This window comes from Gorilla gorilla, chromosome 11 (assembly GCF_029281585.2).
Source record: "Gorilla gorilla gorilla isolate KB3781 chromosome 11, NHGRI_mGorGor1-v2.1_pri, whole genome shotgun sequence".
Lineage (NCBI taxonomy): Eukaryota > Metazoa > Chordata > Mammalia > Primates > Hominidae > Gorilla > Gorilla gorilla.
This window is the reverse complement of record NC_073235.2, coordinates 121,902,628-121,960,200: the sequence shown is the minus strand read 5'-3', so window position 1 is coordinate 121,960,200 and position 57,573 is coordinate 121,902,628. Positions and strand designations below refer to the sequence as shown.

Here is a 57,573-nt window from a genome sequence, read left to right as displayed (position 1 = left end):
CGCCATTTCAGGCATCCGCTAGGGGCCCTACAACATATCCTTGTAAGTAAGCGGGGACTGTTGTACAGTTCAGTCCCTCTTCCAGATAGCAGCCAAAACCAGGACTAGGTCTGCCAGATTTAGCAAATAAAAGTATTTTATATAGCAACCCTATCCAGGAAGTAGTTGCTAATGTGAAATTTCAGCCACTGTGTTACATAGTGCAGTTGAAACAGGGGACTTTTTCAGAGACCCTGTCATCCCAGTAAGCTAGGGAATGATCTCAAGTTGGTTAACTCTGGCTTTGGCTACAGACTGAAGGTTAGAACTCTTCTGTCTCCCACCTGGAACAAAGAGGCCCAAAGAGGAGACCCAGCCACCCAACATATCAAAGATAAGAAAGCTCAGCCTTCTACTGGGTTGGCCCATGCAACCATGGACCTCAGGAATTATTGTCCAGATGGAGTGGTATGGGGCCCAGAGGGCCCACTGGGCTCAAAACTCTCTTCTGTAGCACTGAAACTTCTCCCAACTGGCCTTGGGAACTGGACTCTCAGAGTCAACCTAGGTATCACCAACTCCAAAAAGAAAACTATCCTAATGGCAGTCAGCTGTCTTATGTAAAGCAGAATGAAAAGACTGAGTTTTGTGATCTTGGCTCACTGTAACCTCCTCCTCCTGGGTTCAAGCAATTCTCCTGCCTCAGCCTCCCGAGTACCTAGGACTACAGGCATGCACCAACACACCCCGCTAATTTTTGTGTTTTTAGTAGAGACAGGGTTTCACCATGTTCGCCAGGCTGGTTTCAAACTCCTGACCTCAGATAATCCATCTGCCTTGGCCTCCCAAAGTGTTGGGATTATAGGTGTGAGGCACTGTGCCCGGCCAAGACTGAGATTTTTAAAGCATTTTAATGCATCTAGGTTAAAACATAAGAGGCCATGAATACTCTTAATTTCTTCAACAAATATTGAGTGCTTGCTGTATGCCAAGCACCATTTCAGGTGCCAGGGATACAGTGATAAACACAAAAGTTTATGCTTTTTTGGGGGGTGGGGAATGGAGTTTTGCTCTTGTTGCCCAGGCTGGGGTGCAGTGGTGCTATCTCGGCTCACTGCAACCTCCGCCTCCCGGGTTCAAGTAATTCTCCTGTCTCAGCCTCCCAAGTAGCTGGGATTACAGGCTCATGCCACCACGCCTGGCTAATTTTTGTATTTTTAGTAGAGACGGGGTTTCATCATGTTGGTCAGACTGGTCTCGAACTCCTGACCTCAGGTGATCTGCCCACCTTGGCCTCCCAAAGTTCTGGGATTATATGTGTGAGCCACTGTGCCTGGCAAGTTTAAGCTCTTAAGAAGCTTACATTCTAGCCTGGGCAACATAGTGGGACTCTGCCTCCACAAAAAAAAAAAATTTTTTTTTAATTAGCTGGGTGTTGTGGCACATGCCTGTGGCCCCAGCTACTTGGGAGGCTGAGGAGGGAGGCTCACTTGAGCGCAGGAGGTCAAGGTTGCAGTGAGCCGTGATCATGCCACTTGCACTCCAGCCTGGGTGACACAGTAAGACTCTGTCTCAAAAAGAAATAAAATGGAGCTTTCATTTTCATGGGGAAGACAGACAATAAACAAACAAGAACATTCCAGATAGCAGTAAGCATGTGAAGAAAACAAGGCTGGATAATGGAACAGAAAGATATGCAGGGGCTGCTATTTTAGACTGAACAGAAGCCACTCTATAAGAAGGTGATATTTGTTTTGTTTTGTTTTGTTTTTGAGACGGAGTCTCGAGTCTCGCTCTGTCGCCCAGGCTGGATGGAGTGCAGTGGCACGATCTCAGCTCACTGCAAGCTCTGCCTCCTGGGTTCACGCCATTCTCCTGCTTCAGCCTCCCGAGTAGCTGGGACTACAGGCGCCCACCACCACGCCAGGCTAATTTTTTGTATTTTTAGTAGAGATGGGGTTTCACCATGTTAACCAGGATGGTCTCGATCTCCTGACCTCATGATCCGCCCACCTCGGCCTCCCAAAGTGCTGGGATTACAGGCGTGAGCCACCGCACCCGGCCAGAAGGTGACACTTGAACTGAGGGCTGAATGGTGAGGAGTCAGCGAGGCAAGATCTGGAAACCAGTTCTCCAGACAGACAGAATAGCAAGTGCAAACAATCATAGGTAGGAACTAGCCCAGTGTGTCCAAAAACCCAGAGTGAGGAAGGGAGAGAGCTCTACAAGATGAGATCATAGAGGTGGAGGGGCCTTGGAAGGAGAATGGCTTTTATATAAGTGTAACAGGAGGGTTTGAAGCAAGCGTCATTGCCTAGCTTGTGTTTCAGAGAGATGACTGCAGCTGCTGTGTGGAGACTGCATTAGGGTTTCCAGCCTAGAGGCAGGAAGCTGGTTCAGAGGCTGCTGAAGGCATCTAGGAATAACGGGATGGTATTAGGGGGTGGTGAGAAGTAGCTGGGTTGGCAGTAAAGTGAAGGACATACTAGTGTAGGTGGTGGCAGAGCTTCTCAACAGCCTTGCCTGCCCCTGTCCAATTCTTCACTAGCAAGGTCCTGATTTTATTTGAGTATTCACCCTTGCACTTGCTCGAGGAAGACAGCTTTCCCCCAGACCTAGGGGTGTGTACAGGTTAGTCCAAACCATCCATGGCCATTTAACTCCCTCCCTCCAGTGACTGGTTTAGGCAAGAGCTAGTGAGATAGAAGGGGGAAGTCTGCTACGGCGCTTCAAGGAAAGGTTTTTCTCCTGATAAAAACAGATGTGGGAGGAAGCCCCCCATTTCCTGCCTTAAGACAGAGTCATATAAGGACATGATACTTAGAGCTGCTGTATCTTGTGTTCCTGAGGGAAGATGTCACCGGCTCTTTGAGGATGACAGCGCAGAAAGCTAGAAACACTGGAGTTATTGGTGACATGACTGAATCAACCCTGGAAAGACCCTATACTCAGATTTCTTGTGGGATAATAAATGCCCTCATTGTTCAAGCCATTGATAAGTTAGGCTTTCCATTATTTGCAGCCAAAAAATTCTAACTTAAAAGAGGGAGAGGAGAGAGAGAGAGAGGAAAGTGATCCTAAAATAAAGATTTTATTTATTTTATTTATTTATTTTTTTTTTAGATGAAGTCTCGCTCTTGTCCCCCAGGCTGGAGTGCGATGGTGCGATCTTGGCTCACTGCAACCTCTGCCTCCTGGATTCAAATGATTCTTCTGCCTCAGCCTCCCGAGCAGCTGAGATTACAGGTGCCTGCCACCAAGCCCGGCTAATTTTTGTATTTTTAGTAGAGACGGCGTTTCACCATGTTGGTCAGGCTGGTCTCAAACTCCTGACCTCAGGTGATCCGCCACCTTGGCCTCCCAAAGTGCTGGGATTACAGGTGTGAGCCACCGTGCCCGGCCAATCCTAAGATTTTAACTCAAGCACTTGGAAGGAAGATGATCACTCAGACTGGGAAGCCTAGAACAGAAGCAGGTTTGGCAGGGAGTGGGGTGAGGGTAGAAAACAGTTCCATGGTGACTGTGTTATGTTTGAGATGTCTAATGGGCTTTCAAGTGGAGATGTCAAGAAGGCAATTAGTCATATGAATCTGAAGTTCAGAGGAGAGGTCGGAAATGGAGATATAAATTTGAGTCGTCAGCATATATATGACGTTCATTTCTTTTTATCCTATTCCTTCACTATTGTATGGGAATGTATATACTCTAGTTCTATTCCTTTTTAAATAATTCCAAAAATGTTACAATAACTTTTTATGATGAATATTATTAAAAATATACCTAAAAATAGAGATAATATAATAAAACCTCATATATTCATCACCAAGCTTCAACAATTGCTCCTTCAGGGAGAAAAATAAATGAAGGAAATAAGAGAACCTGAGACTGGGCTATGGGGAACATCATTTAAAATTAAGCTATCAGAGGCCACCAAGAAGGAGGGGCCAGGACAAAAGCTAGAAGCCGGTGCTGTCATCAAAACCAACAAAAAAGAATTTCAAGAAGGAAAGAAGAATCGACCATGAGAAATGCTGCTGTGAGCGGCTAAGAAAGATGAAGATGGAGATGTGTGGCCTTTGGATTTGGCAAGAGGCAGGCCACTAGAGACTTTGGCAAAAGCATCTCAGCGGAGCATGTGAGTCAAGTCTGCAGGGAGAGTATTGAGGGGTGAATTCATGGATATGGGATGAATAGGGCTACCCCTTTTGTAAAGGCAGTGCTGTGAGAAGGAGGATGGCTGGGAGATGCTCTAGTCTGGAAAAACTGAAGGATGCACATCACTAAGGCTGTGGCTCTATCTCTCCCAGATGGAGTCAGTGCAAACATTTTAAACTTTGAGTACCTTGCTGCCCTGCTCCAGGATAAAGGTGAGACCCTGGGAAGGGGTCAGAAAAGATGGAGATGATAATGGGAAAGGAGAAGAGGGAGAGAAACCCAGAGGGAGAGTACACATATAGGTAGATGGACTGAAAAGTAATTCAATGGGAGAGTGAATTAGAAAAGTAATTCAACATCTGGTAGCATTTTCTAGATTCTGTACATGTCTGTGAATGTCTAAAAGTTTTTGATCTGGTAAAATGGACCATTACCTGCATACTCACCCAGAGTTTATGGCCCTAATTCTGGGGATCTGTATACATCCTGAGGACATACACACACACACAAACACACACACACACAATCAGAAGCAGAATCTGTATTTCACTAACATGCCTTGGGCGTTTCTTTTTTTTTTTTTTTTTTTTTTTTTTTAGACAGAGTCTTGCTGTTATTGCCCAGGCTGGAGTGCAGTGGCGCAATCTCGGCTCACTACAACCTCTGCCGCCAAGGTTCAAGCGATTCTCCTGCCTCAGCTCCTGAGTAGCTGGGATTACAGGTGCCTGCCACCATGCCCGGCTAATTTATTTATTTATTTATTTATTTTTTATTTTTAGTAGAGACGGGGTTTCACCATGTTGGTCAGGCTGGTCTCAAACTCCTGACCTCACAATCAGCCTGCCTCGGCCTCCCAAAGTGCTAGGATTTACAGGAGGGAGCCACTGCTCCCGGCCATCTTGGGCATTTCTTCCTGCACCCATGTCTTCTCCATTTTGTCAGCTAGAAAGCGTGCTCAAGGATTATAAACTCTTAGCTACAGTGGCCAGGGTATCATAAATGTGTAACGTGGGCTGATCGTATGAAGTTAAATGACAACAGACACTTGTGTTCTGTGTCAGGGAGACACAGAGAGTGATGAGGACTGTGGCGAACTGGAGGGAGCTTGTTGCCCATCTTAAGATGGTAGCTTCCACATACCTCTATTGTTGTCGTATTATTTTCCTACTGTTACTGTAACAAATTGTAATAAAAATCATAGCTTAAAACAACACATATTTGTTTTCTGCCAGGGCTGGAGTTCAGAAGTCCAAAATGAGCCAGGTGGGCTGGGCATGGTGAATCATGCCTGTAATCCCAGCACTCAGGGAGGCTGAGGCAGGCAGATCACTTGAGCTCACGAGTTCAAGACCAGCCTGGGCAACATGGTGAAACCCCACCTCTACTAATAATACAAAAAAAAAAAAAAAAAAAAAACTAGCCAGGCGTGGTGGTGCACACCTGTAGTCCCAACTACTCAGGAGACTGTGGTGGAAGGATGGCTAGAGGCCGGGAGGTGGAGGCTGCAGCAAGCCGAGATTGCATCACTGCACTCCAGCCTGGGTGATAGAGCCAGACCTTGTGTCAAACAAAAACAAAAACAAACACAAAACAAAACAAACAAAATGAGGCCAGGTATGGTGGCACATGCCTGTAATCCTAGCACTTTGAGAGGCCGAGGCAGGTGGATTACCTGAGGTCAGGAGTTCGAGACCAGCCTGTCCTACATGGTGAAATCCTGTCTCTACTAAAACTACAAAAATTAGCCAGGCATGCTGCGCACCTGTAATCCCAGCTACTCGGGACTTTGAGGCAGCAGAATTGCTTGAACCTGGTAGGTGGAAGTTGAATTGCACTGTGAGCTGAGATCACACTACTGCACTCCAGCCTGGGTGACACAGAGAGGCTGTCTCAAAAAAAAAAAAAAAACCCAAAATGGGCCAGGTGCAGTGACTCATGCCTGTAATCTCAGCAGTTTGGGAGGCCAAGGCAGGAGAAGAGCTTATGGCTAGGAGCTCTAGATCAGGTTGGGCAACACAGCAAGACCCCATATCTATAAAATATATATATATAGTGTGTGTATATATATATATATATATATTTTTTTTGAGACAGTTTTGCTCTTGTTGCCCAGGCTGGAGTGCAATGGCACAATCTTGGCTCACCACAACTTCTGCCTCCCTGGTTCAAGCGATTCTCCTGCCTCAGCACTGCAATCCAGCCTGGGCAAGAGAGCAAGATCCTGTCTCTCTTTTTTTTTTTTTTTTTTGAGACAGTGTCTCTCACTATTGCCCAGGCTGGAGTGCAATGGTGCAATCTTGGCTCACTGCAACATCTGCCTCCCAGGTTCACACGATTCTCCTGCCTCAGCCTCCTGAGTAGCTGGGATTACAGGTGCACACCACCATACCCGGCTAATTTTTTGTATTTTTGGTAGAGACGGGGTTTCACTATGTTGGTCAGGCTGGTCTTGAACTTCTGACCTCGTGATCCACCCGCCTCGGCCTCCCAAAGTGCTGGAATTACAGGCTTGAGCCACCACGCCTGGCCAAGATCCTGCCTCAAAAAAAAAAAAAAAAAAAAAAAAAAAAGGCTGGGCGCAGTGGCTCACACCTGTAGTCCCAGCATTTTGGGAGGCTGAGGTGGGTGGATCACGAGGTCAGGAGATCGAGACCATCCTGGCTAACACTGTGAAACCCCATCTCTCCTAAAAATACAAAATTAGCCAGGCGTGGTGGGACATGCCTGTAGTCCCAGCTACTCGGGAGGCTGAGGCAGGAGAATCGCTTGAACCCGGGAGGTGGAGCTTGCAGTGAGCCGAGATTGCACCACTGTACTCCAGCCTGGGCAACAGTGAGACTCCATCTTAAAAAAAAAAAAAAAAGAAAAAAAGCCAAAATGGGTCTTACAGAACTGAAATGAAGGTGTTGGCCAGGTTGCCTTCCTTCTGGAAATTCTATTCCTCGACTTTTCCATCTTCTAGAGGCTGCCCATATTCTTTTACTCATGGCCCATATCCCTCTTCAAAGCCAACATCATTCTGACCTCTACTTACTTTTGACCTCTTCTTTATTTTATAATTTTTATTTTTTGGTAGAGACAGGGTCTCACTATGTTGCCCAAGCTGGTCTCAAACTGCTGACCTCAAGTGATCCTCCCACCTCAGCCTCCTAAAGTGTTGGGATTACTGGCATGAGCCACTGCACCAGGTCTGTCCTCTTCTTCTTTGACTCTGACCCTCCTGCCTCCTTCTTTCACTTATAAGGACCCTTGAAATTACACTGGGCCTACCTGGGATAATCCAGGATCATCTCCCTATCTCAAGATCTTTACCTTAATAACATCTTCAAAGTATTTTGCCATGTAAGGTAACAGTCACAGGTCCTGGAGATGAGGATGTGGACATCTTTATGGGGGAGCATTCTTCTGCCTACCATCTCTGAAGTGAAACAATTCTTCTGACACACACTTAGCAAATGCTTACCAGGTGTGCTAAGCACTATGCTAGGAGCTAGAAACAAAGATGAATAAGACACAGTCCTTACCTCCAATAGTTTGCTATCTATAATATTAAGATGGACATGTACACAAATAACTATAGCATGATGTGCTATATGCACTAAAATAAATGTCACAGCTACTTACACAGTGCCTTGATGTGAATATGTACATCTCTAAATTCATCTGATATTCACAATCTGAAGTTGTTATCCCGGTTTTACAAATGAAGAATCTGCACCTGAAGGTCAAAGAGGTTTAGGGTTTTTCCTAAGATAGCTCAAGTCTCTTACTGTGTTCATTCTGCTAGGATAGGAGAGCACAAGGAAAAAGAGGTTCAGGGAGGGTCTGCAACCTACTGCCATGTGTCCTGTAGTCACCATGGCTCCTTTCTTTGTAGGGACCATGACCTTATTCCCCAAAGAAGCCTCATTATACGCCCCTGTCAGTTTTCTTTTTATGAATGAGTCTTGTTCTCCCAATCAGATGGCAAGTCTACTGGGAAGAAAGACCTTGTCATATTTCACTATATTCCTTTCCATGCCTTGCCTATTTTGTTGATAGAGAGTTGCCATCACTAGTTCTTTCATGGTATTATGTTGTGTTGTCAGGTGATGGGGGAGGGAGGGGTGAATCCTTTCCAAGTGATGTAGAGCCAGGAAGACAGGTTTCTTAAGATCTGCAAACCAGCAGCACCTGGGGCACTGCCAGATGACTTTCCCCAGTGAAGGGAGACAATTAGAAAATGCAAGGCAGGCCGGGGTGGTTGCTCAGGCCTGTAATCCCAGCACTTTGGGAGGTTGAGGCGGGTGGATCGCTTGAGCTCAGGAGTTCGAGACAAATCTGGACAATATGGCGAGACCTTGTCTCTACTAAAAATACAAAAAATAAGGCCGGGTGTGGTGGCTCACACCTGTACTCCCAGCACTTTGGGAGGCTGAAGCAGGCGGATCATCTAAGGTCGGGAGTTGGAGACCAGCCTGACCAACATGGTAAAACCCCGTCTCTACTAAAAATACAAAAATCATCCAGGCGTGGTGGCACATGCCTGTAATCCCAGCTACTCCGGAGGCTGAGGCAGGAGAATCACTAGAACCCGCGAGGCAGGTGTTGAGGTAAGCTGAAATCGTGCCATTGCACTCCAGCCTGGGCAACAAGAGCGAAACTCCATCTCAAAAATAGATAAATAAATAAAATAAGCTGGGCATGGTGGTGGTGCACGCCTGTGGTCTCAGCTACTGAGGAGGCTGAGGTGGAAGGATGAGGTAGAAGGATGGCCTTGAGCCGGGAGATGGAGGTTGCAATGAGCTGAGATTGCACCACTGCACTCTAGCCTGGGTGACACAGCAAGACACTGACTCAAAAGAGAGAGAGAGAGAAAGAGAGAAAGAGAAAGCAGAAGTAGCTTGAAAAGATGGGGTGGAGAGAACGGAATGAAATGTAGAAAGAAGGGCTTATGCGGAGACCAGGGGCTGAGTGCTGAGACCATTAAGGTTCGGGTTGCAGATCCTGCTCTTGGGTTAGAGACAGAAGAGACCAAGAGTCAGAATCATCCAAGATATGAGAATCTCGATTTTCTTCTTTTCTCTTCAGAGTCAACAGACATTTTGATAGCTTACAACAATGTTTCCACTATGACATCACTGTCTCCTTTTCACCCACGAAAATGTCAAGGACTCAGTGAGGTTAAGTCACTTGCTCAAGGTCACACAGGGTAGCCTGGAGGAGAATCCAGGTCCTGAGGTCCCCCGGTCAGCGCTCCCGCAGTTCTGGCAGCAGGAGAGTGGGCAGGTGCCCGCAGCGAGGGCATCATAGTGACTGCGCTGATGACAGGGCCACTGACCCGCGGGCGGCCGGCGAGCCGCGGCAGATTCCGGGGTCGGCCCCGGCAGACAGGCTGCGGGGCTCGACTCTGCGGGAGCGCCTAAGGCATTGGCGATCTGGGGCTCAGGCTGTGCAGTTCTGGGTCCTCGGCCGCCCACAGGCGTCGGCGAAAGGCTGCCGCCCCGGCCGGGGACCAGGAAGCGTCAGGCAGCTGGCAAGGGCTCCCCGGGGACGCGCCACAGCCTCACAGCCGGCCCGAGTCTCCTGGGAGGCACGGCTGGAAGGGCAGAGGTGAAGGCCAGCTGTGGCCGCTTGGGAAGGACCGCCTCGCCTGCTCCCGACCTAAGTCAGAACACCTGGATGACCGGTGCCTCCAGGACGCAGGTGCAGGTGAGACTCGCCCTGCCACAGCACCCTGCATCTCCGCGGAGGCCCTCGGGAGCCCAGCGTGTCGGCTCAAAACGAGGAAAGAATGGTTAAAGCCCGAATCGCGACTCTTAATCCCAGCAGGACAGGTGAGGGACCCCCGCGCAGCTTGGGGAGGGTACCCGGCCAGGCTCCGCCCCTCGGGGGGGCCGCTTACCCTCCCGGGAGGCGTGGCCTGCGGGCCGCCCAGCCTCTAGTGGGCGAGCGGGGAACGCGGGCCCCGCCCCCCCCGCCTATAAGGGCGGTGCGGCACTGCAGCTAGCGCAGTTCTCACTGAGACCCGTCACCCCGACTCAACGTGAGACGCACCGCCCGGACTCACCATGGTGAGTGCGGCCCGGCCGGGGTCGCGCCCGTCCCCTAATTGCCCCTCTCCTTTGGGGGACACTTCTTCCAGGCATGCTCGGGGACCTCCACCGGGCGTTCCGGGTCTCCAGGAGGTGCGAGGGGTTTGCATCCTCCCTCCCCAACCCCCTCCTGGTGACTTTGGCCGAGCCGTATAGTTCACCTTCGGTGGCTGGGGTTGGGGCTTGGGGTGGAGTGAGACTCTTCAGTAACAGAGAGGAACCCTTCCTGGCACTCTGCTCCTGCCTTACGAGCATTTGTGTCCCGACTCTGTATGAGAGTCACGCGGGCCCGCGCCCCGTCCTTTCCGCGGGCAAAAGAAGACGCGTTTGGCTGCCCTCTTACATCCCCAGTCCCTGGTCCCCAGCACTGACCGAGCACGTGCTTGGCGCTAGAAGGTGGAAGGGGTCAGGTTACCTGGTGCCGCATCTCCCTTTCTTCTGTGTATGCATTCCAACTATCCACAGAACCACCCCCCCCGTGACTCAGCACCCCGCTTCTGAGCTGAGAGGGGTGGTGGGAACGGGGTTCGGCCTCCTGAAGCGAGCCGGCCCTCTCCAGCCGGAGCACGGGTGCGCGGATGGGCAGAGACAGCTGGCGCTGAGCACTGCGCGGGCCGAGGCCAGGTTGGGGGGAGGGGAGAGAGGTGCATGTAGGGGGTGGTATTTATAGCCTAGGAGCGGGGGCCGAAACCCAATCCCCGCTTTGGGCTGGGAAATAACTGTAAAGACTCCAGAGAGAGAGCGGATGTAGGGCTGGGCTGCAGGATGGCGCCCATCCTGCCCGGGACAAGGCGGGTTACCTCTGGGGCCTCACCGCAGGTTCCACTTCCTTTCTGGGTATTTGGAAACCGTCACCCCGCCATTTCGGTGTGGGAAGAGCGCGCGGGCCCTGCCGGACTTTAGTGCTTTAGGGGTTAATTTCGGGCTGACAGGGACGGAGCCTAAGGCAGTGAGCGCCCCAGTACCCTCAAACCTTATTGCTGGCCCCTGCTGTCTGAGCTTACAAGCATTACCGCCGCTATTTCCGTGCGGGCTGACACGGGAGATGAAAGTGGTGAAGACACCCAGGGTGCGGGGGTGGAGGTGGGGAGAGGAGCCAGATGGGATTGATCCCCAGAGCCAGATGGGATTTAAAGGTGAGGGAGGAGGGCATCCTGATGGCATGTGGTCAGTTGATGCCAGATTGGATGGCTGAGACACCTCTGCAGCTTACAGGAAAGAAAGAGGGAAAGGGTTCTATGAATTCTAGCTGTTCATACTCAAAGCAAATAATTAATCAAGTGGGGGGGCCTCTAGCTGTAAACCCATACCTCTAGGAAACCTTTTGTCATGTGGAGCCACAGTGCTCACTTGACAGATTCCCCACTGAGAAGTGGGCTAAGAGGTTGGCTTGCACTGCTGGGTGCCTCCAGGTGGGGAGTCCTGTACCTGGGAGCCCGGGCAGACTGCTACTCTCTTCTCACCTCTGCCCAGCCCCAAGCCTCCACTCTTGCCAACTGAGTCATCCTAGCTAGTAGATGATAGGGTGGAAGAGAGACTCGCAAGGTGAGGACTTGTGGATGTGGGGCTCATGCTGTGTCCCCTCTCTCTATCCCTCAGCGTGAATGCATCTCAGTCCACGTGGGGCAGGCAGGTGTCCAGATGGGCAATGCCTGCTGGGAGCTCTATTGCTTGGAACATGGGATTCAGCCTGATGGGCAGATGCCCAGTGACAAGACCATTGGTGGAGGGGACGACTCCTTCACCACCTTCTTCTGTGAAACTGGTGCTGGAAAACACGTACCCCGGGCAGTTTTTGTGGATCTGGAGCCTACGGTCATTGGTGAGAGGAAGTGGGGACAAAATTGAAGGGGGTGGAGCATGACTCAAAGCTTCTCCCTGGAGAGAGAGGGTATTTAGACCAGGCATTCCTAGCCCTGAAAATTCCTAGCCGTACTTGAAGCTGCAGAAGGCAAGCTGATCTGAGACTGGCCTGGGCAGCTGGTCTGGGTTTCTCTCACACTCTGGTATCTCAGGCTGGCAGGAGGATGAGTCCTTCCATGCATCTGGCCACAGCTACCACCCTGGGGGAGGAAGGTCCCTGCTGATCATAGCTCTGTGGTTTTTGCCCTTCCAGATGAGATCCGAAATGGCCCATACCGACAGCTCTTCCACCCAGAGCAGCTCATCACTGGGAAAGAGGATGCTGCCAACAACTATGCCCGTGGTCACTATACCATTGGCAAGGAGATCATTGACCCAGTGCTGGATCGGATCCGCAAGCTGGTGAGAATGTGTCTTGGGAGGGAGGGAACTTTTGAGACTGTGCTAATGGTCAGGAGTATTTTTTTTCAGATCCTTTCAAGGGGGTCATCTCTAACTGTACATGGTCTTGAGTGTGGTGCTGCTATGGCATCCTCAGTATCTGCCCTGACTGCTGATGTATCTTACGCTTTATGGAGCCAGGTGATAGAGTCCCTCAGGCCCCTCCCCTACCTAAACTGTTCTTTCTCGTTCTTGCCTTTCAGTCTGACCAGTGCACAGGACTTCAGGGCTTCCTGGTGTTCCACAGCTTTGGTGGGGGCACTGGCTCTGGCTTCACCTCACTCCTGATGGAGCGGCTCTCTGTTGACTATGGCAAGAAATCCAAGCTGGAATTCTCCATCTACCCAGCCCCCCAGGTGTCTACAGCCGTGGTCGAGCCCTACAACTCTATCCTGACCACCCACACCACCCTGGAGCACTCAGACTGTGCCTTCATGGTGGACAACGAAGCAATCTATGACATCTGCCGCCGCAACCTAGACATCGAGCGCCCAACCTACACCAACCTCAATCGCCTCATTAGCCAAATTGTCTCCTCCATCACAGCTTCTCTGCGCTTTGACGGGGCCCTCAATGTGGACCTGACAGAGTTCCAGACCAACCTGGTGCCCTACCCTCGCATCCACTTCCCCCTGGCCACCTATGCACCAGTCATCTCTGCAGAAAAGGCATACCACGAGCAGCTGTCGGTGGCAGAGATCACCAATGCCTGCTTTGAGCCTGCCAACCAGATGGTGAAGTGTGATCCCCGGCACGGCAAGTACATGGCCTGCTGCCTACTGTACCGTGGAGATGTGGTGCCCAAGGATGTCAACGCTGCCATTGCTGCCATCAAGACCAAGCGCAGCATTCAGTTTGTGGATTGGTGCCCCACAGGCTTCAAGGTTGGTATCAACTACCAGCCTCCCACTGTGGTGCCTGGGGGTGACCTGGCCAAGGTGCAGCGTGCTGTGTGCATGCTGAGCAACACGACCGCCATCGCCGAGGCCTGGGCCCGCCTGGACCACAAGTTCGACCTGATGTATGCCAAGAGGGCGTTTGTGCACTGGTATGTGGGTGAGGGCATGGAGGAGGGTGAGTTCTCCGAGGCCCGTGAGGATATGGCTGCCCTGGAGAAGGATTATGAGGAGGTGGGCATCGACTCCTATGAGGACGAGGATGAGGGAGAAGAATAAAGCAGCTGCCTGGAGCCTATTCAGTATGTTTATTGCAAAATCCTTTCGAAATAAACAGTTTCCTTGCACGGTTTCTTGTTCCCTCTGAGTGCTTGAGCTTCTGCTGCCTTCCCCTTCATGCTGCTGCTGCTCTGTTTGCTGTTCATGACCCTTATCCCTTCCATCGCTGAAGGTGGGACCTGCAAAGGGGTTCTTGCCAGGCCCAGGAAGCATAACCCCAGGGACTTTAAATCGAAGTCCTAGGGTTACTCAGTATAGGGAGGAAATGAGGACCAAAATCCAGGCACAAACTGTTGAAGGATGAGTCTTCAGCTCCTTTCCAAGTAGGAGTTTAATCCAGTGGTTTCTGTCTTTGAAAGTTAGACTGCTACCCTGTTCTTCCTGCTGCCTCTACATTTACCAACTCTGGAAGCAAGGCTTGGCCCAGGCTCCTCTGTGCATTATGAGGGTTTGGGAGTGGGGCTGGGCTGGCCCAGAGTTCCTGGGCATGGAGCCACGTCATAAGCTTGGGGGATGGGAGGGAACACAGGCGATCTCCTAGAGTTGTTTGTGCCACTGCACCTCTGAGCAGCTTTGCATAGCTTCCTGTCTTGCTGCTTTGCTGGAGCTGGGGCTGTGCCATTAAAAGTCAGGTCATCTCCCCTCTGTTTGTGATTTCTTTCTGGCCTCAGCCTCTGTGCTAGCTAGTGGGAGACTCCTGCTAGGGCCCTGGGGAAAGCTTCAACTTTGTTAACAGGAGCCCCAGGCCCCATGCTGATGTCATACTGTGGGGTGGACATGGTTCGGGGGAGGAGGCTTGGATCACAAAAGAGCAGGAGATGCCAACCCTGCCCTTGCCTTTCCTCCCTGGTGATTCAGGGAACAGAGCCCTTCCCTAGGGAACAGGTTTGAAGCCCAGCTAAGACAGGGCCCCTGTTTACTCAGCAGAGTAGGCAGGAAGTGGCAGCTGGATACTGCCACACCACACTGCCTCATTAATCATTAACCATGTATGAGCTTGAATGATCAGGGAGACATAGGCCAAAACAGCTGCCGCTGCCACCTCCACTCCCCTCGCCCCTAGGCTGAGGTTGGGAGACCTGTAATCTACCTGTCTCAAAGCTTCCTCAGGTGTCTCCACCCAGAGGCCCTTGCCTAGCAAACCGGCTAGGCAGCTTTGACTAAGCTACTCACCCCAGGAGTGAAGGAAGGAAAGAACTAGTTGAGTGTTTTTAGGGGGCCCTAGTTCTTGACACAGGCAGATGCCAGCTTGAGCCCAAGCAGCTTTAAGTTTTGATCTAAGACAAGCTAGAACTGTCCACTGCTAACCAACCTCCTGTAGAATGAAGTCACACCATTGCCGACTCTGCACCATTCCTCCTTCCCAGGCGGTTCGCCTGAAATGGCAACCAGACTTTGGGCCCCTTGCACCTCTTCTCACTCCAGGAACACTGAGACTAAGATCCACACCAACCTGCTTCCACTTTATTCTTGTTTACACATTCTCCTGCTCCCAGATTTGGAGTCAGAACGCTATGTGAGCTCAACAGTCCTGCTCAGAGCCATGTTCCATATCCCACCAGTTTCCCTTTTCCCAACCCCCACCCACCCCTACTCAGTAAGTCCCCTTGCCCAGGTTTTGCTCTTGGAGGGAAGAAAGCAGAAGAGAAGATGCAGGACTGAGATGATTGTCCTGACCCCGCTACTCCCAAGTGTAAGAGAAGTCCTGGTTGGAATGGGTGGAGATTCCAATGAGGGATGGGAACCTCTTTCCAAGGCACAAGGGGCCATCTTCTCAACATGCTGCTTTTTCAGATTTGGGTAGTATGTTGGCCAGGAGCTGGGGGCTGCAGCGCCTCCAGCTGACTGAGGAGGAGAGGAATGTGAGGACGCTGATGCGGGTCCACGGTCATCATCGAGTTCAGGAGCTGCCGCAATGCTGAAGAATGCCTGTGGAGGGAGGAGCCCAGGGTGACCGGATGACACCTATCTGTCAACTCAGCTAATACCAGGGGGGAGTCTGAAACACTTGATGCCCTATTCGTTGCTCACTCACCTGGGGCTTTGTGGGATGCTGAGTTGGTTCTGCACAGCAAGGGCCACACTGTCACCCTTTTGGAACACCATGTCATAAGGGCCTTCCCCAAACATCATGGCATATAGCACGCAGCCTAGGGACTGAGCATAACTTGGTTAGTCCCTAGAAGGGGACCAGTGGAGGTGACATCTCTCCCTTTACTTCTGTGGTAAAAGGAGACTACATAAGCTAAAAAGAATACGCTGACCTCAGCCACATGGCACCACCAGGGTCCAGAGAAACTGCCAGTCAGCTGGAGGCCTCCGCAGCCCCTGTTTAGCTTAGCCCCTGCTTAGCCAGTGCCTTCACTACTGACACTGAGCTGTACTCACCTTGTTCAGGGGCACGGATTATACCACATCCGGTACAACTGGGTACAGTATCAGTGACATTTCCCAGGAAGGAAGTTGAAGTGGATGGGGACATATTGTGGTTCCTGGGGCCCCATGCAATAGAAACCAACGACCTACTCTACTCCACGGTGGGTACAGAGCCACAGCCCTCCCTACCCAGATACCCACCCACATGCTCCTCACCCAGACATCAGTCCGCTCATCGATGACACAGTGACTCTGCACAGAGAAGAGCTCTGGGGCTCGGTAGGAGATGGTGCACCGCTGGGCTGCCCAGTCCTGGAACAGTGATCCCAGAGCTCAAAAGTGGGGCACAGGTCATGGTCATGTGACCAAAATGGGACATGCACCAGAAGGGGGTGGGAATGGGGAACAGGTGAGAAAAGGAGCCTGGAGACTCTTTTACCTGCAGGGTCAGAGCCTGGCGGGAGCCCTCCACATGGATGCATGCTTGATTCATGGAACCCAAGTCCATTAAAACTGGCTGCCCCTCATCTCCGAGCAATATATTGGTGGGCTTCAAGTCCCTGTAGAGAAGTAGAAGTGACCTATGAGCATCTCTGGACAGGAAGGCTGGAATCCTAGCAAGCAAAAGAATCATACAGGCTGTTTCTTCGGAGAACAGAGACCTCCCATTTCTCCTGGTGAGGCTCTTCCTCTGGGCCCCAGCAAGCACACAGGGTCCTCCCACTGACCTGTGGGCATAACCCTTGGCATGAATGGCCTCAAGGCCTCTGCAGATCCCCAGCAGCAGCCAAAGGATTTGATCCTCGGTCAGGAAGTTGCCTTTGTCCTTCAGCCTTTCTATCTCATTCCACAGCGTACCTCTCTGCAACACAAGTTTCCCTACAGTTGGAGATGTTTTTGGAGCCTCTGCTCCTTAGGCCTGATCCCTTCCCTATGTCAAAGCCTATCAGCCCTTTCATGATACACACCTCAAACTCAAAATCTAAAGTGGCCAAACCCAGGACATGGTCCCTGCTTCGTAACATGCTGGACTGCTCACACAGCCCTTGAGTAGGTGGCTCTGTTGCAACCCCCTCCATAACCAGGAGTCTTTCTGACCTTGAAGAATGGTAGCAGCAGCCAGGCCTCATGCTTAGCACCCCGTTCCCTCAGACAGTAAGCCACGAGGCGAAGGATGTTGGGGTGATTGAAGAGGCGATGCATGTCGGCTTCTCGCTGGGCCTCCTCCCGGTCCTGCTGCTCGTGACACAGGATTCGCTTCAGGGCGTAGAAGTGTCCATCATGTAACCCTTCCACTAGGTCCACATAGCTGAACCCGCTGTGGGCCAAAGGGATCAATAAAGGGCCATGGTCATCTCCCACATGGCTTGGACCTAGAGAAATTTCCTGGTGGGGAGTGGGGTGTCCTTCCCATTTAGCAGAAACCTTCCCAAGATGCGGCTCTAAGAGAAATCTGAAGAATATTACACCGTGAGCTCCTCAGGAGCAAAGATATAGAAATCTTTGAGGTCCTATGGTCATAATAGAGACCTCTGCACTTGACAGATGCTAAATAAATAATAGCCAACACTTATCAAGTACTTGTCAACCAGGCATTGGGTGAGACATTTTATACACATTATCTCATTTAATCCTCACGACTCCATCAGTGAGGGATAATAATCATCTCCACTAAGCTGATGAAAAAAACATGGTTTATCAAGGTCACACGAGGTGGATTTAGCAGGCCTGGCTCCAGAATCCACCTTCTTGATACTGTGTAGCTAGGCTCTGTCAGGTGAGAGAGGACAGGGATAGGGATAAAACCCTTGCGCCCCAAGCATGTGCACACCGCTGTCCTTCAATGACCATAAACTTGAGGACTAGTTAACTGACTTCCAAACACTCACCCCTCCCCCAGTTTCTGGATGAAGAGGTAGCGCTTATTGTCAATGATGACAGTTCCCCGAGAGCAGACACACAGCGCGTGGCCCATAATGTCTCAGTCATCCTCTTCAAGGACGGTCTGAGGCTACCGAAGAGCTCGTCCAGGGTGAGTGGGCTCTTCCAGGAGATGCGCTGGGGGCCCAGCGGATCATGCTGGAAAGAAAACAACGGCAGGGTCACAGGTCCGGCACAATCCAGACGACCCATGAAGTACCAATGCGGAGAGCTCAGGCCCAGGTCTCTGGAACCTACACTATAGTGTAGAGAAAACAGGCCCTGCTCCGTCGCCAGATTCAAGGGTGGGGTCAGGCGCCTTACGGCCTCAGGACACACAGCGGCTACCGGGCCACTTCCTCCAACCCCAGCCCATCTTTGGGCAGCCCCCGCTCCCAAGCCCATCGCGCCGCGAAGGCAGAGCATAGCGTAGTTTCAGAGGACGTGCGAGGCTCAGGCCCACTCCTGGCAGGGCCCACCCCTGGTCTAGGAGCCCAGAGCCCAGGATGGGCCATCTGCACTCCCGGACTGACCTGGCTCGGGCCAGAGAGAAGCTCCAGCGACCGGAAGCAGTGCTGACATCATCAGTCCGCGCCGGCGTAACGGCCCGCTGTATCTTAGCAACCGCTGGGCATCCGGAGGATGTGGGGGCGCGGAGCTGAGAGGCTCCGGGCTAGCTAGGTGTAGGGGTGGACGGATCCCAGGACCCTGGTGAGGGTTCTCTACTTGGCCTTCCGTGGGGGTCAAGACGCAAGCACCTACGCCAAAGGGGAGCAAAGCCGGGCTCGGCCCGAGGCCCCCAGGACCTCCATCTCCCAATGTTGGAGGTAGGAGGCTTCATACCTCTGGCGCTCTGGGGCAGAAAGCGGCCAACTACACTGCAGCCTGGAGGGGGATCCAGTGAGGGGCGGGTCTGGTGGCCTGGTCTCCTGATCCCGTACAACCTTCTGGGCTCTGGCCTGTATCCCACTACCCCTAGTCTCAGTGGTTAAGAGCTCAGGCTTGTGAACCAGACTTCCAGTTTCTAAATTGAGTGTTAATAGCATGCTAGCTGTGTAACCTCGGGCAAGTTACTTAACCTCTCGGATCCTTACTTTTGGTAGCTGTAAAATAGGTATAATAGTACCTAAGGTTAAGTAGCTTAACTGTGAGGCCAGAGTGACTAGTTCAAATGCCAGCTCCGTTAACGTAGTTGTGTGACCTTGGACAGGCTACTTAATGTTTCTGTCCTTTCCTCTCCTCCTCTGTAAAATGGAAATAATTATCTACCTCATGGAGTTGAAGATTAAATGAGATGTACAGTGTTTAATACAATATCTGACACATAGCCTTCAGTACGTGTCAATAAACTGTAATTATTATTACCCTGATCTTCACATCCCATTCTTGAGACTGTAAAGGCAAAAGGAACGGAAATTCACAAATTTTCAAGCTTTGGCACAAAGCAGTTGTCCTTAATATCTGTTGCGGAGGCAGGCAGGGGTAAGCTGGAGAGGGGTGCACTTCCAAAGAAGGTGGAATGGCCAGGAGGGAATGGCTGTTTTGCTGAAACAGGACTCTCCAGGAAAGAGGTCCTTCTTGTGACCTGGTTCCTCCCTTCCACACCCCGGATCACCCTGAAGATTTTCCAATGGTTTCCCCTGGTTCTGAACCTGTTTTAGCCTTTTGGTTATGACATTGATTCATCCAGATTTAACCTACTATATACCCGGCCCTGTGCTAGAGGCTGAGGATTTGAGATGAACAGGGCACTCCCTGTCCTCAGGGAGCCCAGTCAAGTAAAGCCATGCTTCTCAATTTTGAAGGTGCCTAGGATCACCTGGGAATCTTGTTAAAATACAAATTCTGATTCTATAGGTCTGAGGTAGGATCTGAGATTTTACATTTCTTTTGTTTGTTTGTTTGTGTTTTTTGAGACAGAGTCTCGCTCTGTTGCCCAGGCCGGAGTGCAGTGGCAGGATCTCGGTTCACTGCAACCTCTGCCTTCCGGGTTCAAGCAATTCTCCTGCCTCAGCCCCTACCCCCACCCCCACCCCCACCCCCGCCCTCGGAGTAGCTTGGAATACAGGCGCGTGCCACCAGGCCCGGCTAATTTTTGTATTTTTAGTAGAGACAGGGTTTTGCCCTGTTGGCCAAACTGGTCTTGAACTCCTGACCTCAAGTGATCCACCCGCCTCTGCCTCCCAAAGTGTTGGGATTACAGGCGTGAGCCATCGTGCCCAGCCAGATTCTCCATTTCTAACAAGTTCCCAGGTGACGTTGATGAAGCTGGTTCGTGAACTGCACTTTAACATGATGTAGAAATTTTACAAACTAGTAGAGTAAGGGGGTGGCTGCAGGCTGGAGAGGAAGTCCAGGCTAAATGCCTGGCAACTTGAGGTGGTTTCCGCCCCCTTGCTCGCTGAGGTTCCCTCCCAGGAATCCGACACGTGACGGTCTGTCCGCCGTCTCAGACTAGAGGAGCGCTGTAAGCGCCATGGCTCCCAAGAAGCTGTCCTGCCTTCGTTCCCTGCTGCTGCCGCTCAGCCTGACGCTACTGCTGCCCCAGGTAAGATGAGACGGTGAACCAGCCTGCCGGGTGCGGTGAGCGGGATCAGATCCAGCGGATGAGAGAAAGTCCAAAGTAACAACCAAACAACCCGCAGGGCTAGTTCCATCTCCTCCGCTCTTGGCAGGCGCTGACCCTCGACGCTCGCTCCAGGCGTCTGCTGAGCAGCGTCTCTTTCTCTTTATAGGCAGACACTCGGTCGTTCGTAGTGGATAGGGATCATGACCGGTTTCTCCTAGACGGGGCCCCGTTCCGCTATGTGTCTGGCAGCCTGCACTACTTTCGGGTACCGCGGGTGCTTTGGGCCGACCGGCTTTTGAAGATGCGATGGAGCGGCCTCAACGCCATACAGTTGTAAGAAGTGCTCGCTAGAGCCGCGGAGGGATGGGATCTACTCTTTCTACCGCCCCCTTATAAAGAAGGTCGGGACAGGAAGACTGCCAGGACTCCTAGGCCAAGGGTGGGAAAGGGCAGGCCAGGATCTCCTTCCAACCGCTTCCTGGAGATTCCCTGCAAGGCCTGAGCCGTTAGGCCTCCCTGGCGTCTCTCCACCTTGGGCCCTATTAACCTCTTCCTTTCTCAGTTATGTGCCCTGGAATTACCACGAGCCACAGCCTGGGGTCTATAACTTTAATGGCAGCCGGGACCTCATTGCCTTTCTGAATGAGGCAGCTCTAGCGAACCTGTTGGTCATCCTGAGACCAGGACCTTACATCTGTGCAGAGTGGGAGATGGTGAGTTAGCTGGAGAAGGGATAGAACCAGTTATCCTTGTGCAGTTCCTAGACTACTCCCATCTGCCCACACTCTAGGGCCATCTCCAGCACTATATTCAATTCCTTCCCTTCCTAGCTTCCCCACCACATCCCAAAACAAAACCTACATGCTTCTTTGTTCTCTTTATGTTTGTCTCAGGGGGGTCTCCCATCCTGGTTGCTTCGAAAACCTGAAATTCATCTAAGAACCTCAGATCCAGGTGAGTTGAGACAAAGGATTTAACACAGAAGCAAGTAAGTAAAATGGGCTATTTGGGTGCCAAAAGCAGAAGAGACCATTCCCAAATTGGAGGTCATCATTCATTTACCAAGTGTTTCCTTCATGCCCAGCAGGATGCTAGAAACTGGGGGACCAGACAGACCCCCATCGTTGTGCCGTAAAGCTTATAATATAGTGGAAGAAACTGATTAAAAAGAAAACAAAAAACAGCTGGGCACGGTGGCTCATGCCTGTGATCCCAGCACTTTCAGAGGCCCAGGCGGGTGCATGACCTGAGGTCAGGAGTTTGAGACCCACCTGGCCAACATGGCAAAATCCCATCTCTACTAAAAATACAAAAAATTGGCTGGGCGAGGTGGTGGGCACCTGTAATCCCAGCTACTTGGGAGGCTGATGCAGGAGAATCACTTGGGCCCGGGGGTCAGAGGTTGCAGTGAGCTGAGATCGAACAACTACACTCCAGCCTGGGTGACAGATTGAAGAGACTTTGTCTCAAAAAAGAGAAAATCCTATCAGCTGTATCTTGACAAACATTAAATTTAAGTGCTTTTTATCACCCCCATTGCCCCCACCCTGGTCCAAACCATCTCTCTCAGCTGGCTTATTTTATAGCTTCCTAACTGGTTTCCCTTATTTGGCCTCTCTCCCATACAATCTGTTCTCAGTAGAGCAGCCAGTGTGATCCTGTTCAAATATAAGTTTAAAGATACATCTCAGATCTTGTCATTTCTCTGCTTAAACCTCTCTAGTAGGTTCTCATCTCATTCAGAATATGAACCATAAATTCCTTAAAGTGGTAGGTCCTACACAATTGGCCCCAGTCACCTCCTCGACATTATTGCTCTTCTCCCCCATGTTCACTCTGCTCCAGCCACAGTGGCCTCATTGCTGTTCTTCAGACCCACCAGGCCTTTGGCTTTGAGGCCTTTGCATGTGGTGCTCCTTCATCACAAGCTTCCTGCAGAAGTCACCTTGGTGAGGCCTTCCTGGTCTCTCTCTCGCTCTCTCTATACATACATATATATGTACATATATATATATATATATACACACACACACACATATATATTATTTTTATTTTATTTTATTTTTGAGATGGAGTCTCGCTCTGTCACCCAGGCTGGAGTGCAGTGGCGCAATCTCGGCTCACTGCAAGCTCCACCTCCCAGGTTCACGCCATTCTCCTGCCTCAGCCTCCTGAGTAGCTGGGACTTCAGGTGCCCACCAACACACCCGGCTATTTTTTGTATTTTTAGTAGAGATGGGGTTTCACTGTGTTAGCCAGGATGGTCTCGATCTCCTGACCTCGTGATCTGCCAGCCTTGGCCTCCCAAAGTACTGGGATTACAGGTGTGAGCCGCCGCGCCCGGCACAATTGTTATTTTTTTGAGACGGAGTCTTGCTCTGTTGCCCAGGCTGGAGTGCAGTCATGTGACCTTGGCTCACTGCAACCTCCGACCGCTGGGTTCAAGTGATTCTCCTGCCTCAGCCTCCCGAGTAGTTGGGATTGCAGGCACCTACCACCTTGCCCGGCTAATTTTTTGTATTTTTAGTAGAGACAGGTTTTTGCCATGTTGGCCATGAGGGTCTCAAACTCCTGACCTCAGGTCATCCACCCCTGCCTTGGCCTCAGAAAGTGCTGGGATTACAGGCGTGAGCCACCACACCTGGCCATCCCCTCTATATTTTAGTCTCCCCATATACCACCATTTTTGTTTGTTTGTTTTGAGATGGAGTTTTGCTCTTGTTGCCCAGGCTGGAGTGCAGTGGTGCAGTCTCGGCTCACTGCAACCTCTGCCTCCCAGGTTCAAGCGATTCTCCTGTCTCAGCCCCCTGAGTAGCTGGGATTACAGGCACCCGCCACCATGCCCAGCTAATTTTTTTGTATTTTTAGTAGAGACAGTGTTTCACCATGTTGGCCAGGATGGTCGCAATCTCTTGACCTCTTGATCTGCCTGCCTCCGCCTCCCAAAGTGCTGGGATTACAGGCGTGAGCCACCGCGCCCGGCCCATTTGTTTTTAAGAAACACTACTTTAAGGTTTCCTATGTTCAAATTTCATTGACATGCAAATATACAAGGTGCTTAGGGTTGGGAATTTCTTGACAAGAGTCATTGCTTCCCATATTTAGTGGTGAGCAAGTGTGATGGTAGCACCTAACACAGAAGCTCTGCTCCTTCCTTTAGACTTCCTTGCCGCAGTGGACTCCTGGTTCAAGGTCTTGCTGCCCAAGATATATCCATGGCTTTACCACAATGGGGGCAACATCATTAGCATTCAGGTACAAGGGGGAAGTGACTGGAGCAGGGGAAGAAGGTACAAGGGGTCCTTGACCTCCATCCCATAGCTGGGTTCCACTTTCCCTCCCCTCTGGCAGGTGGAAAATGAATATGGTAGCTACAGAGCCTGTGACTTCAGCTACATGAGGCACTTGGCTGGGCTCTTCCGTGCACTGCTAGGAGAAAAGATCTTGCTCTTCACCACAGATGGGCCTGAAGGACTCAAGTGTGGCTCCCTCCAGGGACTCTATACCACTGTAGATTTTGGCCCAGGTCTCAAGCAAGGGCTGGGAGTGGAGTCTGGGGAAAGGACACCTCTTCCACGACATTTATCTTTTTCTTTTGCCTCCTTTCCGCAGCTGACAACATGACCAAAATCTTTACCCTGCTTCGGAAGTATGAACCCCATGGGCCATTGGTGAGGGGCCAGAGAGGAGTCAGGGAATCAGGGATAGGAATGGGTCCAGCTCAGTTCCATCTCACTCACAGCTCCTTTCATTTCACACTCTAGGTAAACTCTGAGTACTACACAGGCTGGCTGGATTACTGGGGCCAGAATCACTCCACACGGTCTGTGTCAGCTGTAACCAAAGGACTAGAGAACATGCTCAAGTTGGGAGCCAGTGTGAACATGTAAGTAAAGACACTGGGGGCAGTATGAATCTGTAGCTGGGAGCTGGGGATGAAAGTTAAGATTCAGTGAGTCAGCTTTTACCTGTTCCCCCACCCTCTCTCACTTCAGGTACATGTTCCATGGAGGTACCAACTTTGGATATTGGAATGGTGAGTCCAGATGGTCCCTGGCATAGAAGCAGGGAGGTAACAAGGAATTAGAATCTAAGGGCCAGGTGGATTAGGATGTCTAGAAGCTGAATATGGCCACCTCTGCCCCCTCTGTTGGCAAAATTCTCTGCATGAAGCATGCTTAGTAGTGCCTGTCATCTGAAATATATGTTGAATTAATTAAATTGGCTCAACTTCAGGTGCCGATAATAAGGGACGCTTCCTTCCGATTACTACCAGCTATGACTATGATGCACCTATATCTGAAGCAGGGGACCCCACACCTAAGCTTTTTGCTCTTCGAGATGTCATCAGCAAGGTACCCTACCATTTCATTAAGCTCCAAAGGCTTTTATTAATTTGGAGGAAGGGAGTGCCCACATTGTAAAGGTATCCCATAAATTGGTGGTTATTGTCTGGGCCACAGAGCCTTCTGAGCATCCCACTGAAGCATTTCCCATTCAACCAAATGGGACTATGTGTGAAGACACACAGGTGTGCAAAATTATTGAGCCTCCATGATCCCTGAAGCCCTTCCCTGGGCCCCAGGTTAGGAACTCTGCCCTAGAGTCTTGGAATAGGTATTGTTTTCTGTGGTTTTCCTATGGATCCTGAGAGAATCTGGGCTCAGTTCCAGGAAGTTCCTTTGGGACCTTTACCTCCCCCCAACCCCAAGATGATGCTTGGACCTGTGACTCTGCACCTGGTAAGTTCCTCCACATCTTTTCTCTTATACCACACCTTTTTTTTCTAAATAGCCTATTCTTTCTTGTCCTCTGTCCAGAAACTTCCCTGATATTCTAATTCTTCTCCCTTATTCTAATAGGTTGGGCATTTACTGGCTTTCCTAGACTTGCTTTGCCCCCGTGGGCCCATTCATTCAATCTTGCCAATGACCTTTGAGGCTGTCAAGCAGGTAAGGCATAAACCCACATCTGGTGGAGATGACAACCTCCCTTAACAGCTATACGCAAAAGTTCCTTGGCTATAGTCACAGTGTCCTCTTTTATTTCTGTTTGTCTGAAGTACTCATTCTTCCATACCCAGGACCGTGGCTTCATGTTGTACCGAACCTATATGACCCATACCATTTTTGAGCCAACACCATTCTGGGTGCCAAATAATGGAGTCCATGACCGTGCCTATGTGATGGTGGATGGGGTGAGAACCTAATTCCAGGCTGTAAGCCCCAAACTCCTCCCTTCCCCAGGAAGCGTTAGCCTTAAGTTCCCCATATTTACCCTTTCCCACCTGCCTGTTCACATTTGCAGAGGGTTCCAGGGATAAGCTGGGATGAGGAAGAGTTTGATTAAGGATAGAATTCTAGAATAGATGGGTGATAGATGGCTACATTCTCTCTGCCCTCCAAATAAGTATCCTAATGTGTGGTTTCCTATGCAGTGGCTAAGAGCTAGATGCTGAGCCTTGCTCCTATCCTATCTCCTATCCACAGGTGTTCCAAGGTGTTTTGGAGCGAAATATGAGAGACAAACTATTTTTGATGGGGAAACTGGGGTCCAAACTGGATATCTTGGTGGAGAACATGGGGAGGCTCAGCTTTGGGTCTAACAGCAGTGACTTCAAGGTGAGCTAGCTTTGCCTAGTTATATCCCAGGGCTTGATTAAGGATAACTTAGCTTCAAAGCTTAGTGAATGATGACTTTTTATTTTCCTTCCCTATAGGGCCTGTTGAAGCCACCAATTCTGGGGCAAACAATCCTTACCCAGTGGATGATGTTCCCTCTGAAAATTGATAACCTTGTGAAATGGTGGTTTCCCCTCCAGTTGCCAAAATGGCCATATCCTCAAGCTCCTTCTGGCCCCACATTCTACTCCAAAACATTTCCAATTTTAGGCTCAGTTGGGGACACATTTCTGTATCTACCTGGATGGACCAAGGTATTGCTAATGGTGGTGGTTTGGGTAGCGGGGAGGTAAAAGAGAAAAATAACAGAAGGAGGGGAGCAGAAAGTATCCTCTGATTAGAAACCCAAAAGGGTATGATTCTACCCCTGGAGAGCTGACCCTTTCTTTTCCCCTCTTTCCTGCTCCCTATTCCCCAGGGCCAAGTCTGGATCAATGGGTTTAACTTGGGCCGGTACTGGACAAAGCAGGGGCCACAACAGACCCTCTATGTGCCAAGATTCCTGCTGTTTCCTAGGGGAGCCCTCAACAAAATTACATTGCTGGAACTAGAAGATGTACCTCTCCAGCCCCAAGTCCAATTTTTGGATAAGCCTATCCTCAATAGCACTAGTACTTTGCACAGGACACATATCAATTCCCTTTCAGCTGATACACTGAGTGCCTCTGAACCAATGGAGTTAAGTGGGCACTGAAAGGTAGGCCGGGCGTGGTGGCTCACGCCTGTAATCCCAGCACTTTGGGAGGCTGAGACGGGTGGATCACCTGAGGTCAGGACTTCAAGACCAGCCTGGCCAACATGGTGAAACCCCGTCTCCACTAAAAATACAAAAATTAGCCGGGCGTGATGGTGGGCACCTCTATAATCCCAGCTACTTGGGAGGCTGAGGGCAGGAGAGTTGCTTGAACCCAGGAGGCAGAGGTTGCAGTGAGTGGAGGTCGTACCACTGCACTCCAGCCTGGGTGACAGTGAGACACTCCATCTCAAAAAAAAAAAAAAAAAAGTAACCCTTGGACCTGGGACATGGAGTGGGCAGGATCCCTTGGTGCTGGCCACGGTGACCCTAAGGAACTAAAGGCCACAATGCCTCTGAATGTAAGTACAAGTACACATTCCTTGCCAAACTTTATTGTGATTAAAATTCAAGAGACAGTACCAGCTCCACATACCTCTCTGGCCCTGTCTTTGCCCTAGTTCCCGAGTGTCCTTCACCCCCATCTTCCCAATCATCTCTGGTTTCATGGGGAAGAAAAAACCTAGGGCTGCTGTGAATGTGCCCTCTCAGGTCCCTGAGTTGGCCCCAGGTAGAGCTGTAAGAGATCAGGAAGAGGGCCTCCCTGCCTGACGGCGATGATCCTGGAGGCAACGTGTGGAGCAGAAAGAGAAGTCGAGGTAGTGAAAGGGAGTGAGGCCTTGGAGGGATGCCCCACAACTCCAGCAGCGTCTGAACAAGAGGAAGAAAAATGGCTGGACAGGTACCCCAGAAACTTTCCAATCCACGCTCTCCCCGTCCCTCCTCCTGCCATTTCTGTTTTCACTGCAGCATGTGCCAGAACATCCCAAATCCCCTTAACCACCCTTCTGAATACTGTGCAGGTACTCATTTCTCTTGCCCCCAGTGGTCCCTGCAACATTACAGTCCACCCACTCCCTCATCCGCCGCCCCATACCGAGCATTGGCAATTGCAGAGTCAGGGACTGGAGAGGTAGGGGCTCCCAACTGGGCAGCGAGTCGGCGCTCTGCAGCCAGAGCTCTCTGAGGGAGACAAGTTGTGTTAAGGACAAGGCCCCAGTGGCGAGTAGACCACCCAAGAGGTGACAGCTGCACGCTGGGGAAGGGGTTAGACCTCTAGGAAGCCTTGCCGTGGACAAGAGAACCTCCAGCCTCACCTTCTCTCGGTCACTGAGGGCGGCAAATCGCCGCTGCTCTTCTCGTTCACGCTTCTCCTGCTCCTGCTGCCTCTGCTGCTGTTCCTCCCGTTGCCGCCGGGCTGCCTTCTGCTCCCTTTTCCGTGTAGCCTGCCGTGCCTCCATTTCTGGTGTCAACGGTCCTGGCACCTGGAGGATTTCAAATATAAGACCCTATAAGCTATCTTTGGTAAAACTGCAAGAAGTAAAAAGGATCTAGCCAGGATCTGTGATGCCTTCCCACTCTGCTTGTCCTTCCTATTCCAGATGACCTGAGCCTTGTTGTAATCGTAGGCATCTGGATTCTTCTCCATGAATCTTCGGAACTCATTACGTGTTGATTTGTCAGCCGCAACAGTATAAGGTGGCCGGGCCCGAGAGTCCCTAAGTGCAAAAACTCCAAAAATGGGTTTAACTTGCCTCCTGCCTTTCCCAACATCACCCAACCAGACCAAGGGAATATTGCCAAGTAGCCAATGCCAACTTTAACCTCCAAATTATCCTCTCTATACCCAAAATGACTCAGGATGGGGACCTTTACTCACTGCACAGTGGGGTCAGCACCTGCTTCCAGCAGCAGACGAACCACTGAGCCTCTTCCAGCTGCAGCTGCTGCATGCAGGAGAGTAAAGCCACCGGAGCCCAAGGGGGCACTGAGCAGAGACAGAACTCTAGGGTCTGCAGGGCTGGGAGCTAGCTGCAGCTTTAGCACTTCAACATCTCCAGCTCGGCAAGCAGCAAGCAGTGCACTCCAGAGCTCTGGCTGACCAGGGGCTTTGGCCTCATCCAGCAAAGGGCCCAAGGGGGCAGCAACTGCCTGGGATGACTATGTGGAAGGCTCCTCTTCTTGAGTTTGCTGGAGAAGAGTCCGATGTGCCCCAGCCTCCTGGTCTCGGCTTTTCTCCTTCTTATTCCTTTTTCTCCTCCTCCGCTTGGGCAATACTTCAGACTCACGAAGATCCAGAGTCCCCACGGTCAACTCCACTAGCTCCAACTCTACCTGAAAGCCATCTTCTCCCTCCGACCCTGAACCTAGGGAAAAACCTGACATGTTAAATCCATCTAGGGAGTACTCAGAGGGTAGAAGCAGATGCATAAGAATGAAAGCCTGAAATGAAATTGTTTTTATTTTGTCACCCAGATAAAGTAGCACATCAAGAGCTGAGTCCATTATATCACATGCAGAAATGAGGCTCTCAGCCCAGACAAGAACAAGTCCCTGGACTCTCCCTATGAGTAGCCTTAGGATGCCGCACAATAGAGGAAAGCATGGAAGCAGCCCTCAGCCTCAAACCACAGCATCCAATCAAAGATAAACTATGTGAGATCCATGCAACACATCCACGCATCTGCTCCACACAAAGATTTTCTTAGCTCTGGGGAAACATCCATAACAAAAGAGATAATAGATTTGGAAAGGTCACTAAACATGTCTCAGTAATTGCTAAGATAGACACTGTGGGTGTGTGTTTAAATAAGGAAATGGGTCAGTTATGAGAGTAGGGAATTTGCCAGTGCATTTTTAGGACAGAAACTCAGATCTGACAGTTGCCAGATAGTAATCAAACCCTGTTTGGGAGATTCCTCATTCTGCCCCAGTGCTTCCTTTTCATCACTGCAGATCTTTCTTATTTCTTCCTCAGTAGGCTTCTTTCTCTCCTCTCTTGCTGTTTTCCAGTGTGTCTGAGGTGAGTGCAGTCTGACTGCTTCCCGAGGGTCGTCTTCTGCCATAAAAGAAAAGATCTTTCTCAACCTTAGCTGAGGAGAAGCTAGCGCAGGTTTCTCTCAATGCAGATGTAGCTGGTCTGCAGTCCAAGGCTTAGAAAATCCTCTGGATATACCAATGACAATGGAGGCTTAGGTTGGAGAGAACAGGAATGTCTAGGGAATTGGGATCTGGAGCAAAGGCTCACCATAGACATGCAAAGTGGTCAGCTTATGGAGCACACGCTGTAGCTCTTGGAAGGTGGGTCTGCGGGTGGCGAGGGGGATATCCCAAAGTCGGGGATCCCCCCTTTGCAGGGGTGCTCCCTTGCCTCCAAAGAACAAAGACCGGCCAGAGCGGGGAGCACGCAACAGTATTGTACCAGCCTCCTCCAGCGCCTTAGCCCAGCTTGGCCCTGCCAGCAGGTCACGAACATCCTAGAGAAGAGAGTAACTCAGTCCTGCATACCTTCACTTGCTATTTGTAAATCTCCAGCTAAAAAAAATGGCCCACAGAAGTGCAAGGGGTGGAAAGTAGAGGATAACACGGAGAAAGAATAGAGGACTAAGGCTCCTGGGGAATCCCTCATCTACCTTTGTCTACCTATAATGAAAATTGGAAGGATATGAGTCAAAAACCTCCCTACTTAACAGTGAGTTGAACAGAGATGCAAAAAAAGTATGGATCAGTACCACCAGATCTAAAAGGCTTAACTCACCTTATATAGTGTGGCTTCATTGTAGCGCCTCAGGTTGGCTCCAGCAGAGCGTGATGGCCCACCTCGGGCATCCCGAAGCCCCTGGGCTGTGCCCCGCTTGGCCCGAACCGTATAGCGGTGAAAAGTTTTGTGTGTCACCACTTCTCTTCTGTAGACAGCACAGACTCAGTACTGGAGACCAGCTGGTGCTCCCTGGCTAACAGGATCCACTCCATCCTTACCCCCATGCAGCACCGTCTCACCCTTGAAATATAGCACCAGCAAAGTGCCCAGCTGCAGCCATGAGCACCACGCAGTCTCTGGGACCTCTACTTTGCAGGTTCTGTAGCAGCAGTTCTGCCTCTTCTGGGGGATCCTTGATGACAGAGAAGCATCAGAAACATATCTGTTGCATTCACTGAGAGCAAGAAACTAAGGGCCAATTTTCACAAACATTATCTCATTTAATGTTACCACCCTGAGGCTTGTTTCCATTTGACAAACAAGGAAATTTGAGGCTTGGCGAGGCAGTCAAGATGAAGTGGTAGAATCACAATTCAAACCTAAATTGGTTTGTTTCCAAACTTAATTCCATTACACTTAACCCTTCCACAATTCAGGCCAGTTTCAATTCAAGACTATGTTTTCAAGCGTGATACCCACAACCAACAGGAAGGAAGAGAAGCAGGGAGAAATGCACTAGGCTAAGGGAAATCTAGGCTGGGTGTACAAAAGGCTGGGGTTAGCCATGCAACCTGTACTGTCACTTGCCTGATGAGGGCCTAGGACACAGCGGTAGGCATAAAGAAACTGGCCCTGGGCATTCTGGAAAAGAACTCGATGAGGGTAAAAGCCTGGGGGTCGGCTAAACTTCTCAAATGTAGCCCTCTCCCGATCCAGTGTCTGCAAGTCCTCCTCACTGGCTGAGTCTGAGTCTTCTGATCCCGAGATGCTGGAAAGATCTCCTGAAGACAGACAATATGAGATACACAAGTTTGGTACCCCATTTTTGTTCTTTCCTCAAACTCTAAACTAGTGCTTTCTTATACCTCCATGTCCTACTCCTACATAGGTCCCCCTACCACTCATCACCTGTGAAGCTCTGCTTTTCAAAGTCCAGGGCAGACAGGAGAGGCTTGTCCTTGAGACGTTGCTTTAGGTTAAACCGATGCCAGTCAAGCTTATAATGTTCCCTCTAGTACAAAGACAAAGTGTGAGATAAAGGTGGAAATATGCCCCAGCCTGGCCTTGTACTGGCCAAGACCAGTTATAGAATTCTAGGAAGTACAACCAGGTAACACCAACTGCCTCAGTCAAAGCATGGACCTTTATTAAGACAAATCAAATGTCTACCTCTCCCCACCCACCATTACACTTTTGCTTCTAACATCTAGCTCTGCACCTGACCTATTACCTGTTCTTGGTGGTTCTGGAAGGTCTGGTCACAAGTTGAACAAAATAACTTCTCTGAAATATCCATAGGACCCTGGAGTAGCTTTCTTTCTGGGCTTTCTCTCTCCCCTGAGCCTAAATAAGGGAAGACGAATTGGACATAGAAAGGGAGCCCAAATCCACAGTGACAAGAATTATATTCAGAGTGTGATATACAAAGCAGAGGAGGATACAAAAGAGATGGCATGATACTGCCTTCAAGGAATTTACACTCTAATAGTCATGAAATAAACAGTACAGCAATCACTTAATGCAATAAACATGCTTCTGAAAAGATGTACGTAAAATGAATGTAAATAAAATAAAATTGGCCAGGCGCAGTGGCTCACGCTTGTAATCCCAGCACTTTGGGAGGCCAAGGCAGACGGATCATGAAGTCAGGAGATCAACACCATCCTGGCTAACACGGTGAAACCCCGTCTCTACTAAAAATACAAAAAATTAACCGGGTGTGGTGGCGGATGCCTGTAGTCCCAGCTACTTGGGAGGCTGAGGCAGGAGAACGGCATGAACCCAGGAGGCGGAGCTTGCAGTGAGCCGAGATCACGCCACTGCACTCCAGCCTGGGCAACAGAACGAGACTCCGTCTCAAAAAAAATAAATAAAAATAAAATAAATAAAACGAATGTAAATAAAAACTGGCCCTGGGCATTCTGGAAAAGAATCCGATGAGGGTAAAAGCCTTGGGGTCGGTTAAACTTCTCCAATGTAGCCCTCTCCCGAGATCCAGCGTCTGCAAGTCCTCCCCACCGGCTGAGTTTGAGTCGTCTAATTTAAATTAGCCAAACAGATTGTTTAGGCGAATCCTAAAGAAAATAATTTCTGTTCAGTTTAAAATTATTTTTCACTGCACAAAAACTACTTCCCAAATGCTTTTTAAAGTTTACATTTCCAATTAGTGTACAGTTTGTCTAAGGAGAGGTGCAAGAAAAGATGTAGCCAAACTAAAGTTACACAAAACAGGCCCGACACGGTGGTTCATGCCTGTAATCTCAGCACTTTGGGAGGCTGACCCAGGCGGATCACTTGAGGCCAGGAGTTTGAGACCAGCCTGGCCAACATAGTGAAACCCCGTCTCTACTAAAAATACAATAATTAGCCGGGCATGGTGGTGCGGGCCTGTAGTCCCAGCTACTCGGGAGGCTGAGGCAGGAGAATCACTTGAACCCAGGAGACGGAGATTGCAGTGGGTGGAGATCGTGCCACTGCACTCCAGCCTGGGCGACAGAGCGAGACTCTCAAAAAATAAAGCTATACAAAACAAATAATAAATTGTTTCATATTCAGCAAAAAGGAATAATTTGAGTGGGGCCTGGTTAAATGTGGAATATATCTGAGAATTTTATCTGTACAAAGTTTAAAGTGTTTTTGAAGGGTATGGTGTTAACGTGAGGAGATACATGCAATGGCAAAAAGACTTGTTTGAAAACAAGGGCTGTGCTGGACATTACCCAAAGATTAAGTGAATTTAATCAAGCAGAAAGATAAATCAATTGGCCTCCTAAGCTCGGGAATACCAATAAGAATGTGTTCCCTGAACGGGCAATACGCTCTAAGGAGCCCTGTCACGTTTCACACGAAACCTTCCAGGATACCTGAACAGGAAGTACGCGGAGCCCGGGCCAGAGCCTCCCCAGGCGCGTGGCTCACCAGGCTCAGACCCTGAAGGACCGGAGCATCCGCGCTGAGGTCAAACAGGGAGATCGACGCAGGAGCCGGGGCTGCATCTGAAGCCGGCGACATGGCTGAGCAGAAATTATTTAGCAGCAGCTCCTGGAGTAGAAAGCGTGTAAGAAACAGAGCTCCTGCAAACGAGATCCTACTGCTGCGTCTCCTGCCTGCCTGACTTGGTTTCTCCTGCACCGCAAGACTTCTCGTCTCTCATCCTGCTACCAGCTGTGAGATGAATACCTTGGCCCCAGTCCACTTTCTCGAACCCCCAGTCTCAGCCCACAAAAGAATGAAATGGGCATTCAGCTCCCAAATCGAGTCCAACAGAGTTAAAAATCACTGAGCTTGCCTAGCCGAACTTTCTTCGTTACCCATGCGACCAGCAACGACTGGCCCGCGTAAAATCGCCCACGCCCTTAGAAGACGCACCAAACGTCCCGGGAGCTGAGCGGCACGCAAGTCCTCAGGTCGATTGCCGGATTTCTGCAACACAACAATCCCCGTCACTACGGAGCAGCGAAGAGGACAACCGGCGGCGTCCGCACCTGAGCCCCGCCCCACGTAGAGCACACTATTGGGCCGCTGACTGTCCAAGACCCGCCTCGAGTCTTTAGTCCCGTCCGTGAAGCCGAGAATTGGCCGTTGTGTCTCCGCCCCCCGTGCTTATTGGCCAGCCTGGCTGCGGGTGACAGTGAGTGGCAGACACCCGGCCTAGCGCCGCGGGTCGCGCCGAGCCGAGCCGAGCCGAGCCGAGCCGAGCCGGCGGAGCCTCTGGAATCACCCGGGTCGCTGTTCCTGAGGTAAGACGTGAGACCGGTTATTGGAATCCCAGGCCCCGTGTCTAGCCTTGCCCAGGGGTGCCTGCGGAGCCCTAAGTGAGCTCGCGGCGGGTAACGGAGGAAGGGGCGCCGCCGGCGGGGCGGGGGCGCGCAGCCGGAATGTTTTGATTGCTGGCGCGCGCAGACGGGGGCGCGCGCGGGCGCCGGGGCCGCGCGCGAGGTTGTCCGCTGTTGGGAGCTGCCAGCCCTTGGCCTGGGGCCGGGCGACCCTGGGGCGAGGTGGACTCCGGTCCACGGTCGCCGCGGCTGGGTGTGGGGAGGCAAGCCAGCCCACCCGGGCTATCAGCTGTAAGGCTGACTCGATCCCTGCAACATCCGCAGGAACCCCTGAGCCCAGGCCCAGCCGGCCGGGGCTCCACGGGCCCTGGTCCACACTGACCCTGTGAGTGGTGACTTCCCTGAGGGGCAGGGCTCTCACTAGCCCAGGGAATCCCACCGGGGCCAGGCTGGGCCAAGATCCACGGCCCCCAGGGGCTGCACGGACAGGTGAGTACCACCTCGACCATGCCTGGCTTACAGGACCTAGGGAACCCACCAATTCACCTAGGATCGGGGGTCTACACTGACCCAGTCAAGGTTTCCCATCCAGAAGGTTTGCTCACCGGCTGGATCTTTGGTGCTAGGGAAGTAAGAGAAGGGGTTGACCAGAAAGGTCCTCTTCAGGAAAGACTCTTGAGGTTTTGTGGACCCTGAGAAGTATGTCATTTCTGAGGCTAAGGTGGGGCAATGGAGAAATAGTCCAGAGGCGCCCCTGGCCTCAGGTCTGTACCCACTCATTCTCCATGGGGTCCCTAAGTTACTTCTTGAGACCCTGGAGTTGGAAGAGTGGCCCTGTTTAGCACAGCCAGAGGAAGTGCTCGTAGTCCTGGGCTGGAAGGGTGCTTCTTCCCCACTGCAGCCTTCCTGCCCCATGCTTGGCCTCCTCTTGGTGGGGTGTGGATGGGTGGGAGGGTTGGGTTCCTTTTTATCCCCACTGCCCACTCTCTGGGGCCTGACATCTTCTCCTCCAGCAGCTGCAGAGCATCGAGGGCTGGAGAGGAGCACATACTGTCCATGGAGCTGGTAGGGCCATGTGCTTTTCTCAAACATTTGTTTGCGAAGTGCTTCCAAACTGCTAGTCTCTTGGGAGACCAGGGTTCCCTGGATGGGCGGGGGAGGGACTCTTCTGTCCGTTAAATAGAAGATGAAACAGCCCCCAACAAAGGGACAGATTCTGGCTTTGGGCCAGGAAGGCAGCAGTAGACACCCAGACTGGCCAGAGTTAAGGCTCCCCCAGCCCTGAGCTTACTGCCTTTCTTGTGTCACTACTCCTCTGCCTCTGAGCCAAGGAGGCTGGTAGTGGAGACAAAGCCCAAGGGTACTTTCTCCTTTTGGCAGTAGGCAGGGCAGCCCATGTGCAGCAGCTGGAACTGAATCAGGGTCTCTTCTTCCTCCTTATTGGCAGGTGGTCAAGGTGGACAGGGGGCGGTGGTGATGGCGCAGTTTGACACTGAATACCAGCGCCTAGAGGCCTCCTATAGTGATTCACCCCCAGGGGAGGAGGACCTGTTGGTGCACGTCGCCGAGGGGAGCAAGTGTGAGTTCTTGGATATGACAGCCATAGGGAGAGTTGATGGAAGAACATGGAGAGAGCAAGGGGCTTGTGTTCTCCCAGGGCTCTGACATCTCTGTTCCTATCCCACAGCACCTTGGCACCATATTGAAAACCTTGACCTCTTCTTCTCTCGAATATCCTTTGTGTTTCTGAGTTGGAGCTCTGGGACCTTTAATGTCTCTCTAAGCCGGGTCTCTGGTGGGAGGTGGGGGTAGGTTTGACTCTAATACCTGGAAGCGGGAATGGAGCTCATCCTGAGGCTGAAAGAGGCTGGTGAAATCATCGTTAAGTAATGATAGCCCACATTTACCAAGATCTGTGTGCCTGTGTCCACTTTGTGGTGTTAATTTGTAGAAGCCTTTCTAAGGGTGAGCCTCCTTTTTTTTTGTTTGAGATGGAGTCTGTCTCTGTTGCTGCTAGAGTCCAGGGGCGATCTCAACACACTGCAACCTCCACCTCCTGGGTTCAAGAGATTCTCTTGCCTCAGTCTCCCACATAGCTGGGATTACAGGCACCTGCCACGATGCCCAGCTATTTTTTGTATTTTTCATAGAGACAGGGTTTCACCATGTGGCAAGGCTGGTCTCGAACTCCTGACCTCAAGTGATCCACCCACCTTGCCCTCCCAAAGTGTTAGGATTACAGGCGTGAGCCACCACACCCAGCCGAGCCTCCTTTTTGATGGAATGTAAATAATCGTAATAAGTAACGTCTTTTGACTCATTCTGTGTCAGCTCTGTGTTAAATGCTTTACATGCATTATCTCAGACCTAATACTCCTATGAGACAAGTGTTATTTATTCCTAATGTACCACCATGGACGGACAAAAGTTTAGAGAGGTTAAGTAACTTAGTCACACAGCTAGAAAGTCACAGAGCCAGGACTTAAGCTTGAGTGTGTTGACACCAAAGTCTGTGCTCTTACCTGCTTTCTTTACTGACTACTTTTTCTTAACAATTATACGTTTATAATCTGCACCAGAAGAATGGCTTCACATGTATGCTCATCGGGGAGATCTTTGAGCTCATGTAAGTATAAGAAGGGACAGATGATGTGGTGAAAGAACACATCTTAGTCTTTCCTCTCCTTGCACTCACACTTGGCCCAACCTGCCAGTACAACTCAGTCCTAGGCTAAAACTCTGTAAACCTTTGTAGTTCAGGGACTGGGTGTGGCACCAAAACTTACAGCTTCACCTTTCTTTTTTTTTGAGATGGAGTGAGTCTCACTCTGTCGCCCAGGCAGGAGTGCAGTGGTGCAATCTTGGTTCGGTGCAACCTCTGCCTCCCAGGTTCAAGTGATTCTCCTGCCTCAGCCTCCTTAGTAGCTGGGACTACAGGCATGTGCCACCATGCCCGGCTAATTTTTTTTGTATTTTTAGTAGAGATGGGATTTCACCAAGTTGGCCAGGCTGGTCTCGAACTCCTGACCTCGGGTTATCTGCCCGCCTCAACCTCCCAAAGTGCTGGGATTATAGGCATGAGCCACCACACCCGGCCAAGCTTTCTTACAAGAAAAGCTTTCCAAGCCTTATCTCTTCCATGAAAAGAACCCAAGCCTTGGTTGGGCACGGCAGCTCACACCTGTAATCCCAGCACTTAAGGAGGCTCTAAAAATACAAAAATTAGCTGGGTGTGGTGGCACACGCCTGTAATCCCAGCTACTTGGGAGGCTGAGGCACAAGAATCGCTTCAACCTGGGAGGTGGAGGTTGCAGTGAGCCGAGATTGTGCCACTGCACTCCAGCCTGGCTGACAGAGTGAGACTCTCTCAAAAAAAAAAAGAATGCAGGCCTTGACCTTGATCATCTCAACGCTCCAATGGAACATACATTGTTCAGTCAGGAGGTCTCAGAGATGCCAGCCACAGAGAAAAGCCTCTGTTCTGCCTTGCCTGTTCCATGGCCTGCTCCTAGGCAGAGAGCCTTCTGGGAGAGAGAAGCCATATAGCATTGCCGAAGGGGAAGGGGTTAGGAAGCCCTCCCTCAATCAGAAAACTCCCCCAAGGGCTTTTAACTACAACCTCAAAAGGAAATCAGAGACTGGAGATCAGAGACCCACAGGATGAAACCTTCGAGAGTCCAGTAGTGGTGGCAGAGGTTACCATGAGGTGAGGAAAGTAGGCTGCAGCTGTGGCAGCTGAGGCTAAGAGCAAAGAGTGGGCCTGAGACAGTCCTGTGGGGCTGAGGAGCAGAGAGGGCCCACTGGGAGTTCTCCAGGCCCTTCCAGTTCCCAGTCTTGTTCTGCCACCTCCAGACTCTCCTCTTCCCACTGGGTTTCACTGGAGCCTCTCTGGCTCTCAGACTGCACCCCTTCTTCCCAACTCCCCAGGCAGTTCCTCTTTGTGGTTGCCTTCACTACCTTCCTGGTCAGCTGCGTGGACTATGACATCCTATTTGCCAACAAGATGGTGAACCACAGTCTTCACCCTACTGAACCTGTCAAGGTCACTCTGCCAGATGCCTTTTTGCCTGCTCAAGTCTGTAGTGCCAGGTAAGGGCTGCAAGTCAAGAGGACACCATAGCCTTGAGTTCTGCTAGCAGGTGGGTAATAGAGTGGAGTCTGAGGCAGCAACTCATACTCCAGAACTGACTCAGGCTTGGTCTAGCAAAAATACTTCAGGATAGCAGCATCTCTGCCAAGACTTCTTCCTCCAGGGCCACCTCTCCTCCCCTTCTTTTTCCCCACCAGGATTCAGGAAAATGGCTCCCTTATCACCATCCTGGTCATTGCTGGTGTCTTCTGGATCCACCGGCTTATCAAGTTCATCTATAACATTTGCTGCTACTGGGAGATCCACTCCTTCTACCTGCACGCTCTGCGCATCCCTATGGTAAGACTGGGAAGTTGGGCAGTTAGCCCATAGTCTAAGACGTATTGGGAGGTGTGGGTGTATTCCTGGGCATCAGTTATCCTTATCTGTCATTGATGAGTCAGGAAGTGTCTCTTAAGCTCACAACCCCTGAACCTCACTTCTAATATAGGGCAAAGGGGTCGAGGCAACAACCCCACCTTCCATACCTTGTCTCTTCCCCACCCCACCCCGCAGTCTGCCCTTCCATATTGCACGTGGCAAGAAGTGCAGGCCCGGATTGTGCAGACGCAGAAGGAGCACCAGATCTGCATCCACAAACGTGAGCTGACAGAACTGGACATCTACCACCGCATCCTCCGTTTCCAGAACTACATGGTGGCACTGGTTAACAAATCCCTCCTGCCTCTGCGCTTCCGCCTGCCTGGCCTCGGGGAAGCTGTCTTCTTCACCCGTGGCCTCAAGTACAACTTTGAGCTGATCCTCTTCTGGGGACCTGGCTCTCTGTTTCTCAATGAATGGAGCCTCAAGGCCGAGTACAAACGTGGGGGGCAACGGCTAGAGCTGGCCCAGCGCCTCAGCAACCGCATCCTGTGGATTGGCATCGCTAACTTCCTGCTGTGCCCCCTCATCCTCATATGGCAAATCCTCTATGCCTTCTTCAGCTATGCTGAGGTGCTGAAGCGGGAGCCGGGGGCCCTGGGAGCACGCTGCTGGTCACTCTATGGCCGCTGCTACCTCCGCCACTTCAACGAGCTGGAGCACGAGCTGCAGTCCCGCCTCAACCGTGGCTACAAGCCTGCCTCCAAGTACATGAATTGCTTCTTGTCACCTCTTTTGACACTGCTGGCCAAGAATGGAGCCTTCTTCGCTGGCTCCATCCTGGCTGTGCTTATTGCCCTCACCATTTATGACGAAGATGTGTTGGCTGTGGAACATGTGCTGACCACCGTCACACTCCTGGGGGTCACCGTGACCGTGTGCAGGTGGGCCAGGGCCACAGGCGGGAGCAAGCCGGCTAGCATTCCTGGGAAAGGCATACATCTCACCATGATCCTGATCCCACTAGGTCCTTTATCCCGGACCAGCACATGGTGTTCTGCCCTGAGCAGCTGCTCCGCGTGATCCTCGCTCACATCCACTACATGCCTGACCACTGGCAGGGTAATGCCCACCGCTCGCAGACCCGGGACGAGTTTGCCCAGCTCTTCCAGTACAAGGCAGTGAGTGGAGTTGGAGTTAGGGCCTGCTGGAGACTGGCTGGTAGCTCGGTGGTGAGGGCTGGGCTCCCTCCTGCTTGCTTGTGACCTTGGTCCCGCCCTTTTAGGTGTTCATTTTGGAAGAGTTGCTGAGCCCCATTGTCACACCCCTCATCCTCATCTTCTGCCTGCGCCCACGGGCCCTGGAGATTATAGACTTCTTCCGAAACTTCACCGTGGAGGTCGTTGGTGTGGGAGATACCTGCTCCTTTGCTCAGATGGATGTTCGCCAGCATGGTCATCCCCAGGTACTGGGAGAGGAGGGAGCCAGGTGGCCTGGGATGATGCTGGAACATACAGTGTCTTTGGGAAAACTGCAAAAAGACACCTCTCCTGAGTCACACAAAGGCAGTCCTATACCAGGGGCACACTGCTTGGGAGCCTGGGCTGGATTTCAGCCCTAATTCGCACCCTTGGCCAAGCTCCCTTAAGGCACAACACAGCCAGGCGCGGTGGCTCACGTCTGTAATCCCAGCACTTTGGGAGGCCAAGGCGGGTGGATCACGAGGTCAGGAGATCGAGACCATCCTGGCTAACACGGTGAAACCCCTTCTCTACTAAAAATACAAAAAAATTAGCCAGGCATGGTAGTGGGCGTCTGTAGTCCCAGCTACTCGGGAGGCTGAGGCAGGAGAATGGCGTGAACCTGGGAGGCGGAGCTTGCAGTGAGCCGAGATCACGCCACTGCACTCCAGCCTGGGCGACAGAGCGAGACTCCATCTCAAAAAAAAAAAGAAAAAAAAAAGGCACAACACAAGTAACTGGCTCAGCATGCAGCCCCTCCTGGGTCTGGGGGGGCACCAGTGCCCTGGGAAAGATTGACAGTATACTGTGGTCTCGTTCTCCAAGGGTAAGGCCTCCCTGCTAACAGGAAAGGTGCAGGAAGGCTCCTGGAAGAGAACAGTCCTGCTTACTCTGCTCTTCCTTGTGCAGTGGCTATCTGCTGGGCAGACAGAGGCCTCAGTGTACCAGCAAGCTGAGGATGGAAAGACAGAGTTGTCACTCATGCACTTTGCCATCACCAACCCTGGCTGGCAGCCACCACGTGAGAGCACAGCCTTCCTAGGCTTCCTCAAGGAGCAGGTTCAGCGGGATGGAGCAGCTGCTAGCCTTGCCCAAGGGGGTCTGCTCCCTGAAAATGCCCTCTTTACGTCTATCCAGTCCTTACAATCTGAGTCTGAGGTGTGTTCCTGGGGACTGGGAGATGATGGGCAGAGTGGACTTCAGGAGCTGGGAGTTGAGGACCGGGCATGGGGTGGAAGGCTTCCTGCTGTCTCTTCAGTATGTGCCACTGGGGCCTGAGATACAGAATACTAGAGGACCCCAGAGATCCTTCTCTTGCCTCAAGAATTCTACCTACCCATTTCGTTCATAGCCCCTGAGCCTTATCGCAAATGTGGTAGCTGGCTCATCCTGCCGGGGCCCTCCACTGCCCAGAGACCTGCAGGGCTCCAGGCACAGGGCTGAAGTGGCCTCTGCCCTGCGCTCCTTCTCCCCGCTGCAACCCGGGCAGGCGCCCACAGGCCGGGCTCACAGCACCATGACAGGCTCTGGGTGAGTAAATCGGGGCCAAGATGGGAGGGCATGGCAGCCCTCAGCAGCTTGTGTGGGTCTCAGAGAAGTTCACAGCTGCTGTCTGTCTCTGTTGGGAGAGACAGGGTGGATGCCAGAACAGCCAGCTCCGGGAGCAGCGTGTGGGAAGGACAGCTGCAGAGCCTGGTGCTGTCAGAATATGCGTCCACAGAGATGAGCCTGCATGCCCTCTATATGCACCAGGTGAGTGCACAGCTAAAAAAGAGAGTAGAGGGTTTAGATGCGGAGAAGCAAGACCGGGGTTCCAAACCCTTCTCTGCCATTTACTTGTTCTGCCACCTCCACTCCCATATCTACGTTCTTAATATCCTTTTTAGCTAAGCCTGCTCTCATCCAGGGCCTTCACACACTCACAGCTTCCCCTGCCTAGAATCCACTTCCCTGGGATATCCAGATGGCCTCTTTCTTCTTCTCAGGTCTCTGCAGCTGCTGTTTCCCTGAGACTTTCTCTGATCATTCTCAGTAAAAGGCTCCCTTGCCCACCCTCCTGAATCTTTGTGTCTTAGTTTTCTCCATAGCATTTAGCACCATGTGACATACCATGTTTTTTCCTTATTTATTTGCTTATTCCACGTCTCCTCTACCAGCATATAAGCCTCACAAGGGCTGGCATTTCTGTCTGTTTTGTTCACTGCTATCTCCCCACACCTAAGAGTGCCTGGCACTTAGACCGTCAGTCAGTTTGTTCCTGAATCAAATGAATAGGTAAAATGAGGGCCATTACAACACAGGCTTCTTCGGGGGATCTGCTGTGAATGTAACCTGTAAAGATCAGAGGTATATTACACACTATTAACATAATAGGTGCTCTGAGGCAAGGATTCTCAGGGAAGGGGTAAAGCGGGAACTGACTGATACCAGGTTGGAGGGCAGCTGTTTCAGATGGACATCCGTCTGTCCCCCACTAACGAGCCCCCCATTTCTCCAGCTCCACAAGCAGCAGGCCCAGGCTGAACCTGAGCGGCATGTATGGCACCGCCGGGAGAGTGATGAGAGTGGAGAAAGTGCCCCTGATGAAGGGGGAGAGGGCACCCGGGCCCCCCAGTCTATCCCTCGCTCTGCTAGCTATCCCTGTGCAGCACCCCGGCCTGGAGCTCCTGAGACCACCGCCCTGCATGGGGGCTTCCAGAGGCGCTACGGTGGCATCACAGGTATCCAGTGGGGGTATAGGAGGAAACAGAGGCTGCAGGGAAGGGTGGTTCTTCCAGGGCCTCTCAAGGGGAGGAAAGAGGTCTGAGAAAACAGGCCCAAAGACTCACCCCCCAAGCAGCCCCCCAGCCCTGTTCCTCATTCTTGTGTTCCTTCTATGAGTATGCTTACTCTTACTTGTCTCTTCAGATCCTGGCACAGTGCCCAGGGCTCCCTCTCATTTCTCTCGGCTGCCTCTTGGAGGGTGGGCGGAAGATGGGCAGTCGGCATCAAGGCACCCTGAGCCTGTGCCCGAAGAGGGCTCGGAGGATGAGCTACCCCCTCAGGTGCATAAGGTAAGGGCCCCGGGGCCTAGGAAAAACTGCCAGAAATAGTAACTTCCAGGGTGAGGTAACAGCTTTTCAGGGGAAGGAAGATATGCCCCACCCCCACACAGAGATACTGTACCCTCCCTTCCAAAATACACTACCCCTTCTTTTCTCAACTGCTCTGCAGGGCTTGGTTTTTCCTTACCTTACCTCCCCAGGAATCAACCTTTCCTGTCCCTTTACCTCTAGGTTTCTGTGGGGCTAGCAGGTATCAACCAGAAGCTGAAGACTATCTGCATTACCAACCCTTTCTCCCCACAGGTATAGACAAGGCTGAGCAGGGTTCCTATGGCCCAGGATGGAGGCCACCGCTGACCTGCCATCCCGTCTGCCTGCCATGGGACGGCTCCTCTGAGTGTTGCCTGGCCCCACGTGTGTGGTGTTTGTGTGTCTGTGCCTGGCCAAGGGAGGTGCCAACACTGGGCTTGCCACAGCCCCAGGAGAGGAATTTGGGGCCTAGGAACCGAGGGCATACGGGACTCTAGCCTCATCCCCAGGACCCCCTTGGCTCAGAGTGTGGTGCTAGAAACTGGTCCCCAGCCCAGCCCCAGTACTGCCACCTTTACACCTACCCCTGCAAGTCCCCAGAGGGCTGCCCACGATAGAAGCTGCCAAGCAGGGAGAACCTGTGCCAACTGTGGAGTGGGGAGGTTGGGCCTGGACCCTCAACCCCTGCAACCTTCCCTAGCCCCCTCAATAGATGAGCAGGTCAGGCTGTGGCCCTTACCTCACCCGCAGTTGTCGCCCACTGCTGCAGCCGGCTCACCTCTCTCTGCTTCTTGCACATCACTGGCCTGTGTGTGCTGCTTGCTCCTGTTCTGTTCGCTTGCTCCCGTTCCGTTCGGCTTTTGCTTTGCGTTAGGGTGAAGACCCTAGCTTCCAGCTCCCCTCAACGCTATATTTTGACACTAAGAAAGAAGGTTTCTAAATTGTAGGAGCAGGATGGAAATACTTTGCTGCCCTTTCCATCTTTTAGGATGGGCCCCCAGGAGACTGAGGTCTTCCTGGGCCCTCATTGCTGCTTATCGTACCCCCCATCACCTGCACATGGGACAGACCGGGCTGGAGGGTGACCTTGGCTGTGTACGTCCCAGCAAAAGAGCTCTGGCCCGCATCTCGCTGTTCCCTGGAGGGGGATGAAGGGCGATGCCTCGCCCGAGGCTTTGGGCTGCTGCACTGCATGCTGGGACTGCTCCTACTCTCTGTCCCACCCCTCACCCAGCTGTGGTCTGGCTTTGGGAGAGTGGTGAATTGCGCTGCCCGAACTCGGAGCGGAGCAGGGTAGGGACCGTGTACAGCTTGATAACCCTTAATAAAAAGGGAGTTTGACCAGACTTCTTGTTGTCTCGCGCGGCTAGAATCCTGGGAACAAGAGAAATGGGATGGGGACTCGGCAGGGGTCTAGAAGAAAGTATGTTTAGGCCGTCGCTCAGATACGCTGGGCAAGGCGGCTGGTGGAAGGGCAGCTTTCGACCCACAGTTCCGTGGAGGTCTGTATCCTGCCCCGAGCCAGGATTCCGTGAGGTCTGTTTCCAGCTCCGAGCCACGATTCCGTGGAGGTTTCCAGCTCGGCCTGGTGGTCAGATTTCCCGCCCTGGGCACGTGACCAAGCCGGCTCTGCCTCTCTAATTTGCATTCCTTGCCTGCACCATTCTCCCCGCTCCCCCTTCGGAGATATTTGGCCAATGGGAGCCGTGGGTAGGGGCTGGGGGCGGTCCTGTGGGCGGGGCTACAGCCGTGGAGCGCGGTGCGAGTCCAACACCGAGCATTCCCGTGGGCCTGCAGTTGGCAGAACCCGGGCCCAGAGCCAGCGGGGCCGGGCTGAGACGGCGTACGTGCCCTGCGTGAGTGCGTGGCGGCGGCGCGTGCGCTAGGGGAGTGGGCGGTGAGGCCTGATCCACGTGCGTCCCTTCCCGGGACCCCCGCAGCTTGGCGCCCAGCGGCTACCTGAGCCAAGGCACCCGGATGTCCGCGCCCCTCTCCGAGTGACCAGTCCCGGCCTCCGGTCCCGCAGTGCCCGCAGCCTCGGCCGGCGTCCACGCATTGCCATGGTGACTGTGGGCAACTACTGCGAGGCCGAAGGGCCCGTGGGTCCGGCCTGGATGCAGGATGGCCTGAGTCCCTGCTTCTTCTTCACGCTCGTGCCCTCGACGCGGATGGCGCTGGGGACTCTGGCCTTGGTGCTGGCTCTTCCCTGCAGACGCCGGGAGCGGCCCGCTGGTGCTGATTCGCTGTCTTGGGGGGCCGGCCCTCGCATCTCTCCCTACGTGCTGCAGCTGCTTCTGGCCACACTTCAGGCGGCGCTGCCCCTGGCCGGCCTGGCTGGCCGGGTGGGCACTGCCCGGGGGGCCCCACTGCCAAGCTACCTACTTCTGGCCTCCGTGCTGGAGAGTCTGGCCGGCGCCTGTGGCCTGTGGCTGCTTGTCGTGGAGCGGAGCCAGGCACGGCAGCGTCTGGCAATGGGCATCTGGATCAAGTTCAGGCACAGCCCTGGTCTCCTGCTCCTCTGGACTGTGGCGTTTGCAGCTGAGAACTTGGCCCTGGTGTCTTGGAACAGCCCACAGTGGTGGTGGGCAAGGGCAGACTTGGGCCAGCAGGTGAGGGACTCTGTGGGAAGGGGGAAGCCTCTGCTGGCCGGGCTTGGGAGAAAGCACTGCATGTCCAGTCACACTGCTTCCAGGCTTTAGGATGCCTCTAAGCAAAGGGAGAAGGGAGGGGCTGAGTCCTGCCGGGAGCTGATAGCCAGCTGGTGGGGTGTGTCTTTGCTGACTCACTGTGGTTTTGCTTTTTTTTTTTTTAAGCCTGTAAGTGCTGAATGTGTTCATGACACCAGTCCCCGGCCCTATTATAAGTAGTAATACAATGAAATTTTATCCTCAATGATACTCTCTCCACTTATATTTCATTCTAGGTTCAGTTTAGCCTGTGGGTGCTGCGGTATGTGGTCTCTGGAGGGCTGTTTGTCCTGGGTCTCTGGGCCCCTGGACTTCGTCCCCAGTCCTATACATTGCGGGTTCATGAAGAGGACCAAGATGTGGAAAGGAGCCAGGTACACCTCAGTTTCTTTTTTTTTTTTGGAGACGGAGTCTTGCTCTGTCACCAGGCTGGAGTGTAGTGGCATGATCACGGCTCACTGCAACCTCCGCCTCCCGGGTTCAAGCGATTCTCCTGCCTCAGCCTCCTGAGTAGCTGGGACTACAGGTGCATGACACCACACCCAGCTAATTTTTTTATTTTTAGTAGAGACAGGGTTTCACAGCGTTGGCCAGGATGGTCTCGATCTCTTGACCTCGTGATCCGCCTGCCTCGGCCTCCCAAAGTGCTAGGATTACAGGCGTGAGCCACTGCGCCCGGCCTCTTTTTGTTTTTAAGACGGAATCTTGCTCCGTCACCCAGGCTGGAGTGTAGTGGCGCGATCTCAGCTCACTGCACCCTCTGCCTCCTGGGTTCAAACAATTCTCGTGCCTCAGCCTTCCAAGTAGCTGGAATTACAGGTGTGTACCCGGCTAATTTTTGTATTTTTAGTGGAGATGGGGTTTCACCATGTTGGCCAGGCTAGTCTTGAACTCCTGACCTCAGGTGACCCACCTGCCTCGGACTCCCAAAGTGCTGGGATTACAGGCATGAGCCAGTGCACCAGACCCCACCTCAGTTTCTGAATCCTGGAGTCTCTTCATTTCATTCCCTGTCATCATTCCTTCCCCCAAAATGAAATGCTTCTTTTCCAAATCTCAGTTTGCAACTTAGTTTTTCTGACCCCATCAAGGATCACTTGTGGGTCTGAGATACCTGGGAGCTGTAACCCCATATGTTTTTCCATGAAGGGTTTCTGGCTAGTGCACTTACTTGATTTGTGAGCTCCCTTCCTATGTGTTTCACCATCCTAGGTTCGGTCAGCAGCCCAACAGTCTACCTGGCGAGATTTTGGCAGGAAGCTCCGCCTCCTGAGTGGCTACCTGTGGCCTCGAGGGAGTCCAGCTCTGCAGCTGGTGGTGCTCATCTGCCTGGGGCTCATGGGTTTGGAACGGGCACTCAACGTGTTGGTGCCTATATTCTATAGGAACATTGGTGAGCAGGAGGAGCACCAGCTCAGTGTGCTGGTCCTTCATCAGCCTGGTGGCTGGGATGGTCCTTACCTAGGGAGGTGGGACAGAGCTGGGTGGTCAGAAAGAGACTGTGGCTGGTACCTGGGGCCATTTTGCCTGAAGAGAGTCCTGGGCGCCATAAGTGGGTTCTGACTCGTTTCCTCCACAGTGAACTTGCTGACTGAGAAGGCACCTTGGAACTCTCTGGCCTGGACTGTTACCAGTTACGTCTTCCTCAAGTTCCTCCAGGGGGGTGGCACTGGCAGTACAGGTATGAGAGACTCCGCCCTCACCCTGCTAGGTATAGGCCCCTCCCACAGGCATTCCCTCAGCATCCGCCTCTCCCAGCATTCCTCCCCAGCCCCCATGTACTCTCAGACCTTTCACATCCTGGTGCTGGGGTGACGTCCCTCAGCTCCCAGGCCCTACTGAGGCGTCCCCCGGCTCCCTGCAGGCTTCGTGAGCAACCTGCGCACCTTCCTGTGGATCCGGGTGCAGCAGTTCACGTCTCGGCGGGTGGAGCTGCTCATCTTCTCCCACCTGCACGAGCTCTCACTGCGCTGGCACCTGGGGCGCCGCACAGGGGAGGTGCTGCGGATCGCGGATCGGGGCACATCCAGTGTCACAGGGCTGCTCAGGTGCCGCCCCAGTGGAAAGGGCATGTGGGAGGGTGGAGCCAGAGAAGCAGGGATAGGGGCCCGTGGGAGGAAGAGAACAGACCCCGCCTGAGGAGCTGCCCCTCCCACCTTGGTGTTTTTTAAAGTATAGGATTATCGTATACATGCTCTCCTAATAACTTAGGTAATGCGGGCAGAAGGCAAATCTCTTTCGAGCTGCACTTACTTTTTCAGAGTTTCCCACTCTGTTTAGTATGTTGGGTTCTGCTCTTTTTTTGAGACAGGGTCACGCTCTGTCACCCAGGCTGGAGTACAGTGGCACAATCTCTGCTCACTGCAGCCTCTGCCTCCCGGGTTCAAGCAATTCTGCTTCAGCCTTCTGAGTAGCTGGGATTACAGATGTGCACCAGCATGCGTGGCTAATTATTATATTTTTTGTAGAAACGGGGTTTCACCATGTTGGCCAGGCTGGCCTCGAACTCCTGGCATCATGTGATCTGCCAACCTAGCATTCCAAAGTGCTGGGATTACAGTTGTGAGCCATTGTGCCGAGCTGGGTTCTGCTTTTTTGCATTTTTACATACATATTATATATGCAGACTCACAGAACTAATATGGCATTGTGGAGGTTTTTCCTAAAACAAATGGTATTGTGACATAGCCATCATTCTCAGAGTTGCTTATTAACAGAACATTATGGAGATATATTTTTCTCCCATGCCTGAAGGTCTCCCTCATTCATTGTAATTGATACAGAGAATGCTGTAGTTTGAGCATGGTTGATTTAGCCACCCACCTCTTGAGGGTAGAATTAATTAAGACTGGTTCCAGTCTGTTGCTTGAAAATAAAACACTACCCTGAAATGCCTAGAGGCAGGGTTGCTGGGTCTAAGCCCCCAGACCTTTCTTATTCACTTGACCTGCCCTCCTAGCTACCTGGTGTTCAATGTCATCCCCACGCTGGCCGACATCATCATTGGCATCATCTACTTCAGCATGTTCTTCAACGCCTGGTTTGGCCTCATTGTGTTCCTGTGCATGAGTCTTTACCTCAGTGAGTGCTGCTGGGGGATACCATCTCCCTGAACTATCCAGGGACTCCCTTGGCCATGAGCTGTGCCCCCACTCAAGTGACCCACCTATGGGAGGCTGTGGATTGGTGGACTTGAATGGGCTCCTAGTGCTCGTCATGTGATGGGCGGGTCTCTTCTGTCAAATCAAACCTTAACTCAACCTAGCTGAGGGGCTGGGGAAGGACATTCTTGTCACGTTAAGTCTGAGCTGTGGACACAGGTCAAGGAAGCCTCGTTTGTGTAACAAGATGCAGCTTGCTTTCATTTGTTTACCAAAAGCGTTTTCTACACATGAGACTTTGTGCAGGCTGCAGAGATGCCTCCCTGTGGAATCTGGGTCTCCGGGCTTGAGCATAGGCTTAGTGTGTACATGGCAGGTAGTGGACATTGACATTTGGTCTCTGCTTTTGGGGATGATGTCCTATTCTGCTCCCCATCCTGTCACTCTCCAGCCCTGACCATTGTGGTCACTGAGTGGAGAACCAAGTTTCGCCGTGCTATGAACACACAGGAGAACGCTACCCGGGCACGAGCAGTGGACTCTCTGCTAAACTTCGAGACGGTAACAGAGGGCCCGGTGGCAGTGGTGTGAGGCGTGGAGATGTGGAGGAGTGTAACTAGGACCACTGGGGCTGACAGAGAGCTGGGGGTGTGATGTTTGTGTGTGATGTTTGAAATCAGGAAGGAGGATTGAGAGTTGGGGGGAATGACCCAAGTGCCATGTGCTGTGCCCATGCCAAATAAATTTGGTTTGAATTCATCAGGTGAAGTATTACAATGCCGAGAGTTATGAAGTGGAACGCTATCGCGAGGCCATCATCAAATATCAGGTGAGGATGCTAGTTTGAGGCCTCCGGAGAATAATGCCCTGGCCTGGTAGAATTTTCAGGGCCAAGAGTGATAGTCGAGTGTTGGGGTAGAAGGGGCCTGGGCCCAGGTTTGGACTCACTGATGGCCATTGTGTATAGGACATTCCTCTTCCTGTGTTATTGCCCTCAGGGTTTGGAGTGGAAGTCGAGCGCTTCACTGGTTTTACTAAATCAGACCCAGAACCTGGTGATTGGGCTCGGGCTCCTCGCCGGCTCCCTGCTTTGCGCATACTTTGTCAGTGAGCAGAAGCTACAGGTGAGGCAGGATCTTGGATGAGAGAGTGGGGCACAAGGAAAAGGGGGCCTGGGGCCTGTGTCTGGTCACCAGGCTCTTGGGTAGGAAGTGGGCAGGGTGACACAAGAAGAGCGGCCTGCAGGCCCCCCGTGACATGCTCTGCTTCCTTGATTGCCACAGGTTGGGGACTATGTGCTCTTTGGCACCTACATTATCCAGCTGTACATGCCCCTCAATTGGTTTGGCACCTACTACAGGTAATCTGAGCCCTGGCCCTCACCCATCCAGGGCACATTATTATTTCCTGGCTACTCAGAGAAGTCCTAACCAGCACCTTTTTGCAGGATGATCCAGACCAACTTCATTGACATGGAGAACATGTTTGACTTGCTGAAAGAGGAGACAGAAGTGAGCAAAGGGAGAGGAGTAGGGTTTGGGGAGGGAGGAGCTGTGTGGTGTTTCTCGTGCTTGGAAAATACAAAGCTGAGAACCTCAGCACACATGGGTGGTGCCCTTCCAGGTGAAGGACCTTCCTGGAGTAGGGCCCCTTCGCTTTCAGAAGGGCCGAATTGAGTTTGAGAACGTGCACTTCAGCTACGCCGATGGGTGAGGCCTTCCTTTTGCTTCCTTTGCTTTTCCGTTCATTTGCACACTGGCTTCCTGCTTCTCAGTGCTCTGAATCCCTGCTTTTGGAAAAGAGCCTGGGCAGGGGAGGGGCAGGGCCTACTAGCAGCTCTGGTGATGGAAGGTGCCTGCTGAGCAACCCCACCTTTCCTTGCAGGCGGGAGACTCTGCAGGACGTGTCTTTCACTGTGATGCCTGGACAGACACTTGCCTTGGTGAGAGGAGACCCAGCCACTTGGCCCAGATGCCTCAAGCTTCCCTCATTCAGTGCCCATGGTAGCTTGTGACCCAGGCTGTGGAGTCAGAGAGCCCAGTCACGATAGGCAACCGGATTGAATGGTGCAGCCTCCATGGACACTGGTGACCTCTTGGAGAGGGAACCTCAAAAGCCAGTGGGCCTCGGCCGGCTGCGGTGGCACATGCCTGTAATCCCAGCACTTTGGGAGGCTTAGGTAGCCAGATCACCTAAGGTTAGGAGTTCAAGACCAGCCTGACCAACATGGTGAAACCCCATCTTTACTAAAAATACAAAAATTAGCCGGGCATGGTGGTGGACGCCTATAATCCCACTACTAGGGAGGCTGAGGCAAGATAATCGCTTGAACCTGGGAGGCAGAGGTTCTAGTGAGCTGAGATCGCGCCATTGCACTCCAGCCTGGGTGACGGAGTGAGATTCGGTCTCAAAAAAAAAAAAAAAAAAAAAAAAGCCAGTGGGCCTGAGATTTTTCCCATTTCCAATGCAACAGGTGGGCCCATCTGGGGCAGGGAAGAGCACAATTTTGCGCCTGCTGTTTCGCTTCTATGACATCAGCTCTGGCTGCATCCGAATAGATGGGCAGGACATTTCACAGGTAGGGTTGCTCTGGAGAAGACTGTAGTTTAGGGGTCTACGTGTGGAGGAATGATAAGGGCTGGCTGTCCAGAGAGAGGAGATGTCACCCTTGCAAAAAAACTAGGGCCATTCTAGCATGATATAACCTACAGTCACACAAGTAAAGTAGTCCTGTGAAGGATTTGTATGGTGCCATAAAAGCTACAAAGGGCCGGGCGCAGTGGCTCATGCCTATAATCCCAGCACTTTGGGAGGCCGAGGCAGGTGGATCACTTGAGCCCAGGAGTTCAAGACCAGCCTGGGCAACATGGCAAAACACCCTCTCTACAAAAAATACAAAAATTGCTGGGCGCGGTGGCTCACGCCTGTAATCCCAGTACTTTGGGAGGCTGAGGTGGGCAGATCACAAGGTCAGGAGGTTGACACCATCCTGGCTAACACAGTGAAACCCTGTCTCTATGAAAAATACAAAAAATTTGCTGGGCGTGGTGGCGGGCGCCTGTAGTCCCAGCTACTCGGGAAGCTGAGGCAGGAGAATGGTGTGAACCCAGGAGGCAGAGCTTGCAGTGAGCCGAGATGGCGCCACTGCACTCCAGCCTGGGCGAGAGTGCAAGACTCAGTCTCAAAAAAAAAAAAAAAAAAAAAAAAAAAAAAAATATATATATATATATATATATATATATATATATATATATATATATATATAAATTAGCTGGCCATGGTGGCACACACATGTAGTCCCACCAGAAGGCTGTAGTGAGCTATGATCATGCCACTGCACTCCAGCCTGGGTGACAGAGCAAGGCCCTGTCTCAAAACAAAAAGCAAAACAAAAAAAAAAAAAACAAAAAGGTACAACGATATTCTGTAGCCAGGTGTGGTGGCTCACACCTGTAATCCCAACACTTTGGGAGGTCAAGGCAGCAGGATCATTTGAGTCCAGGATTTTGAGACCAGCCTGGGCAACATACCTGGCAACCCCATCTCAACAAAAAATTAAAAATTAGCTTGATGTAGTCTCAAGCACCTGTGGTCTCAGCTACTCAGGAAGCTGAGGTGGGAGGATTGCATGAGCCAGGAGGTCAAGGCTGCAGTAAGCCGAGATTTTGCCACTGCAGTCCAGCCTGGGTGACAGAGTGGACTCTATCCAAAAACAAAACAAAACATCTGCAGCAATCTGGTGAAGCAGGAAGAGAAGATGGGGAAACAGAGAGGAGTGATTTGCCCACACGGCTAGGATTTGGGGCAGTGATGGTGGGATTATTACCACAGCCTCTTATCCCATGTGCTTCCGGCCAGCCCACCCTGCCTCCCAGGCCTTGGGGGTATCTCACAAGGCAGAGTGTGTGGTCTTTTGGCCCTAGGTGACCCAGGCCTCTCTCCGGTCTCACATTGGAGTTGTGCCCCAAGACACTGTCCTCTTTAATGACACCATCGCCGACAATATCCGTTACGGCCGTGTCACAGCTGGGAATGATGAGGTGGAGGCTGCTGCTCAGGCTGCAGGCATCCATGATGCCATTATGGCTTTCCCTGAAGGTGAGAGATTCCTTTGCAGAGAGTCCCCTCCCCTCCTGGTGTTGTCCTGCTAATCCCTGACCCCTGTTCCCCCCGTTTCTTGTTTCTTCCATGTAAGAAACGTGTGGTGGGTAATATCCACAGGGTACAGGACACAGGTGGGCGAGCGGGGACTGAAGCTGAGCGGCGGGGAGAAGCAGCGCGTTGCCATTGCCCGCACCATCCTCAAGGCTCCGGACATCATTCTGCTGGATGAGGTGCGCCCTGGGTCTCCTCCCCTCCTTCCTGCCTTGTGTATGCTCAAGCCATTCCTCCTGGGCACTGTCCCCACCTAGAACAGATACCATGAATCCAGATCTCACAAAACACACTTTACAGTTCTCAAGCCCAAACAAGGCTCTTGTGTATTCTTGAGGCCTCAGCCAGCAGCCTCCTTCCATTGAGGGTTTTGAGTGGCAGGAGCAGTTTTACCTGGACCCTCTCTATAGGCAACGTCAGCGCTGGATACATCTAATGAGAGGGCCATCCAGGCTTCTCTGGCCAAAGTCTGTGCCAACCGCACCACCATCGTAGTGGCACACAGGTACAGGACTACAGGCCTGGGGCGGCTGGTGGTGTGGCCCGCTTTGGGTGGGGTAGTAGGCGACTGATCTTTGACTTCTCAGGCTCTCAACTGTGGTCAATGCTGACCAGATCCTCGTCATTAAGGATGGCTGCATCGTGGAGAGGGGACGGTAAGAGACACATAGATCAAAAGGACAGGTCTTTTGAATTGGGGGCTCCAGGAAAGGGGGCATGAAGTCCCAGGGGCTTCTGGAGGGGACCTCCCTTCCCATCCCATCCTCTCTGTGGGCCGGTGGCAAGGACCCTCGGGGTAAAACTAATGGTTAGGACTCACACTTTTCTCCTCACCCCAGGCATGAGGCTCTGTTGTCCCGAGGTGGGGTGTATGCTGACATGTGGCAGCTGCAGCAGCAGGGACAGGAAGAAACCTCTGAAGACACTAAGCCTCAGACCATGGAACGGTGACAAAAGTTTGGCCACTTCCCTCTCAAAGACTAACCCAGAAGGGAATAAGATGTATCTCCTTTCCCTGGCTTATTTCATCCTGGTCTTGGGGTGTGGTGCTAGCTATAGTAAGGGAAAGGGACCTTTCAGAAAAACACCTTTTGGGGAAATAAAAATGTGGACTGTGCGAGGATCACTGTGGCTTTGTGGGATGGGGTACTGCAGTGGGCCTCTACCCATAAGTCAGATGAGCATTCTTGACACGGCTTTTCTGTTTGAGGTTAGAGAGGAGAGAGAAACACACCACTTGTACGTTTTATCAACTGCCAAGATCCTTTATTTTTTCCAGGCCCCTTCCTGCCCACTCCACATCGGGGCAGCTCCAGCATAAGGGAGATGACATGATGAAGGGGCTGAGAGTAGGGCCTGGCCAGCATCCACTGAGGGCCCAACCAGGGAACAGTTGCTAGCCGCTCTCTTCCATGCAGCTGGAGCACTAGCAAGGCCTTCCAGAGGCTCCCAGGGCGACCTCCACATCGCTCCTGCTTGTCTCTGCCCTCCAGGGTGCTCTGGGCCTCCTCTCCCTGTGTACCCTAGAGGTGTGAGGGCCACAGTCCTCCTCAGGTGAACCTCCCTCCCCAAGCCCAGGGCCCTAGCACAGGCTGCAGTTGGACGGCTTCGAGCTGCGGCTCTGGGCCTGGAGCAAGGAGAGGGGAAGGAGGGGAAGACACAGTGCAACGTCAAGGAAATGAGGGACAGCCCTCATTTCAGAGCTCAGCATGGGCTGGAGTCATACTGAAAACCAAACGATAACCACCATTCCAAAACTCTGCACCACTCGGAAGAACCCCCATCCCTGACTTCTTCCTCCCTCCCACTGCAGCACACATCTTCACCCCAGCCTCATACCTGCTGCCGCTGGTATTCTGCCTCACTGGCTGACAGTGCTTGTGCTAAAGCTAGGTCTTCTTCCTCCTGACAACTGGGAGGGAGAAACAGTTTAAGTTGGATGATGGTAAGATCTGAAATTTGAACATCGGATCTGTGTGTGTCGGGCCTCATGGTGCCGAGCACTGCTGAGGATTATCTCAATCTTCATAGCAACACTACAAGGTGGGTATTAGTATTGTCCCCGTTTTACAGAGGAAATGAAGGCTCCATGGGTTAAATAACTTGTCAAAGATCATATAGTTCATCTTAATTTTGAGACCAAGTTGCCAGCGATTATCTTGCATTGTGTCAGAGTGGTCCCACCTACTTGCCTTCAGACCAAGCCCTTGCCCACAGCTTGCGTTCTCTTTCACAAGAGGGTAAGGTACCTTGGAACCTGGGGTTTGGTCTCTGCCAGGGACATTTCCAGGGCCCGCTGCAGAGCTTCATCCTCACTCTACAAAGGGAGAAAGAAGACCAGCGTCCTTGGACTTCACTCTCTGTGTGTTTGTTTCTGTCCATCCAACCTCTGCCCAACTCACCAGGCCATTCTGCAAAGCAATCACTGGAGGGGCTGTCCAGGATGGAGATCGGGTTGTGGCTCTACGACAGACATTGAAGAGGTGGAGGTCAGAGGTGTGAAGGGGAAAAAGGGGGAGCAGGGAAACGGGCAGGCCTACCTGCTGGGAGAGGTACAGGAAGGCATGGTTCGACTTGGGCTGGGGACAGTGCTTGTAGAAGCCATAGCTTGTGCTCTGGAGATGGCAGCAAGTCTGTAGGGAAGAGAGATTTTTGGCATGTCTCCAAGAACTAGCCTTACCCAGGAAGTCAGGAGGGGAACTCTGGAAAAACATGCACTTGAAAAGGAAGCTAAAAGACTCCCCTAGCCGACAGGGATAGGGTTGAAGCTCCCCAATTTGTAACAACAGAGCTTGAGTCGGTTCCAAAAGAATGCTTCCCAAAAGCAAGTGGAGGACTTGGCTGCAATTACCCTGCCCGGCTGGTTGGGTGGCCCTCCCCAGGGCAATCATGGTCCAGTGGGTGCCGGTGCTTGATGCAGAAGTTTCGGCTACAGCGTTCACAGGTCAGTTTCATCATTTCTCGCTGCCGGCAGCCAGCGCGCTCACACTTATTGGTGAAGATCTGAGGTGAAGTGAGAAAGTTGTCTCTGCTGAGACTCTGACTAGCTGTTTGGGTTTCCAGGCATCCGTAGTCCCAGCTGGGTTGTGGCTGACCCCTACAATGTTTACCTTACGTTTTTGCTGTGCTGGATCAGAGCGACAGTCTCTGTCAATGTGCTCTCCCACAGCACGGTCAGGGGGCTCCCCTCTGGCCACAGGCACAGGCACATTACAGAGAGGGCACACAGGTACCTGGATATCCTGTAGTCAAGGAGCAAGGGTCAGTCTGTGGCCCACTCCAGTCCAACAAATCTCTGGTCCTGAAAGAACTTGGATATGACCCACCACAAACACGCAAAAAAACAGTGTTTCCCAGCACTGACAGCCTCAGAAAGACAAAAGGGAGAAGAAACGTGAGACACAGATTTGGGGGATTCTGCACGCATTCTCCATCTGCCTGCTTTCACCCTGAGGATCGCCCCCTCACCTTTTGGTAAGCAGATCCACAGCGATGCTGGGCGTAGGCCACATGGTCTGCGCAGAAGATGCCTGAGCAGGCATCACACTTAAGCGGCAGAAAATCTGCAAAGAGTTGGTTGGATTGCAGGTCCAGCGGGACCTCGATGTCCTTCTCTTTCACTCAAGCCTTCCACTCGGGAAGGAAAACGCCACCCTATTTTCGACACACCGCCCCTTCCCAAGCCCATTACCTCCTTGGCCACGCCCCCTCTGCTGCTGACCACCCCCCCCAACTTCAAGCCCCGCCCCCCGGCATTGCCAGCCTGGGAGCCCACCCTTCCCTCCCCACCTGCGGTTCAAAGTCCCTGTCCGCTGGGCCCCGCCCCCCGCGCGCTCCGCCCCTCACCCAAGCGCTGACAGCTCGGCTCCGAACAGTGAGCCCCGAGGTCCGGAAACTCCATCGCCAGGCCGGGCAGGGTCTGCTAGGAGAAGCGACGAGTGCTGAGCGTCTTTAGGGCTCGTGCTCCAGGTCCGCACCGCGACCCGGCACTCTGGCGGGCTCCCTGCCCCGCCCCTTCCTCTCCCCCGCCCAGCCCGGGTTACCGGAGCCCCCGCGCCAGCTGGCCCCCGGCGCCCGCTCCTCCCTCGGCGCGCGCGGCGCGCTGACGTCATCACGCAGGGCTGGCGCGTCCGGCGCAGTCTCCGGGCAGCCGGGGAGGGCCTCGGTTGAGCCCCGCCCCGCCTCGCCTTGCTCTACAAGGTTGAGTCGGAAGACTGTCCCGAGGCGAGAGGGTGTTGGTGTGCGGCTCCGCAACCCTGGGCGTGGGCGTAGCTCCGCAGAGGAAGGCCAGCGAAGGCAAAGACGGATATCTTGGGGGATGGAAGGCTGGGTGGTTTGGGGTCTTTCACAATTCGGTCCTTAG

General features: G+C 52.3%; 7 protein-coding genes across 21 annotated transcripts; 4 read left to right on the top strand and 3 right to left on the bottom strand.

Annotated features, from left to right (window-relative positions):
• Positions 1-10,031: 10,031 nt before the first annotated feature.
• LOC101148853 (tubulin alpha-4A chain) lies at positions 10,032-13,760 on the top strand. Its single transcript, XM_019022270.4, has 4 exons — positions 10,032-10,187; positions 11,808-12,030; positions 12,325-12,473; positions 12,716-13,760. Exons 1-4 carry the CDS (start codon positions 10,185-10,187, stop codon positions 13,685-13,687), a joined length of 1,347 nt encoding a protein of 448 aa, XP_018877815.1. The 5' UTR covers positions 10,032-10,184; the 3' UTR covers positions 13,688-13,760.
• Positions 13,761-15,129: 1,369 nt separating this feature from the next.
• STK16 (serine/threonine kinase 16) lies at positions 15,130-18,579 on the bottom strand. Of its 2 annotated transcripts, none has more exons than XM_004033249.5 (8): positions 18,517-18,579; positions 17,953-18,142; positions 17,162-17,381; positions 16,792-16,925; positions 16,503-16,623; positions 16,280-16,375; positions 15,723-15,844; positions 15,130-15,616 (listed from the first exon to the last, which is right to left on the bottom strand). In XM_004033249.5, the coding sequence occupies exons 2-8, from the start codon at positions 18,036-18,038 to the stop codon at positions 15,478-15,480; spliced, it is 918 nt and encodes a 305-aa protein (XP_004033297.1). In that variant the 5' UTR covers positions 18,039-18,142; positions 18,517-18,579; the 3' UTR covers positions 15,130-15,477. The 2 variants fall into 2 exon arrangements, with proteins under 2 accessions (XP_004033297.1, XP_004033298.1); XM_004033250.4 differs by having other exon boundaries at positions 18,242-18,560.
• On the top strand, positions 18,533-27,397 carry GLB1L (galactosidase beta 1 like). 3 transcript variants are annotated; one of them, XM_031008904.2, is made up of 17 exons: positions 18,533-18,810; positions 20,390-20,531; positions 20,719-20,885; positions 21,115-21,265; positions 21,446-21,506; positions 23,713-23,807; positions 23,904-24,078; positions 24,165-24,223; positions 24,317-24,438; positions 24,548-24,588; positions 24,789-24,907; positions 25,220-25,294; positions 25,415-25,504; positions 25,636-25,749; positions 26,042-26,173; positions 26,272-26,487; positions 26,652-27,397. In XM_031008904.2, exons 2-17 carry the CDS (start codon positions 20,460-20,462, stop codon positions 26,925-26,927), a joined length of 1,965 nt encoding a protein of 654 aa, XP_030864764.2. In that variant the 5' UTR covers positions 18,533-18,810; positions 20,390-20,459; the 3' UTR covers positions 26,928-27,397. The 3 variants fall into 3 exon arrangements, with proteins under 3 accessions (XP_030864764.2, XP_030864763.2, XP_030864765.2); XM_031008903.2 differs by having other exon boundaries at positions 18,561-18,810; positions 20,402-20,531; XM_031008905.3 differs by having other exon boundaries at positions 18,596-18,810; positions 20,437-20,531.
• ANKZF1 (ankyrin repeat and zinc finger peptidyl tRNA hydrolase 1) lies at positions 27,346-33,754 on the bottom strand. The gene is given in 13 exon segments (XM_063695225.1): positions 27,346-27,677; positions 27,904-27,989; positions 28,124-28,291; positions 28,414-28,525; positions 28,687-29,173; positions 29,710-29,865; positions 30,055-30,283; positions 30,565-30,712; positions 30,807-30,919; positions 31,315-31,508; positions 31,636-31,738; positions 31,958-32,070; positions 33,646-33,754. Coding segments are annotated over 12 exon segments (1,986 nt in total). The 5' UTR covers positions 32,024-32,070; positions 33,646-33,754; the 3' UTR covers positions 27,346-27,553.
• A 9-nt stretch (positions 33,755-33,763) lies between these two features.
• Positions 33,764-44,613, top strand: ATG9A (autophagy related 9A). Of its 9 annotated transcripts, none has more exons than XM_031008899.3 (17): positions 34,337-34,466; positions 34,827-34,991; positions 35,519-35,567; positions 35,950-36,081; positions 36,190-36,233; positions 37,064-37,128; positions 38,430-38,591; positions 38,790-38,931; positions 39,148-39,896; positions 39,980-40,133; positions 40,238-40,417; positions 41,103-41,351; positions 41,545-41,723; positions 41,828-41,945; positions 42,691-42,913; positions 43,101-43,246; positions 43,541-44,613. In XM_031008899.3, the coding sequence occupies exons 4-17, from the start codon at positions 35,979-35,981 to the stop codon at positions 43,544-43,546; spliced, it is 2,520 nt and encodes an 839-aa protein (XP_030864759.1). In that variant the 5' UTR covers positions 34,337-34,466; positions 34,827-34,991; positions 35,519-35,567; positions 35,950-35,978; the 3' UTR covers positions 43,547-44,613. The 9 variants fall into 9 exon arrangements, with proteins under 9 accessions (XP_030864755.1, XP_055235589.1, XP_030864759.1 ...); XM_031008897.2 differs by having other exon boundaries at positions 35,516-35,567; XM_031008895.3 differs by lacking the exon at positions 34,827-34,991 and having other exon boundaries at positions 33,764-34,466; positions 35,516-35,567.
• A 373-nt stretch (positions 44,614-44,986) lies between these two features.
• ABCB6 (ATP binding cassette subfamily B member 6 (LAN blood group)) lies at positions 44,987-54,327 on the top strand. Its single transcript, XM_031008894.3, has 19 exons — positions 44,987-45,876; positions 46,191-46,328; positions 47,167-47,347; positions 47,534-47,635; positions 47,819-48,002; positions 48,914-49,035; positions 49,507-49,616; positions 49,819-49,884; positions 50,054-50,179; positions 50,339-50,415; positions 50,503-50,566; positions 50,679-50,764; positions 50,940-50,997; positions 51,529-51,633; positions 52,979-53,153; positions 53,277-53,389; positions 53,621-53,715; positions 53,798-53,866; positions 54,050-54,327. The coding sequence occupies exons 1-19, from the start codon at positions 45,328-45,330 to the stop codon at positions 54,159-54,161; spliced, it is 2,532 nt and encodes an 843-aa protein (XP_030864754.2). The 5' UTR covers positions 44,987-45,327; the 3' UTR covers positions 54,162-54,327.
• A 79-nt stretch (positions 54,328-54,406) lies between these two features.
• ZFAND2B (zinc finger AN1-type containing 2B) lies at positions 54,407-57,321 on the bottom strand. Of its 4 annotated transcripts, none has more exons than XM_063695226.1 (10): positions 57,254-57,309; positions 57,057-57,129; positions 56,679-56,773; positions 56,321-56,452; positions 56,062-56,213; positions 55,751-55,843; positions 55,613-55,673; positions 55,460-55,527; positions 55,050-55,122; positions 54,407-54,733 (listed from the first exon to the last, which is right to left on the bottom strand). In XM_063695226.1, the coding sequence occupies exons 2-10, from the start codon at positions 57,109-57,111 to the stop codon at positions 54,422-54,424; spliced, it is 1,041 nt and encodes a 346-aa protein (XP_063551296.1). In that variant the 5' UTR covers positions 57,112-57,129; positions 57,254-57,309; the 3' UTR covers positions 54,407-54,421. The 4 variants fall into 4 exon arrangements, with proteins under 4 accessions (XP_063551296.1, XP_063551297.1, XP_030864753.2 ...); XM_063695227.1 differs by having other exon boundaries at positions 57,057-57,132; positions 57,254-57,308; XM_031008893.3 differs by having other exon boundaries at positions 54,448-54,837; positions 57,254-57,321.
• Between the last annotated feature and the right edge of the window lie 252 nt (positions 57,322-57,573).

Excerpts from the sequence above, each read along its gene's own strand:
- STK16 (XM_004033249.5), bottom strand. The coding sequence starts at position 18,038 with ATGGGCCACGCGCTGTGTGTCTGCTCTCGGGGAACTGTCATCATTGAC. Across the intron at positions 16,926-17,161 it reads TGCTGCTACCATTCTTCAAG|AGAGGTACGCTGTGGAATGA; the intron begins GTCAGAAAGACT and ends CTTGTGTTGCAG. Across the intron at positions 15,845-16,279 it reads ATGAGCGGACTGATGTCTGG|TCCCTAGGCTGCGTGCTATA; the intron begins GTGAGGAGCATG and ends AGTTATGCTCAG.
- ABCB6 (XM_031008894.3), top strand. The coding sequence starts at position 45,328 with ATGGTGACTGTGGGCAACTACTGCGAGGCCGAAGGGCCCGTGGGTCCG. Across the intron at positions 49,036-49,506 it reads GTGCATGAGTCTTTACCTCA|CCCTGACCATTGTGGTCACT; the intron begins GTGAGTGCTGCT and ends GTCACTCTCCAG. Across the intron at positions 53,867-54,049 it reads TGCATCGTGGAGAGGGGACG|GCATGAGGCTCTGTTGTCCC; the intron begins GTAAGAGACACA and ends TCCTCACCCCAG.
- ZFAND2B (XM_063695226.1), bottom strand. The coding sequence starts at position 57,111 with ATGGAGTTTCCGGACCTCGGGGCTCACTGTTCGGAGCCGAGCTGTCAG. Across the intron at positions 56,453-56,678 it reads GTGGATCTGCTTACCAAAAG|GATATCCAGGTACCTGTGTG; the intron begins GTGAGGGGGCGA and ends CCTTGACTACAG. Across the intron at positions 56,214-56,320 it reads CAGCACAGCAAAAACGTAAG|ATCTTCACCAATAAGTGTGA; the intron begins GTAAACATTGTA and ends ACTTCACCTCAG.
- LOC101148853 (XM_019022270.4), top strand. Across the intron at positions 12,031-12,324 it reads TCTGGAGCCTACGGTCATTG|ATGAGATCCGAAATGGCCCA; the intron begins GTGAGAGGAAGT and ends TTGCCCTTCCAG. Across the intron at positions 12,474-12,715 it reads TGGATCGGATCCGCAAGCTG|TCTGACCAGTGCACAGGACT; the intron begins GTGAGAATGTGT and ends CTTGCCTTTCAG.
- ATG9A (XM_031008895.3), top strand. The coding sequence starts at position 35,979 with ATGGCGCAGTTTGACACTGAATACCAGCGCCTAGAGGCCTCCTATAGT. Across the intron at positions 40,418-41,102 it reads GCCAGCATGGTCATCCCCAG|TGGCTATCTGCTGGGCAGAC; the intron begins GTACTGGGAGAG and ends TTCCTTGTGCAG. Across the intron at positions 41,352-41,544 it reads CCTTACAATCTGAGTCTGAG|CCCCTGAGCCTTATCGCAAA; the intron begins GTGTGTTCCTGG and ends TTTCGTTCATAG.
- GLB1L (XM_031008904.2), top strand. The coding sequence starts at position 20,460 with ATGGCTCCCAAGAAGCTGTCCTGCCTTCGTTCCCTGCTGCTGCCGCTC. Across the intron at positions 24,079-24,164 it reads CACTGTAGATTTTGGCCCAG|CTGACAACATGACCAAAATC; the intron begins GTCTCAAGCAAG and ends TCCTTTCCGCAG. Across the intron at positions 24,589-24,788 it reads CAACTTTGGATATTGGAATG|GTGCCGATAATAAGGGACGC; the intron begins GTGAGTCCAGAT and ends GCTCAACTTCAG.